Source organism: Oncorhynchus gorbuscha, unplaced genomic scaffold, assembly GCF_021184085.1.
Source record: "Oncorhynchus gorbuscha isolate QuinsamMale2020 ecotype Even-year unplaced genomic scaffold, OgorEven_v1.0 Un_scaffold_1821, whole genome shotgun sequence".
NCBI classification, from domain to species: domain Eukaryota; kingdom Metazoa; phylum Chordata; class Actinopteri; order Salmoniformes; family Salmonidae; genus Oncorhynchus; species Oncorhynchus gorbuscha.
In genome coordinates, this window is record NW_025746495.1 from 25,037 (window position 1) to 97,125 (window position 72,089).

Sequence of the window (72,089 nt, forward strand, 5' to 3'; positions counted from 1 at the left end):
AAATCTCTCAGGCAGGAAGAAAATGACTACATTTACCATGATCCTATGCTAGTTACGGCCACTTTCACCATGATCCTTAGAGATTTTTTGGTGTCAGAGTGTTAAGGAGGAGTCTACCATGTCTGGAAGATAATTAACCATGCATGTCCTGTATTCAGGGTTCACACAAACATTGTTGTAAGCTTTGTTTTACTATTAACAGTTACAGCTCATATCAGGATTGTACATCCACTTGATTTATTTGTTTTAGTGTCTGAATCTTTTATTTTTTGACCCCGTTGCCTCCCGTATTGGTAGTTACAGTCTTGTCCCATCGCTGCATCCCCTTACAGACTTGGGAGAGGCGAAGATCGAGAGCCATGCGTCCTCTGAAACACGAACCTGCCAAGCCGCATTGCTTCTTGACACACTGCTGCCTTAACCCGAAAGCCACATCAATGGAGGAAGCACCGTCCAGCTGGCGCTCTGCAGTCAGCTTGCAGACGCCCTGCCCGCCACAAGGAGTTGCTAGAGCACAATGGGACAAGGAAATCCCTGCTGGCCATACCCTCCCCTACGCCGGGCGACGCTGGGCTAATTGTGCGCTGCCTCATGGGTCTCCCGGCCGGCTGGATCTGTAGTGATGCCTTAAACCGCCGCGCCACTCGTGAGGCCCTAGTCTCTGAAAGTTATCAAACATTTGCCGCCAGCTCCTGAAAACATATGCGCACTAAGCCCGTGTTCAGTTTCCCCGGTTTGCCCTGGCTAAACTAGCTGAACTATGCTAGATTTACTCCTCATTCCCAAACTTAATAAATACTGCACCCTCAACTTCAAAACTCCTTTGCTAGTTAAACAAACATGTAACTAAGAAAATAGCTGGAAGCCAAACGAAAATAATTAATTATTTTATTGAAGTAGTCATAATATATTCCATTTATCCAAATGATTTACAGTCATAGGTGCATAAGAACAGCCCTTAGCTGTGGTGTATTGGCCATATACCCTCCAGCCTTATTGCTTAAATTATACCGCAGTGATTCAGCAATATGGCGCTTCAAATACTTCCGGTGCCATATAGGAATATGTGGATGACGTCAGCGGTATCACTGTCTATTGGTTTTAATGTCCATGGCTACAGCACTGTTCGTCAGACCAGGAGACATCCCAAAAATTGGTACCACCAATGTGCCATCTTCTGTCTGTGGCATCCACACTGTTTGATTTAAAAACTAATATGAACCCCATCATATATAGATCTGTTTGCGTGACTTTCAATGAGCACTCGGAGAGACTTGATTGGTCTCCCCACATCACATTTACATTTACATTTAAGTCATTTAGCAGACGCTCTTATCCAGAGCGACTTACAAATTGGTGCATTCACCTTATGACATCACAAGCGCAAAAAGGGTGTGCGGGTGATGGGAATTAGGGAACTCCCAGTCTGAAACCCACAAGAGTTTCCTAATAGGGCAGGTAGCTATAAAATGTCCTGCCCCTCCACAGTACAGACAACAGTTACTGTTCATCCTCCGTGAGCGTTCCCCAACGGACAACCTAGCTCTTCCCAACTGCATAGGCTCATTAGTATCCAACCCACCTGACGTAGATTCATGAGAGTGCTCGGGTGGCTTTGAATCCTCTTGGAAAAGCTGCCTTCGGAAACTTCCGGATTCCCTCAAAGGTGAACGAGTGATAGTGGGTGCACGAGTGTGCCCGAGACCAGACCTTCTCTCACTCCTAGGTTTCCTTAGGCGTCCATTGATTTTGACGGTTAGGATGATAAGTGAGTCGAGGTCCACTGGCAATTCCCGAGCAGCTAGATCATCTTTTACCACCTCAGTTAAAGGTTTCGGAGAGAGACTCCGGATTCCAGGCACTCTCAGCGGCCAACGTGTGAAAATTGTAGCCACACTACGGGGGTTCTGACGTAAATCAAGCAGTTTACTGGCCGCCTTTCTCCCAGATACCTGAGACTCAAACACCTTTCTCACATCTGCCATAAATTCCTCCAAATGACCACAAATGGCAGATTGTTGCTCCCGAACTACCGTAGCCCAGGAGAACACCCTTCCCGGCATTAGCGTAATGGTAAACGCTATCTTCGATCGGTCTGAAGGAAGGAAAGATGGCTGTATCTCAAAAATAAGCGAGAACTGAGAAATAATACCCCAGCAGGTACCAGGATTCCCCGAATATCAATCCAGAGGTGGTAAGCGGGGTTCTTGGGGAGCTGGGATAAGCTGTGCAAACTTACCGCAGAGAGGAGAAAAAATACTGGGTGATTGGGATTTTTCCAGAGGTGGCAGGCAGCCTCTAAGCTAACTCCCTGATTTGCTCCATAACAACCTTTAACCCATGGTTGTGGTGTTCCGTCAAGGACCTGAGCCCTCCCAAAAGGCCCAGTAACAACTCCTGAGGTCTCCAAATGGTGGCTCCCAGCAGGGAGACGGCGTGGAGGCGCTGGTCCAAGTCTGCTTGGTCTGTCTTGGCCATGGCTATCATGACACAAGGCCAGACCCAGATGCAGACACATGAGGCAGATGGTTTGAGTCTTACAATGTTTATTAATCCAAAAGGATTAGGCAAGAGAATGGTCGAGGACAGGCAAAAGGTCAAAACTAGATCAGAGTCCAGGATGTACAGAGTGACAGCCAGGCGGGTACAAAGTCCAGATAAAGAAAATGGTCAAAACCGGGAGGACTAGAAAAAGGGGAATGCAAAAAGCAGGAGAACAGGAGAAACACTGGTTTACTTGGAAACATACAAGACGAACTGGCACAGAGAGAAAGTGAACATAGGGAAAAATACATTGTGGAAAACAAGCGACACCTGGAGGGGGTGGAGACAATCACAAGGACAGGTGAAACAGACCCGGGCGTGACAGAGGATGAGTTACCTGTTGTTGCAGGTGTGGTGAAGACCTCTGACTCCGAGCCTCACCCTGAAGGTCACGCAAAGGATGAGTGAGATTTTTTGAGAAAGTCGATTCCTGCCTGTTAGCAGACACATATGTGGTATCAGGCTGGGTAGAAAATACGTTGGGTACTGTTAAATTGGTGAAGGTAACTCAAAGTGGTCTTGTGAAGATGTTCTGTGTTTCTTTCTCCCAGAGGGAGCGGGCGCTTCGCATCACGTGCCTTGGGATAAGACCTCTGACTTGCATTCCTCTCCTGATACTGGGGTGGCGTTAAGTGTTGAGGTGGAACAACTGAAATTGAAGATTCCCCGTGTCTGTGACACCCGTCGTTTGGTGTGACACAGACACGGTGACGAGCGTGGTGAATCTGAGAAGAGACTGCATGTTCTTTTGAGTTTTGACCTGTCAAAATCATGTTAGGATATGTCATTTATCCCGTGAGCACTTTTGTGCCGAACCCACTAAGGTGTTTTAGATGCCAAATGTATGGTCATGTTGCAGCAGTGTGTCAATTGTGGGAATGCCCATGTTGCTGGTGATCAGAAGTGTCCGGTGCGAGAGAGAGAGGTTGCCAGGGTCAGAGTATAACAGAAGGTGTTGTATTATGAGGCAGTAAGAGAGTTGTAGAGGAAGATGGGTCCAGGGTGATAGGTCCTAAGAGGCTACCTTTGAGTGGGCCAATAGAGAGTGATAGGAATAACGTGAGGTTGGTTTCTTAGCGTTCATAGCCATGCTTATCAACTCTACCGCAGAAATTGAACATAAATCCCAGAGAATGGACGTGGTGGCAGCTGCAGAACTTACTTACATACTTGGGTGGACAAAGTTTTACTGCAGAGGAGTTACAAGGTGTGTTGAACGACATCGTCCCGACCTCCCAGGCTGCTGACCGGGTGTGGGATCAGATGGGGGCCAAGTGGAATAGTGGTGAGGTTTTAATGGGGTGTAGGGTTAGTTGGTAAAATGGTGAGGTTTTAATGGGTGTAGGGTTAGTTGCTACAGTGGGGAGTTTTAATGGGTTAGTTTGTATAATGGTGAGGTTTTAATGGGTGTAGGGTTAGTTGGTAGAATGGTGAGGTTTTAATGGGTGTAGGGTTAGTTGGTATATTGGTGAGGTTTTAATGGGTGTAGGGTTAGTTGGTAGAATGGTGAGGTTTTAATGGGTTAGTTGGTATAGTGGGGAGGTTTTAATGGGTTAGTTGGTATAGTGTGGAGACTTTAATGGGTGTTGGGTTAGTTGCTATAGTGGGAGGTTTTAATGGGTATAGGTTTAGTTGGTAGTGAGGTTTTAATGGGTGTAGGGTTAGTTGGTATAGTGGGGAAGTTTTAATGGGTGTAGGGTTAGTTGGTAGTGAGGTTTTAATGGGTGTAGGGTTAGTTGGTATAGTGGGGAAGTTTTAATGGGTGTAGGGTTAGTTGGTATAGTGGGAGGTCTTAATGGGTGTAGGGTTAGCTGGTATAATGGTGAGATTTAATGGGTTAGTTGGTATATTGGGGAGGTTTAAATGGGTGTAGGGTTAGTTGTATAGTGGGGAGGTTTTAATGGGTGTAGGGTTAGTTTGTATAATGGGGAAGTTTTAATGGGTGTAGGGTTAGTTGGTAGTGAGGTTTTAATGGGTGTAGGGTTAGTTGGTATAGTGGGGAAGTTTTAATGGGTGTAGGGTTAGTTGGTATAGTGGGAGGTCTTAAAACTTGTTAGGGGGTTATATTCCTGTGCGGGTAGCGTGACTACAGCTCAAGCTCATTACAATAACGCACAATGGGCAAAAATATTCCTAAAAATATTTAACCTCCACACATTAACAAGTAAAATAGCTCAAATGAAAGATAAACAAGTTGTTTATCTAGCCAGCAAGTCAGATTTCTAAAATGTTTTACGGCGAAAACATAGCACATATTTATGTCAAACCACCACCGCAGACATAGCTCATTAGCATAGCCAAGTAGGAAAAAATATGCAATCAACAAACGCAGGATTAAAAGAAAAATCATTTCACTAACCTTTTGAAATCTTCATCAGATGACAGTAATATAACATGTTACACAGTACATTCATTTTTTTCAATAATATGCTATATATATCCATAAATCTCTGTTTACAATGATGCATCGTTCAAAAAATGCTACTAAAATGTCCGGAGAAATTAAATAGCTCCGGCAGATAACGTCAGCTAACAAGGAATACACATCATAAACTTTGACTAAATATGCATGTTTTACATATGTATAGGAAGATACACTTCTTCTAAATGCAAACGCTGTGTTACTTTTATTTATAACATTACATTTTGCGTTTACTAGGCTATAATAGGGAGTCGGCGCTCCCACATTAGCATAATGTCTCCTCTATCTTGGAGTCGACAGAAACCCAAAATTAACACATAAATATTCCCTTACCTTTGCTGTTCTTCCATCAGAAGACCTGGAAGGAATTATACTTACCAAAAACAGCCTTTAGTTTTCAAGTCTGAGTCTTTCGGTTCTCAAAATTGAAGTGGGTGCGCACCAAAACGTCGAAAATATATATCATATGTCGAGTAAACTTGTCAAACTATGTTCATAATTAAGCTTTAACATGTTATAAAGGTGTACAGCAATTGTGAGGACGAAGCGAAACACACACGTCTTTTAATCGATCCTGAGGGAAAGAGAGAAAATGTGCAGAGCGCGCAAATAGGTGCACTGTTTTTGGCGTGACCAAGATCTTTCGACACGCTCAAAGTCTCGACACGCTCAAAGTCTCGTGAGCACGCGATTCTCACAGTTACACGCCTCATTGGAAGCAGGCTTCGCGCTGAACACGTAGAAACTGTTCTCAGAGCTGTAGCCTTTTGGGAAGTGCGTTTAAGATGACGTCAAAGTGGTGCCAACTTTTTCCATTACAAGAGAGACTTTGGGAGAATGCATGCCCTGACACTTCTGCTTTACATAGAGACAAAATTTAAACGATTTTAGAAGCGTTAGAGTGTTTTCTATTCGATAATATTTTTTATATGCATATATTAGCAATTTTTGATTTTTTTTTATCCTGTTTTATATGGGTACCCAAATCCTCCAGAAGGGGCAGTAAACCGTGGTATCCTGAACAGGTTAATGGGTGTAGGGTTAGTTGGTATAATGGTGAGGTTTTAATGGGTTAGTTGGTATATTGGGGAGGTTTTAATGGGTGTAGGGTTAGTTGTATAGTGGGGAGGTTTTAATGGGTGTAGGGTTAGTTGGTATAATGGAGAGGTTTTATTGGGTTAGTTGGTACATTGGGGAGGTTTTAATGGGTGTAGGGTTAGTTGTATAGTGGGAGGTTTTAATGGGTGTAGGGTTAGTTGGTATAATGGAGAGGTTTTAATTAGGGTATATTGGGTTTTTGGGTAGGGTTATTGGTAGTGAGGTTTTAATGGGTGTAGGTTAGTTGGTATTGGGGGAAGTTTTAATAGGTGTGTTAGTTGGTAGGGGAGGTTTAATGGGTGTAGGGTTAGTTGGTATAAAGGTGAGGTTTTAATATTGGGGAGGTTTTAATGGGTGTAGGGTTAGTGAGGTTTTAATGGTGTAGGGTTAGTTGGTATTGTGGGGAAGTTTTAATAGGTGTAGGGTTAGTTGGTATAGTGGGAGGTCTTAATGGGTGTAGGGTTAGTTGGTATAAAGGTGAGGTTTTAATGGGTTAGTTGGTATATTGGGGAGGTTTTAATGGGTGTAGGGTTAGTTGTATAGTGGGGAGGTTTTAATGGGTGTAGGGTTAGTTGGTATAATGGAGAGGTTTTATTGGTGTCCGGAGACACCTGAAACCCCACCTCTTTAAGGAATACCTAGGATAGGATAAAGTAATCCTTCTCACCCCCCCCCTTAAAAGATTTAGATGCACTATTGTAAAGTGGCTGTTCCACTGGATGTCATAAGGTGAATGCACCAATTTGTAAGTCGCTCTGGATAAGAGCGTCTGCTAAATGACTTAAATGTAAAATGTAAATTGGGTTAGGTTAGTTTTAATGGTATATTGGGGGTGTAGGTTTTGGTAGAATGGTGAGGTTTTAATGGGTTAGTTGGTATATTGGGTTTTAATGGGTGTAGGGTTAGTTGGTAGAATGGTGAAGTTTTAATGGGTGTAGGGTTAGTTGATAGAATGGTGATGTTTTAATGGGTGTAGGGTTAGTTTGTATAATGGTGAGGTTTTAATGGGTGTAGGGTTAGTTGGTAGAATGGTGAGGTTTTAATGGGTTAGTTGGTATATTGGGGAATGGGTGAGGGTTAGTTTTAGAATGGTGAAGTTTTAATGGGTGTAGGGTTATTTGATAGAATGGTGAAGTTTTAATGGGTGTAGGGTTAGTTGATAGAATGGTGATGTTTTAATGGGTGTAGGGTTAGTTTGTATAATGGTGAGGTTTTAATGGGTGTTGAATGGTGAAGTTTTAATGGGTGTAGGGTTAGTTGATAGAATGGTGATGTTTTAATGGGTGTAGGGTTAGTTTGTATAATGGTGAGGTTTTAATGGGTGTAGGGTTAGTTGGTAATGGAATTAGTTTTAATTGTAGGTAGAATGGTGAAGTTAATGGGTGTAGGGTTAGTTGGTAGTGAGGTTTTAATGGGTGTAGGGTTAGTTGATAGAATGGTGATGTTTTAATGGGTGTAGGGTTAGTTGGTATAATGGTGAGGTTTTAATGGGTTAGGGTTAGTTGGTAGAATGGTGAAGTTTTAATGGGTGTAGGGTTAGTTGGTAGAATGGTGAGGTTTTAATGGGTGTAGGGTTAGTTGGTAGAATGGTGATGGTTTTAATGGGTGTAGGGTTAGTTGGTATATGGGTTTTAATGGGTGTAGGGTTAGTTGGTAGAATGGTGAGGTTTTAATGGGTTAGTTGGTATTTTAATGGGTTAGTTGGTATAGTGTGGAGACTTTAATGGGTGTGGGGTTAGTTGCTATAGTGGGAGGTTTTAATGGGTATAGGGTTAGTTGGTAGTGAGGTTTTAATGGGTGTAGGGTTAGTTGGTATAGTGGGGAAGTTTTAATGGGTGTAGGGTTAGTTGGTAGTGAGGTTTTAATGGGTGTAGGGTTAGTTGGTATAGTGGGGAAGTTTTAATGGGTGTAGGGTTAGTTGGTATAGTGGGAGGTCTTAATGGGTGTAGGGTTAGCTGGTATAATGGTGAGATTTAATGGGTTAGTTGGTATATTGGGGAGGTTTAAATGGGTGTAGGGTTAGTTGTATAGTGGGGAGGTTTTAATGGGTGTAGGGTTAGTTTGTATAATGGGGAAGTTTTAATGGGTGTAGGGTTAGTTGGTAGTGAGGTTTTAATGGGTGTAGGGTTAGTTGGTATAGTGGGGAAGTTTTAATGGGTGTAGGGTTAGTTGGTATAGTGGGAGGTCTTAAAACTTGTTAGGGGGTTATATTCCTGTGCGGGTAGCGTGACTACAGCTCAAGCTCATTACAATAACGCACAATGGGCAAAAATATTCCTAAAAATATTTAACCTCCACACATTAACAAGTAAAATAGCTCAAATGAAAGATAAACAAGTTGTTTATCTAGCCAGCAAGTCAGATTTCTAAAATGTTTTACGGCGAAAACATAGCACATATTTATGTCAAACCACCACCGCAGACATAGCTCATTAGCATAGCCAAGTAGGAAAAAATATGCAATCAACAAACGCAGGATTAAAAGAAAAATCATTTCACTAACCTTTTGAAATCTTCATCAGATGACAGTAATATAACATGTTACACAGTACATTCATTTTTTTCAATAATATGCTATATATATCCATAAATCTCTGTTTACAATGATGCATCGTTCAAAAAATGCTACTAAAATGTCCGGAGAAATTAAATAGCTCCGGCAGATAACGTCAGCTAACAAGGAATACACATCATAAACTTTGACTAAATATGCATGTTTTACATATGTATAGGAAGATACACTTCTTCTAAATGCAAACGCTGTGTTACTTTTATTTATAACATTACATTTTGCGTTTACTAGGCTATAATAGGGAGTCGGCGCTCCCACATTAGCATAATGTCTCCTCTATCTTGAGTCGACAGAAACCCAAAATTAACACATAAATATTCCCTTACCTTTGCTGTTCTTCCATCAGAAGACCTGGAAGGAATTATACTTACCAAAAACAGCCTTTAGTTTTCAAGTCTGAGTCTTTCGGTTCTCAAAATTGAAGTGGGTGCGCACCAAAACGTCGAAAATATATATCATATGTCGAGTAAACTTGTCAAACTATGTTCATAATTAAGCTTTAACATGTTATAAAGGTGTACAGCAATTGTGAGGACGAAGCGAAACACACACGTCTTTTAATCGATCCTGAGGGAAAGAGAGAAAATGTGCAGAGCGCGCAAATAGGTGCACTGTTTTTGGCGTGACCAAGATCTTTCGACACGCTCAAAGTCTCGACACGCTCAAAGTCTCGTGAGCACGCGATTCTCACAGTTACACGCCTCATTGGAAGCAGGCTTCGCGCTGAACACGTAGAAACTGTTCTCAGAGCTGTAGCCTTTTGGGAAGTGCGTTTAAGATGACGTCAAAGTGGTGCCAACTTTTTCCATTACAAGAGAGACTTTGGGAGAATGCATGCCCTGACACTTCTGCTTTACATAGAGACAAAATTTAAACGATTTTAGAAGCGTTAGAGTGTTTTCTATTCGATAATATTTTTTATATGCATATATTAGCAATTTTGATTTTTTTTATCCTGTTTTATATGGGTACCCAAATCCTCCAGAAGGGGCAGTAAACCGTGGTATCCTGAACAGGTTAATGGGTGTAGGGTTAGTTGGTATAATGGTGAGGTTTTAATGGGTTAGTTGGTATATTGGGGAGGTTTTAATGGGTGTAGGGTTAGTTGTATAGTGGGGAGGTTTTAATGGGTGTAGGGTTAGTTGGTATAATGGAGAGGTTTTATTGGGTTAGTTGGTACATTGGGGAGGTTTTAATGGGTGTAGGGTTAGTTGTATAGTGGGGAGGTTTTAATGGGTGTAGGGTTAGTTGGTATAATGGAGAGGTTTTATTGGGTTAGTTGGTATATTGGGGAGGTTTTAATGGGTGTAGGGTTAGTTGGTAGTGAGGTTTTAATGGGTGTAGGGTTAGTTGGTATTGTGGGGAAGTTTTAATAGGTGTAGGGTTAGTTGGTATAGTGGGAGGTCTTAATGGGTGTAGGGTTAGTTGGTATAAAGGTGAGGTTTTAATGGGTTAGTTGGTATATTGGGGAGGTTTTAATGGGTGTAGGGTTAGTTGTATAGTGGGGAGGTTTTAATGGGTGTAGGGTTAGTTGGTATAATGGAGAGGTTTTATTGGTGTCCGGAGACACCTGAAACCCCACCTCTTTAAGGAATACCTAGGATAGGATAAAGTAATCCTTCTCACCCCCCCCCTTAAAAGATTTAGATGCACTATTGTAAAGTGGCTGTTCCACTGGATGTCATAAGGTGAATGCACCAATTTGTAAGTCGCTCTGGATAAGAGCGTCTGCTAAATGACTTAAATGTAAAATGTAAATTGGGTTAGTTGGTATATTGGGGAGGTTTTAATGGGTGTAGGGTTAGTTGGTATAATGGTGAGGTTTTAATGGGTGTAGGGTTAGTTGGTAGAATGGTGAGGTTTTAATGGGTTAGTTGGTATATTGGGGAGGTTTTAATGGGTGTAGGGTTAGTTGGTAGAATGGTGAAGTTTTAATGGGTGTAGGGTTAGTTGATAGAATGGTGATGTTTTAATGGGTGTAGGGTTAGTTTGTATAATGGTGAGGTTTTAATGGGTGTAGGGTTAGTTGGTAGAATGGTGAGGTTTTAATGGGTTAGTTGGTATATTGGGGAGGTTTTAATGGGTGTAGGGTTAGTTGGTAGAATGGTGAAGTTTTAATGGGTGTAGGGTTATTTGATAGAATGGTGAAGTTTTAATGGGTGTAGGGTTAGTTGATAGAATGGTGATGTTTTAATGGGTGTAGGGTTAGTTTGTATAATGGTGAGGTTTTAATGGGTGTAGGGTTAGTTGGTAGAATGGTGAAGTTTTAATGGGTGTAGGGTTAGTTGATAGAATGGTGATGTTTTAATGGGTGTAGGGTTAGTTTGTATAATGGTGAGGTTTTAATGGGTGTAGGGTTAGTTGGTATAATGGAGAGGTTTTATTAGGTTAGTTGGTACATTGGGGAGGTTTTAATGGGTGTAGGGTTAGTTGGTAGTGAGGTTTTAATGGGTGTAGGGTTAGTTGATAGAATGGTGATGTTTTAATGGGTTTTAATGTAGGGTTAGTTTAGAATAAGTTTTAATGGTGAGGTTTTAATGGGATGTAGGGTTAGTTGGTAGAATGGGTGAGGGTTTTGGTAGAATGGGTTTTAATGGGTTGGTATATTGGGGAGGTTTTAATGGGTGTAGGGTTAGTTGGTAGAATGGTGAAGTTTTAATGGGTGTAGGGTTAGTTGATAGAATGGTGAAGTTTTAATGGGTGTAGGGTTAGTTGATAGAATGGTGATGTTTTAATGGGTGTAGGGTTAGTTTGTATAATGGTGAGGTTTTAATGGGTGTAGGGTTAGTTTGTATAATGGTGAAGTTTTAATGGGTGTAGGGTTAGTTGGCAGGATGGTGAGGTTTTAATGGGTGTAGGGTTAGTTGGTATAATGGTGAGGTTTTAATGGGTGTAGGGTTAGTTGGTATAATGGTGAGGTTTTAATGGGTGTAGGGTTAGTTGGTAGAATGGTGAGGTTTTTATTGGTTAGTTGGTATATTGGGGAGGTTTTAATGGGTGTAGGGTTAGTTGATAGAATGGTGATGTTTTAATGGGTGTAGGGTTAGTTTGTATAATGGTGATGTTTTAATGGGTGTAGGGTTAGTTGGTAGAATGGTGATGTTTTAATGGGTGTAGGGTTAGTTTGTATAATGGTGAGGTTTTAATGGGTGTAGGGTTAGTTGGTAGGATGGTGAGGTTTTAATGGGTGTAGGGTTAGTTGGTATAATGGTGAGGTTTTAATAGGTGTAGGGTTAGTTGGTATAATGGTGATGTTTTAATGGGTGTAGGGTTAGTTGGTATAATGGTGAGGTTTTAATGGGTGTAGGGTTAGTTTGTATAATGGTGAGGTTTTAATGGGTGTAGGGTTAGTTTGTAGAATGGTGAGGTTTTAATGGGTGTAGGGTTAGTTGGTAGAATGGTGAGGTTTTAATGGGTGTAGGGTTAGTTTGTATAATGGTGAGGTATTTAATGGGTGTAGGGTTAGTTGGTGGAATGGTGAGGTTTTAATGGGTGTAGGGTTAGTTGGTATAATGGTGAGGTTTTAATGGGTGTAGGGTTAGTTGGTAGAATGGTGAGGTTTTAATGGGTGTAGGGTTAGTTGGTATAATGGTGAGGTTTTAATGGGTGTAGGGTTAGTTTGTATAATGGTGAGGTTTTAATGGGTGTAGGGTTAGTTTGTAGAATGGTGAGGTTTTAATGGGTGTAGGGTTAGTTGGTAGAATGGTGAGGTTTTAATGGGTGTAGGGTTAGTTTGTATAATGGTGAGGTTTTAATGGGTGTAGGGTTAGTTTGTATAATGGTGAGGTTTTTATGGGTGTAGGGTTGGTTTGTATAATGGTGAGGTTTTAATGGGTGTAGGGTTAGTTTGTATAATGGTGAAGTTTTAATGGGTGTAGGGTTAGTTGATAGAATGTTGATGTTTTAATGGGTGTAGGGTTAGTTTGTATAATGGTGAGGTTTTAATGGGTGTAGGGTTAGTTGGCAGGATGGTGAGGTTTTAATGGGTGTAGGGTTAGTTGGTATAATGGTGAGGTTTTAATGGGTGTAGGGTTAGTTGGTATAATGGTGAGGTTTTAATGGGTGTAGGGTTAGTTGGTAGAATGGTGAGGTTTTTATTGGTTAGTTGGTCTATTGGGGAGGTTTTAATGGGTGTAGGGTTAGTTGATAGAATGGTGATGTTTTAATGGGTGTAGGGTTAGTTTGTATAATGGTGAGGTTTTAATGGGTGTAGGGTTAGTTGGTAGAATGGTGATGTTTTAATGGGTGTAGGGTTAGTTTGTATAATGGTGAGGTTTTAATGGGTGTAGGGTTAGTTTGTATAATGGTGAGGTTTTAATGGGTGTAGGGTTAGTTGGTAGGATGGTGAGGTTTTAATGGGTGTAGGGTTAGTTGGTATAATGGTGAGGTTTTAATGGGTGTAGGGTTAGTTGGTATAATGGTGAGGTTTTAATGGGTGTAGGGTTAGTTGGTATAATGGTGAGGTTTTAATGGGTGTAGGGTTAGTTTGTATAATGGTGAGGTTTTAATGGGTGTAGGGTTAGTTTGTAGAATGGTGAGGTTTTAATGGGTGTAGGGTTAGTTGGTAGAATGGTGAGGTTTTAATGGGTGTAGGGTTAGTTTGTATAATGGTGAGGTTTTAATGGGTGTAGGGTTAGTTGGTGGAATGGTGAGGTTTTAATGGGTGTATGGTTAGTTGGTATAATGGTGAGGTTTTAATGGGTGTAGGGTTAGTTGGTAGAATGGTGAGGTTTTAATGGGTGTAGGGTTAGTTGGTATAATGGTGAGGTTTTAATGGGTGTAGGGTTAGTTTGTATAATGGTGAGGTTTTAATGGGTGTAGGGTTAGTTTGTAGAATGGTGAGGTTTTAATGGGTGTAGGGTTAGTTGGTAGAATGGTGAGGTTTTAATGGGTGTAGGGTTAGTTTGTATAATGGTGAGGTTTTAATGGGTGTAGGGTTAGTTTGTATAATGGTGAGGTTTTTATGGGTGTAGGGTTGGTTTGTATAATGGTGAGGTTTTAATGGGTGTAGGGTTAGTTTGTAGAATGGTGAGGTTTTAATGGGTGTAGTGTTAGTTTGTATAATGGTGAGGTTTTAATGGGTGTAGGGTTAGTTGGTATAATGGTAAGGTTTAATGGGTGTAGGGTTAGTTGGTAGAATGGTGAGGTTTTTAATGGGTGTAGTGTTAGTTGGAAGGGCAGTGTTTCTTCCCGTTTCCCGTCCTTTTTGTGTCACAAAGTGTAATGAATTCATACTCTAGAACAGTAGGTAGAAATAGGGCAAGATGAGAGCTATAGATGAATATGGAGGCCCTGTCCGGCCTCACTCTCCACTACAGTAGATGGCGGTGTACGCACCTTTCAGTTGGTTGCGATCCGCCAAATTTAAAGAATAGAAGTTTGACTCCTCCCAGTTCTGTGTGCCGTTGCGAGGGGTACTTGATGGTGTTCTCATCACCCATCTCAAAGCTACTAGCAGACACTGTAGCGCTAAAAACGCTGATTAACAATATGGAGTAGCATGCACGCGTCTGGGCATTCTTTTCATCCATTCCCTTTGATGGATGTGCACGTCCAGTGGAATATACGTTCATCGCACGGTAAGTTCTCCGTGATGCACTCGGTGGCAGCCCGGCCACTCGGTGAGAAATAGACAAATTGTTGTTGCTATTCGCCTATTCAGCTATTGTCTTGTTTCTCACAGTGTCGATGGGTTCGTGTGCTGTGGCTGAGCGCAATGTGGAATTGGTTCCGATATTGCCGGAGTGTTCATTTTTATTTCAGCCGATTTAAATATAGCCAGTGTTTTAACTAAAGCGTTACTTTGTTGCAATGGTCAGTCCTGAGAATGAAGCCACACGTTGCGGAGGGAGGACCAGAGTACTATCATGGTCCTCCGAGGGTCATTTAATTATTTAAATGGTCTTTTACCAGGGAGGATCCGTGAACTCAGACTAACACCTGTCTCTCTGGAACTCATTTAGACCGTGATTGTTGTGTAATTACCTCGCCGTCCTCGTGTTTTATGTTTCCAATTATTTACCGAGCTGAGAGGAGAGAGGAGCCTAATCATTCATGGACATCATTTGTTCGTCATTAGTAGGATCACGAACATGGTTGGTGATACAGACAATTTGCTCGTCTGTGTGTCATTCCAGTCGCCTTTGGTTGTGGTCTGGGGCCGGATGTATCAAGTGTCTTGATAGCTGATTTAGGATCAGTTTGGTCGCGTTTCATAACCTCTCAGCAGTAGAAGGGGCTGATTTTAGGATCAGTCAGAATAAGATGACATGGTGACATTATCCCACTCTGATCTCCCTGTGAACTCCAACCTGATGGGACATGATGCCTCCCACACCCCAGGGTCCACAGCATCCTCCCACACCCCAGCGCCACAGCATCCTCCCACACCCAAGGGTCCACAGCATCCTCCCACACCCCAGGGTCCACAGCATCCTCCCCACCCCAGGGTCCACAGCATCCTCCCACACCCCAGTCTCCACAGCATCCTCCCACACCCCAGTCTCCACAGCATTCTCCCACAGCATCCTCCCACACCCCAGCTCCACAGCATCCTCTCACATCCACACCATCCTCCCACACCCCAGCGCCACACCATCCTCCCACACCCCAGCGCCACACCATCCTCCCACACCCCAGCGCAACAGCTCCACAGCATCCTCCCATACCCCAGCTCCACAGCATCCTCCCACACCCCAGTGCCACAGCATCCTCCCACACCCCAGCGCCACAATATCCTCCCACCACGGCCCCACACCATCCTCCCACACCCCAGCGCCACACTATCCTCCCACACCCCAGCGCAACAGCTCCACAGCATCCTCCCACACCCCAGTGCCACAGCATCCTCCCACACCCCAGTGCCACAGCATCCTCCCACACCCCAGTGCCACAGCATCCTCCCACACCCCAGCTCCACAGCATCCTCCCACACCCCAGCTCCACAGCATCCTCCCACAACCCCAGGGCCACAGCAATCCTCCCACTCCCCAGGGCCACAGCATCCTCCCACACCCAAGGGTCCACAGCATCCTCCCACACCCCAGGGTCCACAGCATCCTCCCCACCCCAGGGTCCACAGCATCCTCCGACACCCCAGGGTCCACAGCATCCTCCCACACCCCAGTCTCCACAGCATCCTCCCACACCCCAGCTCCACAGCATCCTCCCACAACCCCAGCGCCACAGCATCCTCCCACACCCCAGCGCCACAGCATCCTCCCACACCCCAGCGCCACAGCATCCTCCCACACCCCAGTCTCCACAGCATCCTCCCACACCCCAGTCTCCACAGCATCCTCCAGCTCCACAGCATCCTCTCACATCCACACCATCCTCCCATACCCCAGCGCCACACCATCCTCCCACACCCCAGCGCAACAGCTCCACAGCATCCTCCCACACCCCAGTGCCACAGCATCCTCCCACACCCAGGGTCCACAGCATCCTCCCACACCCCAGGGTCCACAGCATCCTCCCACCACCCCAGCGCCACAGCAATCCTCCCACACCCCAACGCCACAGCATTCTTCCACCACGGCCCCACACCCCAGCGCCACAGCATCCTCCCACAGCCCAGGGTCCACAGCATCCTCCCACACCCCAGGGTCCACAGCATCCTCCCACACCCCAGGGTCCACAGCATCCTCCCACACCCCAGGCTCCACAGCATCCTCCCACACCCCAGCTCCACAGCATCCTCCCACACCCCAGCTCCACAGCATCCTCCCACAACCCCAGCGCCACAGCATCCTCCCACAACCCCAGCGCCACAGCATCCTCCCACACCCCAGCGCCACAGCATCCTCCCACACCCCAGCGCCACAGCATCCTCCCACACCCCAGCGCCACAGCATCCTCCCACCACGGCCCCACACCCCAGCACCACAGCATCCTCCCACACCCCAGCGCCACAGCATCCTCCCACCACGGACCGACACTCCTGCGCCACAGCATCCTCCCACCACGGACCTACTCCCCAGCGCCACAGCAATCCTCCCACACCCCAGCGCCACAGCATCCTCCCACCACGGCCCCACACCCCAGCGCCACAGCATCCTCCCACACCCCAGGGTCCACAGCATCCTCCCACACCCCAGCGCCACAGCAATCCTCCCACACCCCAGCGCCACAGCATCCTCCCACCACGGCCCCACACCCCAGGGTCCACAGCATCCTCCCACACCCCAGGGTCCACAGCATCCTCCCACACCCCAGGGTCCACAGCATCCTCCCACACCCCAGGGTCCACAGCATCCTCCCACACCCCAGGGTCCACAGCATCCTCCCACAACCCCAGGGTCCACAGCATCCTCCCACAACCCCGGGTCCACAGCATCCTCCCACAACCCCGGGTCCACAGCATCCTCCCACAACCCCAGCTCCACAGCATCCTCCCACAACCCCAGCTCCACAGCATCCTCCCACAACACCAGCTCCACAGCATCCTCCCAGCTGCTTGTTGTTGCTATTTAGCCATACAGTAATATATCAACGTGGGTGATTGACTTCCTCTATTGGGTAATTTGATTATACCACCAATTACTTCTTCAGGAGCATACCATCATCAATGTCATCCTAGGTGATAGGTCCGTCAGCTAGAATTGTGCTCTGTTGACCATTCCCTGTGTGCCCTGTTCAAAAGTGGAGCACTATATAGGGAATAGGGTTCCATTTGAGACGCCACCATTCCTCCGCCCTCCTGCTCTTTACCCACTCTACCCCCCCCATGCTCTATACCCACTCTACCCCCCATGCTCTATACCCACTCTACCCCCCCCATGCTCTATACCCACTCCACCCCCATGCTCTTTACCCACTCTACCCCCCCATGCTCTTTACCCACTCTACCCCCCCATGCTCTTTACCCACTCTACCCCCCATGCTCTTTACCCACTCTACCCCCCATGCTCTTTACCCACTCTAACCCCCATGCTCTTTACCCACTCTACCCCCCATGCTCTTTACCCACTCTACCCCCCATGCTCTTTACCCACTCTACCCCCCATGCTCTTTACCCACTCTACCCCCTGCTCTTTACCCACTCTACCCCCCTGCTCTTTACCCACTCTACCCCCCTGCTCTTTACCCACTCTACCCCCTGCTCTTTACCCACTCTACCCCCCTGCTCTTTACCCACTCTACCCCCCCCTGCTCTTTACCCACTCTACCCCCTGCTCTTTACCCACTCTACCCCCCTACTCTTTACCCACCCTAAACCCCCTACTCTTTACCCACCCTAAACCCCTACTTTACCTCCCCCACTCTTTACCCACCCTAAACCCCCTACTCTTTACCCACCCTAAACCCCCACTCTTTACCCACCCTAAACCCCCTACTCTTTACCCACTCTACCCCCTACTCTTTACCCACTCTACCCCCTACTCTTTACCCACTCTACCCCCTACTCTTTACCCACTCTACCCCCTACTCTTTACCCACTCTACCCCCTACTCTTTACCCACCCTAAACCCCCTACTCTTTACCTCCCCTAAACCCCTACTCTTTACCTCCCCCACTCTTTACCCACTCTACCCCTACTCTTTACCCACTCTACCCCCTACTATTTACCCACCCTAAACCCCCTACTCTTTACCTCCCCCACTCTTTACCCACCCTAAACCCCTACTCTTTACCTCCCCCACTCTTTACCCACCCTAAACCCCTACTCTTTACCCCCTACTCTTTACCCACCCTAAACCCCCTACTCTTTACCCACCCTAAACCCCTACTCTTTACCTCCCCACTCTTTACCCACCCTAAACCCCCTACTCTTTACCCACTCGTCAGTGCTCAAAGGCCAGTCTAAACCCCCCACTCTTTACCCACTCGTCAGTGCTCAAAGGCCAGTCTAAACCCCTACTCTTTACCTCCCCACTCTTTACCCACCCTAAACCCCTACTCTTTACCCACTCGTCAGTGCTCAAAGGCCAGTCTAAACCCCCTACTCTTTACCCACTCGTCAGTGCTCAAAGGCCAGTCTAAACCCCCTACTCTTTACCCACTCTACCCCCAAAGGCCAGTCTAAACCCCCTACTCTTTACCCACTCTACCCCAAAGGCCAGTCTAAACCCCTACTCTTTACCCACTCTACCCCCAAAGGCCAGTCTAAACCCCTACTCTTTACCTCCCCTACTCTTTACCCACTCTACCCCCAAAGGCCAGTCTAAACCCCCTACTCTTTACCCACTCTACCCCCAAAGGCCAGTCTAAACCCCCTACTCTTTACCTCCCCTACTCTTTACCCACTCTGTCTATTTGCCAACCCTGTATTGTATATAACACATGTACTTTATGTTTTTTGAATGTTCAACCCTGTATTGTAGTTTCACTGTATGTTGTCCAGTCACCCTCTGTCCTTTGACATTGTTTTGTATGTTTCTGGAATCAGCTCATGGTTTGGACTCCTCTTGGAGTCAATTCCCATCTCCAGGAATTTAGGAATGGAATCAGAATGGACTCCCAATATTTCATGATATTAACAGTCCTTCATCTCCTGTAGATTGAGATCCAGACTGATCCATTCTTTGCTGAGACAACATGGCTTCTGACAACACACAGCGCAGTTACTCCATCATCCCATGTTTCATCTTCGTAGAGGTAAGACTGTCTCTGGTGTTACCTAATAACAGGCCATAGAGGTAAGACTGTCTCTGGTGTTACCTAATAACAGGCCATAGAGGTAAGACTGTCTCTGGTGTTACCTAATAACAGGCCATAGAGGTAAGACTGTCTCTGGTGTTACCTAATAACAGGCCATAGAGGTAAGACTGTCTCTGGTGTTACCTAATAACAGGCCATAGAGGTAAGACTCTCTGGTGTTACCTAATAACAGATCATAGAGGTAAGACTGTCTCTGGTGTTACCTAATAACAGATCATAGAGGTAAGACTGTCTCTGGTGTTACCTGATAACAGGTCATAGAGGTAAGACTGTCTCTGGTGTTACCTAATAACAGGTCATAGAGGTAAGACTGTCTCTGGTGTTACCTAATAACAGGTCATAGAGGTAAGACTGTCTCTGGTGTTACCTAATAACAGGTCATAGAGGTAAGACTGTCTCTGGTGTTACCTAATAACAGATCATAGAGGTAAGACTGTCTCTGGTGTTACCTGATAACAGGTCATAGAGGTAAGACTGTCTCTGGTGTTACCTGATAACAGGTCATAGAGGTAAGACTGTCTCTGGTGTTACCTGATAACAGGCCATAGAGGTAAGACTGTCTCTGGTGTTACCTGATAACAGGCCATAGAGGTAAGACTGTCTCTGGTGTTACCTGATAACAGGCCATAGAGGTAAGACTGTCTCTGGTGTTACCTAATAACAGGTCATAGAGGTAAGACTGTCTCTGGTGTTACCTAATAACAGGTCATAGAGGTAAGACTGTCTCTGGTGTTACCTAATAACAGGTCATAGAGGTAAGACTGTCTCTGGTGTTACCTAATAACAGGCCATAGAGGTAAGACTGTCTCTGGTGTTACCTAATAACAGGCCATAGAGGTAAGACTGTCTCTGGTGTTACCTAATAACAGGTCATAGAGGTAAGACTGTCTCTGGTGTTACCTGATAACAGATCATAGAGGTAAGACTGTCTGTCATGTGGAACTCTCATAGAGACCAAAGAGGAGTTGGTTAAAAACAGACTTCGGTGTAATGCTAATATTGCCCTCACATCAATTTAGTTCACCAAGAATCTTTCCGATGTTTGAATGCAGCCGGGAGCCATTTTCACCCAGGTGAACATGTGTTTCATGTCCATGAAATATAATAAATGTCTGTAATCACCTTCAGACACACCTGGCCAACTTGATGGGTCATGTAACCATCTGGCGAAGTGGAGTCTTTTGTTTAGACATGTAGCTAGTTAGCTAAAACATGACCTGGCATTATCCAAACTCGTACTACTACCAATACAAATATTGTCATATCTGTAGTATGAATCTGTAGGTAGCTAACGGTAACCAACTAGATTCAATGTTAGCTAGCTAACGTTAGGCTATAACGAACAAGGCAAATATATTTCTGATTCTAATAATATTACTACACAGATCATACACGTAACGTTAGCTAGCGAACAGTACGCCTTAAGTTGCAATGAAAATGACGTTCTGACAATTGGAAACGTTTAAATATCAGAAAATAGACTCTTACTCATCCGTATACATGGATGAACACTTTACGGTAGACTGGAACCAAATATAACTCTGTTCTGTTTGTAGCTACAGACTGGAACCATATATAACTCTGTTCTGTTTGTAGCTACAGACTGGAACCATATATAACTCTGTTCTGTTTGTAGCTACAGACTGGAACCATATATAACTCTGTTCTGTTTGTAGCTACAGACTGGAACCATATATAACTCTGTTCTGTTTGTAGCTACAGACTGGAACCATATATAACTCTGTTCTGTTTGTAGCTACAGACTGGAACCATATATAACTCTGTTCTGTTTGTAGCTACAGACTGGAACCATATATAACTCTGTTCTGTTTGTAGCTACAGACTGGAACCATATATAACTCTGTTCTGTTTGTAGCTACAGACTGGAACCATATATAACTCTGTTCTGTTTGTAGCTACAGACTGGAACCATATATAACTCTGTTCTGTTTGTAGCTACAGACTGGAACCATATATAACTCTGTTCTGTTTGTAGCTACTTCCTGTTCGGCCAGTGTTGTCAAGTCACCCTGGTTCACACTGACCGTGGCGTGTTGCAGAAAGTCGCCCATCACAACTTTATCCAACTGATCTGTCGATAGCGGCTGCTACATTCAGCCAATCAATGTTGTGGAGAAAAGTAGAAAAACGTATAATTCTCGATGGCTAATGTTATATATTTCAGCACCACCACGGTATAAAGGACAATCAACACATACTGAGCAGCTCTTATTATAGACAGAAGCATGCTACATGGCAGACCAATCCAAACTCATCAACACATACTGAGCAGCATTTATTATAGACAGAAGCATGCTACATGGCAGACCAATCCAAACTCATCTTCCATCAACACATACTGAGCAGCTCTTATTATAGACAGAAGCATGCTACATGGCAGACCAATCCAAACTCATCTTCCATCAACACATACTGAGCAGCTCTTATTATAGACAGAAGCATGCTACATGGCAGACCAATCCAAACTCATCTTCCATCAACACATACTGAGCAGCATTTATTATAGACAGAAGCATGCTACATGGCAGACCAATCCAAACTCATCTTCCATTAACACATACTGAGCAGCATTTATTATAGACAGAAGCATGCTACATGGCAGACCAATCCAAACTCATCTTCCATCAACACATACTGAGCAGCATTTATTATAGACAGAAGCATGCTACATGGCAGACCAATCCAAACTCATCTTCCATCAACACATACTGAGCAGCTCTTATTATAGACAGAAGCATGCTACATGGCAGACCAATCCAAACTCATCAACACATACTGAGCAGCATTTATTATAGACAGAAGCATGCTACATGGCAGACCAATCCAAACTCATCTTCCATTAACACATACTGAGCAGCATTTATTATAGACAGAAGCATGCTATATGGCAGACCAATCCAAACTCATCTTCCATTAACACATACTGAGCAGCATTTATTATAGACAGAAGCATGCTACATGGCAGACCAATCCAAACTCATCTTCCGGCATGTCCAGCCCATCAATTATCTCAGACTATGATGGCTAGCGGGATGTTGTGGGGGAAAACCTGTCATACTTGAGTTAAAGTATCAATACCTTTTTAATAGGAAATTACTCATAAGTGAGTCATCCAGGAAAATACTACTTGCGTAAAAGTATCAGCATTTTTGGTTTTAAATATACTTAAGTATCAAAAGTAATTGTAAAAAGGTACTTGATCAAAATTAAAAGTGTAAATAATTCCCTATTACGCAAACCAAATGGCATAATTGTTGGTGTTTTTATGTATTTTTTAATTGCAGTGAGCCAGGGGAGCACTCCAAACCTGTGTGAATTGGACCATTTCCTGTCCTGCTAAGCAAAGAGTACTTTTGGGTGTCAGGGAAAATGTAAAAAGTATATAATTTTTACTGAAGTACTTTACATCACTGCTAGTGGGAAGGCTTCTCACTTTTTCTGTGGTAAACCAAATAGGGTCATAATTTAACAATTGTATTTCAAATCAGTTTATTTGTCACGTGCGCCGAATACAACAGCTGTTGTAGACCTCACAGTGAAATGCTGAATACAACAGGTGTAGTAGACCTCACAGTGAAATGCTGAATACAACAGGTGTAGTAGACCTCACAGTGAAATGCTGAATACAACAGGTGTAGTAGACCTTACAGTGAAATGCTGAATACAACAGGTGTAGTAGACCTTACAGTGAAATGCTGAATACAACAGGTGTAGTAGACCTCACAGTGAAATGCTGAATACAACAGGTGTAGTAGACCTCACAGTGAAATGCTGAATACAACAGGTGTAGTAGACCTTACAGTGAAATGCTGAATACAACAGGTGTAGTAGACCTCACAGTGAAATGCTGAATACAACAGGTGTAGTAGACCTTACAGTGAAATGCTGAATACAACAGGTGTAGTAGACCTTACAGTGAAATGCTGAATACAACAGGTGTAGTAGACCTCACAGTGAAATGCTGAATACAACAGGTGTAGTAGACCTTACAGTGAAATGCTGAATACAACAGGTGTAGTAGACCTTACAGTGAAATGCTGAATACAACAGGTGTAGTAGACCTCACAGTGAAATGCTGAATACAACAGGTGTAGTAGACCTTACAGTGAAATGCTGAATACAACAGGTGTAGTAGACCTTACAGTGAAATACTGAATACAACAGGTGTAGTAGACCTCACAGTGAAATGCTGAATACAACAGGTGCTAAACAATGGTGCCCAAAAAAAGTTGTGTGTGTGTGTAGGGAAGTAAAGAAATAAAACAGAAAGAGTAGCAAGGCAACATACCTGTTAGTAGCAGGGCTACATACAGACACCTGTTAGTAGCAGGGCTACATACAGACACCTGTTAGTAGCAGGGCTACATACAGACACCTGTTAGTAGCAGGGCTACATACAGACACCTGTTAGTAGCAGGGCTACATACAGACACCTGTTAGTAGCAGGGCTACATACAGACACCTGTTAGTAGCAGGGCTACATACAGACACCTGTTAGTAGCAGGGCTACATACAGACACCTGTTAGTAGCAGGGCTACATACAGACACCTGTTAGTAGCAGGGCTACATACAGACACCTGTTAGTAGCAGGGCTACATACAGACACCTGTTAGTAGCAGGGCTACATACAGACACCTGTTAGTAGCAGGGCTACATACAGACACCTGTTAGTAGCAGGGCTACATACAGACACCTGTTAGTAGCAGGGCTACATACAGACACCTGTTAGTAGCAGGGCTACATACAGACACCTGTTAGTAGCAGGGCTACATACAGACACCTGTTAGTAGCAGGGCTACATACAGACACCTGTTAGTAGCAGGGCTACATACAGACACCTGTTAGTAGCAGGGCTACATACAGACACCTGTTAGTAGCAGGGCTACATACGAGGCTGGGGGTAAATGGTAGAGCGAGGCTGGGGGTAAATGGTAGAGCGAGGCTGGGGGTAAATGGTAGAGCGATAATGGCAGGGACCGTCCTGCTGTCCTACTACTTTGAGTTAGGTCAGGTTGTATTTAGGTTAGGGTTCCAGCCTGATATCTCCCTGATGTTGTCTCTCCAGCTGGTGATAATGGCAGGGACCGTCCTGCTGGCCTACTACTTTGAGCTGACCGACACGTTCGGCATCCACGTCCAGGGGTTCTTCTGCAACGATGCTGACCTGATGAAGCCGTACCCCGGGGTGGACGAGAGCAGCTTCATCCCTCCCCTCATCCTCTACTGCGTGGTCGCCGCTGTTCCCACCACCATCGTGAGTACTAGGTTACTGACGGACTCTGTCTCTGTGCCCCCTCGCTCTTCTTTCTCTCTCTGTCACAATAAGGCTCCCACCACCATCGTGAGTACTAGGTTACTGACGGACTCTGTCTCTGTGCCCCTTCGCTCCTCTTTCTCTCTCTCTGTCACAATAAGGCTCCCACCACCATCGTGAGTACTAGGTTACTGACGGACTCTGTCTCTGTGCCCCTTCGCTCCTCTTTCTCTCTCTCTGTCACAATAAGGCTCCCACCACCATCGTGAGTACTAGGTTACTGACGGACTCTGTCTTGCTGGCTCTGCCCTCTGTCTCTGTGCCCCCTCGCTCCTCTTTCTCTCTGTCACAATAAGGCTCCCACCACCATCGTGAGTACTAGGTTACTGACGGACTCTGTCTCTGTGCCCCCTCGCTCTTCTTTCTCTCTCTGTCACAATAAGGCTCCCCCACCATCGTGAGTACTAGGTTACTGACGGACTCTGTCTCTGTGCCCCCTCGCTCCTCTTTCTCTCTCTCTGTCACAATAAGGCTCCCCCCACCATCGTGAGTACTAGGTTACTGACGGACTCTGTCTCTGTGCCCCCTCGCTCCTCTTTCTCTCTCTCTGTCACAATAAGGCTCCCACCACCATCGTGAGTACTAGGTTACTGACGGACTCTGTCTCTGTGCCCCCTCGCTCTTCTTTCTCTCTCTGTCACAATAAGGCTCCCCCCACCATCGTGAGTACTAGGTTACTGACGGACTCTGTCTCTGTGCCCCCTCGCTCCTCTTTCTCTCTCTCTGTCACAATAAGGCTCCCACCACCATCGTGAGTACTAGGTTACTGACGGACTCTGTCTTGCTGGCTCTGCCCTCTGTCTCTGTGCCCCCTCGCTCCTCTTTCTCTCTCTCTGTCACAATAAGGCTCCCATCGCCATCTTGAGTACAGTAACTGTTTTTCTGTCTTTTCACTCTCGCTATCTTTCTTTCTCAGTAAATCATCTCACCTTATCCTCCATTATCTTTGTATTATATATTTAATGAAGAGATATATATATATCCTACTGATGTAGGCTCTTAATTTGATCACTCTTTTGTGGTTGAGAATTTACTTGTATTTGAGTTTTAAGAAGGCTTCTGAAGTTTATAATTTCCACTTTTTTTTTTTCAGACTTGATTTCCCCTTCCTGAAAAAGTATTATTCCTCCTGTATCAAACTGGCTCGAATTAAAATCCTGCATCTGTATTATTTACAGATTACATTTACATTTACATTTAAGTCATTTAGCAGACGCTCTTATCCAGAGCGACTTACAAATTGGTGCATTCACCTTATGACATCCAGTGGGACAGTCACTTAACAATAGTGCATCTAAAACTTAGGGGGTGGGGTGAGAGGGATTACTTAACCTATCCTAGGTATTCCTTAAAGAGGTGGGGTTTCAGGTGTCTCCGGAAGGTGGTGATTGACTCCGCTGTCCTGGCGTCGTGAGGGAGTTTGTTCCACCATTGGGGGGCCAGGGCAGCGAACAGTTTTGACTGGGCTGAGCGGGAGCTGTACTTCCTCAGTGGTAGGGAGGCGAGCAGGCCAGAGGTGGATGAACGCAGTGCCCTTGTTTGGGTGTAGGGCCTGATCAGAGCCTGGAGGTACTGAGGTGCCGTTCCCCTCACAGCTCCGTAGGCAAGCACCATGGTCTTGTAGCGGATGCGAGCTTCAACTGGAAGCCAGTGGAGAGAACGGAGGAGCGGGGTGACGTGAGAGAACTTGGGAAGGTTGAACACCAGACGGGCTGCGGCGTTCTGGATGAGTTGAAGGGTTTAATGGCACAGGCAGGGAGCCCAGCCAACAGCGAGTTGCAGTAATCCAGACGGGAGATGACAAGTGCCTGGATTAGGACCTGCGCCGCTTCCTGTGAGAGGCAGGGTCGTACTCTGCGGATGTTGTAGAGCATGAACCTACAGGAACGGGCCACCGCCTTGATGTTAGTTGAGAACGACAGGGTGTTGTCCAGGATCACGCCAAGGTTCTTGGCGCTCTGGGAGGAGGACACAATGGAGTTGTCAACCGTGATGGCGAGATCATGGAACGGGCAGTCCTTCCCCGGGAGGAAGAGCAGCTCCGTCTTGCCGAGGTTCAGCTTGAGGTGGTGATCCGTCATCCACACTGATATGTCTGCCAGACATGCAGAGATGCGATTCGCCACCTGGTCATCAGAAGGGGAAAGGAGAAGATTAATTGTGTGTCGTCTGCATAGCAATGATAAGAGAGACCATGTGAGGTTATGACAGAGCCAAGTGACTTGGTGTATAGCGAGAATAGGAGAGGGCCAAGAACAGAGCCCTGGGGGACACCAGTGGTGAGAGCGCGTGGTGAGGAGACAGATTCTCGCCACGCCACCTGGTAGGAGCGACCTGTCAGGTAGGACGCAATCCAAGCGTGGGCCGCGCCGGAGATGCCCAACTCGGAGAGGGTGGAGAGGAGGATCTGATGGTTCACAGTATCGAAGGCAGCCGATAGATCTAGAAGGATGAGAGCAGAGGAGAGAGAGTTAGCTTTAGCAGTGCGGAGCGCCTCCGTGATACAGAGGAGAGCAGTCTCAGTTGAATGACTAGTCTTGAAACCTGACTGATTTGGATCAAGAAGGTCATTCAGAGAGAGATAGCGGGAGAGCTGGCCAAGGACGGCACGTTCAAGAGTTTTGGAGAGAAAAGAAAGAAGGGATACTGGTCTGTAATTGTTGACATCGGAGGGATCGAGTGTAGGTTTTTTCAGAAGGGGTGCAACTCTCGCTCTTTGAAGACGGAAGGGACGTAGCCAACGGTCAGGGATGAGTTGATGAGCGAGGTGAGGTAAGGGAGAAGGTCTCCGGAAATGGTCTGGAGAAGAGAGGAGGGGATAGGGTCAAGCGGGCAGGTTGTTGGGCGGCCGGCCGTCACAAGACGCGAGATTTCATCTGGAGAGAGAGGGAGAAAGAGGTCAGAGCACAGGGTAGGGCAGTGTGAGCAGAACCAGCGGTGTCGTTTGACTTAGCAAACGAGGATCGGATGTCGTCGACCTTCTTTTCAAAATGGTTGACGAAGTCATCTGCAGAGAGGGAGGAGGGGGGGGAGGGGGCGGAGGATTCAGGAGGGAGGAGAAGGTGGCAAAGAGCTTCCTAGGGTTAGAGGCAGATGCTTGGAATTTAGCGTGGTAGAAAGTGGCTTTAGCAGCAGAGACAGAGGAGGAAAATGTAGAGAGGAGGGAGTGAAAGGATGCCAGGTCCGCAGGGAGGCGAGTTTTCCTCCATTTCCGCTCGGCTGCCCGGAGCCCTGTTCTGTGAGCTCGCAATGAGTCATCGAGCCACGGAGCGGGAGGGAGGACCGAGCCGGCCTGGAGGATAGGGGACATAGAGAGTCAAGGGATGCAGAGAGGGAGGAGAGGAGGGTTGAGGAGGCAGAATCAGGAGATAGGTGGGAGAAGGTTTGAGCGGAGGGAAGAGATGATAGGATGGAAGAGGAGAGAGTAGCGGGGAGAGAGAGCGAAGGTTGGGACGGCGCGATACCATCCAGTAGGGGCAGTGTGGGAGGTGTTGGATGAGAGCGAGAGGGAAAAGGATACAAGGCAGTGGTCGGAGACTTGGAGGGGAGTTGCAATGAGGTTAGTGGAAGAACAGCATCTAGTAAAGATGAGGTCGAGCGTATTGCCTGCCTTGTGAGTAGGGGGGAAGGTGAGAGGGTGAGGTCAAAGAGGAGAGGAGTGGAAAGAAGGAGGCAGAGAGGAAAGAGTCAAAGGTAGACGTGGGGAGGTTAAAGTCGCCCAGAACTGTGAGAGGTGAGCCGTCCTCAGGAAAGGAGCTTATCAAGGCATCAAGCTCATTGATGAACTCTCCGAGGGAACCTGGAGGGCGATAAATGATAAGGATGTTAAGCTTGAAAGGGCTAGTAACTGTGACAGCATGGAATTCAAAGGAGGCGATAGACAGATGGGTAAGGGGAGAAAGAGAGAATGACCACTTGGGAGAGATGAGGATCCCGGTGCCACCACCCCGCTGACCAGACGCTCTCGGGGTGTGCGAGAACACGTGGGCGGACGAAGAGAGAGCAGTAGGAGTAGCAGTGTTGTCTGTGGTGATCCATGTTTCCGTCAGTGCCAAGAAGTCGAGGGACTGGAGGGAGGCATAGGCTGAGATGAACTCTGCCTTGTTGACCGCAGATTGGCAGTTCCAGAGGCTACCGGAGACCTGGAACTCCACGTGGGTCGTGCGCGCTGGGACCACCAGAGTAGGGTGGCCGCGGCCACGCGGTGAGGAGCGTTTGTATGGTCTGTGCAGAGAGGAGAGAACAGGGATAAACAGACACATAGTTGACAGGCTACAGAAGAGGCTACGCTAATGCAAAGGAGATTGGAATGACAAGTGGACTACACGTCTCGAATGTTCAGAAAGTTAAGCTACGTAGCAAGAATCTTATTGACTAAAATGATTAAAATGATACAGTACTGCTGAAGTAGGCCAGCTGGCAGTGGGTGCGTTGTTGACACTACACTAATCAAGTCGTTCCGTTGAGTGTAATAGTTTCTGCAGTGTTGCTATTCGGGGCTAGCAGGCTAGCTAGCAGTGTTGTTTACGTTACGTTGCGTTAAAAGAACGACAATAGATGGCTAGCGAACCTAGAAAATCGCTCTAGACTACACAATTATCTTTGATACAAAGACGGCTATGTAGCTAGCTAAGTAGCTAGCTACGATCAAACAAATCAAACCGTTGTACTGTAATGAAATGAAGTGAAAATGTGATACAACCTGTGAATGCGACCGGGTAGTTGAGTTCCATTTGCCTCATTTCTACTGAAATATTGATTTCTAGGTTTAATTATGACTGCTAGATTCACTGGAGGAAAAAAACAGATGTTTTTTAAGTCACTGAGGCACTGACACGGTTTCATTAGTCGAAAGAATGAACACTAGATGGCACTGTTGCTACACTGTAGATCTACTGCCTACAGTTCGGCAGCAGCCATAGCAGCTCTACATGCCTTCTCTGGCACCTTTATTTAACCAGGCAAGTCAGTTAAGATCAAATTCTTATTTACAATGACGGCCTACCAGGGAACAGCGGGTTAACTGCCTTGTTCAGGGCAGAACAACAGATTCGTACCTTGTCAGCTCGGGGATTCGATCCAGCAACCTTTCAGTTAATGGCCCAGTGCTCTAACTACTAGGCTACCTGCTGCCCAAGGTAGCCTACCATTACACCCACACTCAATAAATAATAATATATACTATTTAGCATAAACTTTTATCCTAAGTGACTTAGTAATTCAAGTGTTTTACTTGCTATATTGTATTTACTTTGCCACCATGGCCTTTTTTTTTGCCTTTACCTCCCTTATCTCACCTCATATTGTATATAGACATATTTTCCTACTGTATTATTGACTGTATGTTTGTTTTACAACTCTGTGTTGTTGTATCTGTCGAACTGCTTTGCTTTATCTTGGCCAGGTCGTAATTTAAAGGTGGATTAAATAAATAAATCCATAAAGGTCCTGCATGTTCATGTGGACCTCAGTGGGATTCCAACATATCCTGCTGCTTTACCAACTGAACCAAGACCAACTATATAATAATAATAATATAATAATATATGCCATTTAGCAGACGCTTTTATCCAAAGCGACTTACAGTCATGTGTGCATACATTCTACGTATGGGTGGTCCCGGGGATCGAACCCACTACCCTGGCGTTACAAGCGCCATGCTCTACCAACTGAGCTACACAGGACCACTAACACCTCTAGACTAGTGTTACATTTTAGTCATTTATCAGACGTGCTTATCCAGAGTGACTTAGTGGCATTATTTAAAGACATTTAAAGTGACTAGTGATACCTTTAAGTAATTTTTAAAAAAAGTGGCCAGTGATTTCAATCTGTGTGTTGGCAGCAGCCTCTCCGATAGCGATGGCTGTTTAACAGTCTGATGGCCATGATGGAAGCTGATTTTCAGTCTCTCGGTCCCAGCTTTGATGCACCTGTACTGACCTCACCTTCTGGATGATAGCGGGGTGAACAGGCAGTGGCTCGGGTGGTTGTTGTCCTTGCTGATATTTTTGGACTTCTTGTAACATCAGGTGCTGTAGGTGTCCTGGAGGGCAGGTAGTTTGCCCCGATGATGCGTTGTGCAGACCTCACTACCCTCTTGGAGAGCCCTGTGGTTGAGGGCAGTGCAGTTGCCGTACCAGGTGGTGATACAGCCCGACAGGATGTTCTCGATTGTGCATCTGTAAAAGTTTGAGGGTTATAGGTGACACAAGGGTTAGGGCTGGGTGTTAATGCTAATTTGTCGGGACATGGACTCTACAAGGTTAGGCTCAATATGTTTAACATTACCATGTATCTGTCATCAGATCTTCATCGGGGAGGTATCCATGTACATCATGAAGTCCACACGGGAGGTGCTTCTAACCCAGGAGAAGACCATGGTGACGGGGAAGTGCTGCTACCTGAACGCCCTTACCAGGAGAGTCATCAGGTTTATTGGTTAGTTATTGGTGACCTACTGGTCATGTCAGTGGTGTTACTCGTATATTAGATGTTGAACGTAGTTACATGTTGAGTAGCCAACTCTTAGCAAACTATTTTATAGTATTTAAAAAAATATATATTTAAAAAAAGTCATTTAGCTGACATTCTTATTCATAGCGACTTATTGCAGCAATTAGGTTTAAGTGCATATTGATAGATTTTTCACCTAGTCAGCTCAGGGATTTGAACTAGCAACCTTTGTTACTGGCCCACCTTCTCTTAACCATTAGGCTTCCATACAAACATCTGCTGCAGATTAACATGGGGCCCATTCAGTTAGTCTGATTGAAGCTGTAATTATGAGAGCAGTTTGGAACTCTCAAGATGTCTTCACGGTTTCTACTGACGACCCTTCTCTCCAGTAGAACGTCTGTCAGGGTGCTCAATGACACTGCGTCAGGGTGCTCAATGACACCGCGTCAGGGTGCTCAATGACACCGCGTCAGGGTGCTCAATGGCACCGCGTCCAGGTGCTCAATGGCACCGCGTCAGGGTGCTCAATGGCACCGCGTCAGGTGCTCAATGACACCGCGTCAGGGTGCTCAATGGCACCGCGTCAGGGTGCTCAATGGCACCGCGTCAGGGTGCTCAATGGCACCGCGTCAGGGGTGCTCAATGGCACCGCGTCAGGGTGCTCAATGGCACCGCGTCAGGGTGCCCAATGGCACCGCGTCAGGGTGCCCAATGGCACCGCGTTACACTACATCTGTGTTAAAATGCATCCCAAAATGGCACTTTATTCCTTACATAGTACACTACTTTGACCAGCACACACAGGGCCCTGGTCAAAAGTAGTGCACTGTGTAGGGAATATGGTTCCATTTGGGACATAGCCCAGCCTTTGTTGTCAGTCTCTCCCCCGCAGACAGAGGGCACCACCAGGCTCAGAGTATTACAATATAAGGGCAGATAATAAGTCATATTTCATGAACATTGGAAATGAAGCATTTAGTTTCATGTGTCTGTCTTTTTCTCTCTCTGTTCGTCTCTCTCTCTCTGTTCGTCTCTCTCTCTCTCTCTGTTCGTCTCTCTCTCTGTTCGTCTCTCTCTCTCTCTCTCTCTGTTCGTCTCTCTCTCTCTCTCTCTCTCTGTTCGTCTGTCTCTCTCTCTCTCTCTCTCTGTTCGTCTGTCTCTCTCTCTCTCTCTGTGTCTCTCTCTCTCTCTCTCTCTCTGTTCGTCTGTCTCTCTCTCTCTCCCTCTGTTCGTCTCTCTCTCTCTCTCTGTTCGTCTCTCTCTCTCTCTCTCTCTATTCGTCTCTCTCTCTCTCTCTGTTCTCTCTTCTCTCTCTCTCTCTGTTCGTCTCTCTCTCTGTCTGTTCGTCTCTCTCTCTGTTCGTCTCTCTCTCTGTCGTCTCTCTCTGTCTCTCTCTCTCTCTCTCTGTTCGTCTCTCTCTCTCTCTCTGTTCGTCTCTCTCTCTCTCTCTGTTCGTCTCTCTCTCTCTGTTCGTCTCTCTCTCTCTCTCTCTGTTCGTCTCTCTCTCTCTCTGTTCGTCTCTCTCTCTCTCTCTCTGTTCGTCTCTCTCTCTCTGTTCGTCTCTCTCTCTCACTCTCTGTTCGTCTCTCTCTCTCTCTCTCTCTCTCTCTCTCTCTCTCTCTCTCTCTCTCTCTGTGTGCCTCTCTCTCTCTCTGTTCGTCTCTCTCTCTCTCTGTTCGTCTCTCTCTCGCTCTCTCTCTCTGTTCGTCTCTCTCTCGCTCTCTCTCTCTGTTCGTCTCTCTCTCGCTCTCTCTCTCTGTTCGTCTCTCTCTCTCTCTCTCTCTCTCTCTCTGTTCGTCTCTCTCTCTCTCTGTTCGTCTCGCTCTCTCTCTCTGTTCGTCTCTCTCTCTCTCTGTTCGTCTCGCTCTCTCTCTCTGTTCGTCTCTCTCTCTGTTCGTCTCTCTCTCTCTCTCTCTGTCTCTCTCTCTCTCTCTCTCTCTCTCTCTCTCTCTCTCTTGCCAGGTGTGTTTGCGTTTGGTCTGTTTGCGACAGACATCTTTGTAAACGCGGGGCAGGTGGTGACGGGCAACCTGGCGCCGTACTTCCTGTCTGTCTGTAAGCCCAACTACACCGGCACAGAGTGTCGCTTCAACCACCAGTTCATCTCCAACGGTAACATCTGTACCGGCAGCCCGGTCGTCGTGGAGAAGGCTCGACGCTCCTTCCCTTCCAAAGACGCCTCGCTCAGCGTCTACTCTGCTGTCTACGTCACTGTGAGTTTACTAACCCTAACCCTAACCCTCGCTCAGCGTCTACTCAGCTGTCTACATCACAGTGAGTTTTACTAACCCTAACCCTCGCTCAGCGTCTACTCTGCTGTCTACGTCATGGTGAGTTTTACTAACCCTAACCCTCGCTCAGCGTCTACTCAGCTGTCTACGTCACGGTGAGTTTTACTAACCCTAACCCTAACCCTCGCTCAGCGTCTACTCTGCTGTCTGCGTCACTGTGAGGGTTATGATAATCAGAATGAGTATTACAGTAGAATGTAGTCATTGTTACTCTGCTGTCTGCGTCACTGTGAGGGTTATGATAATCAGAATGAGTATTACAGTAGAATGTAGTCATTGTTACTCTGCTGTCTACGTCACTGAGTACTGCGGAACTGGCCCAACTTTATGATGATGATGGAGACATTTTTAGCTTGGGCAGACACCATAGAGACATTTACTACCTCTCATCATGTCTCTCCCTGCCTCCCCCATGTCTCTCCCTGCCTCCCCATGTCTCTCCCTGTTCCAGATGTACATCACTAGCACCATAAAGACTAAGAGTAGTCGCCTGGCCAAACCGGTGCTGTGCCTGGGAACCCTCTGTACAGCATTCCTCGCCGGGCTCAACCGGGTCTCGGAGTACCGGAACCACTGTTCTGATGTCATCGCTGGGTTCATCCTTGGTAGCTGTATCGCTCTGTTCCTGGTGAGGACTAACGGTCGTTTTAATCTGGTTGTGTTGATCTCTTTTAGCACACAATGGGAGCTGATCTTTCTGATGAGGATGTCTTCTATTCCAATTGGTCAAAATCTTCCTCGGCATCTAAATGGTTCCAACTGGCAATATTCCCTCTAAACTGCGCGCCACGCAGAATAAATATCAGCCTGCGCAGAGAAGCACGAGATTGAACATAACTTTCTACAGTTTTCCCCCTTAGTTAATTAACATTATCAACGTTTCCCTTTACTGTGGGAATTGTGATCAAAGCAACAGTAGCCACTTTCAATGTAACATACCAAAATGAAATATGCCAGATTTAGTATGCAAAACTAACTGTGCAAGAGATTATTTTTTTTTCTGCATTGACATGCAGGACTCGTACTCTACTCAGACTGGTGCACCTTATCCAATCAGAGCTGCAGGAAGCCTATATGCAAGCAGACCATTGCCATATATGGATCTGTGGCATTCACTTTGAACTGGACTGTGTTTACAGCATTTTTGATTCATTTTACCTTTATTTAACCAGGCAAGCCAGTTAAGAAAAATTATTATTTTCAATGACGTCCTGGGAACAGTGGGTTAACTGCCTGTTCAGTGGCAGAACGACCTTGTCAGCTCGGGGGTTTGAACTCGCAACCTTCCGGTTACTAGTCCAACGCTCTAACCACTAGGCTACCCTGCCGCCCCGAGCGTGAGCGGTCGTGAGTAGATGTACTGGACTGTGTTTACAGCATGAGCGGTCGTGAGTAGATGCACTTGTTTTGAGATCGAAGTGAGAGCTGCCGGTAGCCACGTGGGCACATTTAGTTCATATTATTTGCTAGTTAGTGAGTTATTAGTCCAGTTATGGATCATTTATTGTCAACGATAAGGGAGTGATTCCTTCCTACAAGAACACAAACCCTGTACATTTCTAGACATCTTTGAAAAGCCAGTCAGGTAAATAGCTTGTTTTTTTCTCTTAAAGGGGCAGTGTTGTATTTTGAGACAGTCTTGAATAAGCTCAGTAGCCAATAGGCAGAGGGCAGCATAATTTGTCTGATTCTCTGTAATAATGGTATGGGGATAATAATGCATTTTCATTTAAAACAACAACATGTTCAGTCACCTCCTTTTCTGAAATGACAAGTGGATAAACAGGTTCATGTGAAGCCCTGCATGTTTTCTGTTTTAAATCTCATGGAATGTAGACCTACATTGAACACCACACGTTGGCTGCTACTGGAGGCTGAATGATAGAACACATATTTCCATGTTCTGGGATGCATTTTCTCCATTGTTTTTGATGGTAGGCCTCTCTGGTAGGTCTACATTATGATCAAATAGCCACAGTAGCCTACTTGGACACTGTTAAAACTGTAACTTAAAGCAGGTTCAACCTCAAGGTACACAATAAAAGCACACTAGAAGTTACACAGCATTGTTACGGTGCCTTAGACCGCTGTGGCACTCGGGAGCTAATAAAGACAGTGGATAGCTGCGTTAGTTACCTGTGAATGAAGCTAGTAAACATACCTGACTCATGAAGTTAGTTAAATTAGTTACCTGTCTAGTATGCAGCCGGTTAACATAGTGATAGTTAGTTACCTGACTAGTATGCAGCCAGTTAACATAGTGATAGTTAGTTACCTGACTAGTATGCAGCCAGTTAACATAGTGATAGTTAGTTACCTGACTAGTATGCAGCCAGTTAACATAGTGATAGTTAGTTACCTGACTAGTATGCAGCCAGTTAACATAGTGATAGTTAGTTACCTGACTAGTATGCAGCCAGTTAACATAGTGATAGTTAAATTAGTTACCTGACTAGTATGCAGCCGGTTAACATAGTGATAGTTAGTCACCTGACTAGTATGCAGCCAGTTAACATAGTGATAGTTAGTTACCTGACTAGTATGCAGCCAGTTAACATAGTGATAGTTAGTTACCTGACTAGTATGCAGCCGGTTAACATAGTGATAGTTAGTTACCTGACTAATATGCAGCCGGTTAACATAGTGATAGTTAGTTACCTGACTAGTATGCAGCCAGTTAACATAGTGATAGTGATAGTTAGTTACCTGACTAGTATGCAGCCAGTTAACATAGTGATAGTTAGTTACCTGACTAGTATGCAGCCAGTTAACATAGTGATAGTTAGTTACCTGACTAGTATGCAGCCAGTTAACATAGTGATAGTTAGTTACCTGACTAGTATGCAGCCGGTTAACATAGTGATAGTTAGTTACCTGACTAGTATGCAGCCAGTTAACATAGTGATAGTTAGTTACCTGACTAGTATGCAGCCAGTTAACATAGTGATAGTTAGTTACCTGACTAGTATGCAGCCAGTTAACATAGTGATAGTTAAGTTAGTTACCTGTCTAGTATGCAGCCGGTTAACATAGTGATAGTTAAGTTAGTTACCTGACTAGTATGCAGCCGGTTAACATAGTGATAGTTAGTTACCTGACTAGTATGCAGCCGGTTAACATAGTGATAGTTAGTTACCTGACTAGTATGCAGCCGGTTAACATAGTGATAGTTAGTTACCTGACTAGTATGCAGCCGGTTAACATAGTGATAGTTAGTTAGTTACCTGACTAGTATGCAGCCGGTTAACATAGTGATAGTTAGTTACCTGACTAGTATGCAGCCGGTTAACATAGTGATAGTTAGTTACCTGACTAGTATGCAGCCAGTTAACATAGTGATAGTTAGTTACCTGACTAGTATGCAGCCAGTTAACATAGTGATAGTTAGTTACCTGACTAGTATGCAGCCAGTTAACATAGTGATAGTTACACAATGTTGAAGTGTGCGCTCAGCAGACCAGAAATTTGCTCAGTGCCAAAATATTTGAGTTGACACATTGCCCACGGGTGAATTTTCTAAATGGATCACATGTGTTTATTGGCCAGTGGCTCTTCTCGTGGATATTCTTCCTTGCTGTAGTCATGGAGATGGGATTGTGTAATGTGTGTAACCCTGGGAACCCTAATACCGTTCAGCCTTTTGCTCTGTGACGTTTTCATGTCAGGGAAAGTTTCAGTGACGTTGTGTCTCCTTCAGGGTATCTGTGTGGTGAACAACTTTAAAGGAACCCACTCCCCTCCTGCCAAACAGAAGAGTGAAGATTACCGTGGTCTCCCTCTAATGACCTTCCCCCGCATCCAGAGCCCCCTGCAGACACTCAGCGCACAGGTAACTTAGCACTACTGTTCAATACTATACTGTATTTAACACTACTGTTGAATATTACTCCACAGGTAACCACTTAACACTACTGTTCAATACTATACTGTACTTAACACTACTGTTCAATACTACTGCACAGGTAACCACTTAACACTACTGTTCAATACTATACTGTACTTAACACTACTGTTCAATACTACTGTACCGAGGCCATCAGACACTGTACCGAGGCCATCAGATACTGTACCGAGGCCATCACCTGCTTTACTATTCAGACACTGTACCGGGGCCATCGGATAATGTACCGGGGCCATCGGATAATGTACCGGGGCCATCGAATACTGTACCGGGGCCATCACCTGCTTTACTATTCAGACACTGTACCGGGGCCATCGGATAATGTACCGGGGCCATCGGATAATGTACCGGGCCATCGGATAATGTACCGGGCCATCGGATAATGTACCGGGGCCATCGGATAATGTACCGGGGCCATCAGACACTGTACCGGGGCCATCAGACACTGTACCGGGGCCATCAGACACTGTACCGGGGCCATCACCTGCTTTACTATTCAGACACTGTACCAAGGCCATCAGACACTGTACCTAGGCCATCAGATACTGTACCGAGGCCATCACCTGCTTTACTATTCAGACACTGTACCGAGGCCGTCAGACACTGTACCGAGGCCATCACCTGCTTTACTATTCAGACACTGTACCAATGCCATCAGACACTGTACCGAGGCCATCAGACACTGTACCAAGGCCATCAGACACTGTACCTAGGCCATCGCCTGCTTTACTATTCAGACACTGTACCGGGGCCGTCAGACACTGTACCGAGGCCATCAGACACTGTACCGAGGCCATCAGACACTGTACCGAGGCCATCAGACACTGTACCTAGGCCATCAGACACTGTACCTAGGCCATCGCCTGCTTTACTATTCAGACACTGTACCGAGGCCATCAGACACTGTACCGAGGCCATCAGACACTGTACCGAGGCCATCAGACACTGTACCAAGGCCATCAGACACTGTACCGAGGCCGTCAGACACTGTACCGAGGCCGTCGGACACTGTACCGAGGCCGTCGGACACTGTACCGAGGCCGTCGGACACTGTACCGGGGCCGTCGGACACTGTACCGGGGCCGTCGGACACTGTACCGGGGCCGTCGGACACTGTACCGGGCCGTCGGACACTGTACCGGGGCCATCGGACAATGTACCGGGGCCATCGGACAATGTACCGGGGCCATCGGATACTGTACCGGGGCCATCGGATACTGTACCGGGGCCATCGGATACTGTACCGGGGCCATCGGACACTGTACCGGGGCCATCGGACACTGTACCGGGCCATCGGACACTGTACCGGGCCATCGGACACTGTACCGGGCCATCGGACACTGTACCGGGGCCATCGGACACTGTACCGGGCCATCGGATAATGTACCGGGCCATCGGATGCTTTATTATTCAGACACTGTTACCGAGGCCATCAGATACTGTACCGAGGCCATCAGATACTGTACCGAGGCCATCGCCTGCTTTGCTATTCAGCTGCTGTACTTTTTAATGTGTGGGTCTTTCATTTCTTTGTCAGGATATATTTCCTCAGGTTTAGGATGTACATCAATACACATCCATCTACTTTACCCTGTACATGTAACTGCCTAAAATAATGGAAACACTTGAGGAAATGACTGCTAGAAAGTATATTGAAAGCAGGTGCTTTCACACAGGTGTGGTGTTAATTAAGCAATTACAATCCCATCATGCTTAGGGTCATGTAAAAAATGATGGGCCATTATTTTGTCTACTATGGCAAAGCCCCCATAGGATGGCCCCTTCCACAGGTACGAGTCGTCACTGAATGGTTTGATGAACAGGAAAAGGATGTATAACCTTATGCTGTGGTCGTCAGTGACCAGATCTCAACCCAATTGGACACTTATGGGAGTTTCTGAAGTGGTGCCTGAGACGGCGTTTCCCACCACCATCAATAAAACACCAAAATGTTGAATATTTCATGGAAGAATGGATGTCTCATCCCTCCAATAGAGTTCCAGACACTTGTAGAATCTAAGGTGCATTGAAGCTGTTCTGGCTGGTGGTAGCCCAACACACTATTATCACATGTTATTTGTCACATACACATGGTTAGCAGATGTTAATGGTCACATGGTTAGCAGATGTTAATGGTCACATGGTTAGCAGATGTTAATGGTCACATGGTTAGCAGATGTTAATGGTCACATGGTTAGCAGATGTTAATGGTCACATGGTTAGCAGATGTTAATGGTCACATGGTTAGCAGATGTTAATGGTCACATGGTTAGCAGATGTTAATGGTCACATGGTTAGCAGATGTTAATGGTCACATGGTTAGCAGATGTTATTGGTCACATGGTTAGCAGATGTTAATGGTCACATGGTTAGCAGATGTTAATGGTCACATGGTTAGCAGATGTTAATGGTCACATGGTTAGCAGATGTTAATGGTCACATGGTTAGCAGATGTTAATGGTCACATGGTTAGCAGATGTTAATGGTCACATGGTTAGCAGATGTTAATGGTCACATGGTTAGCAGATGTTAATGGTCACATGGTTAGCAGATGTTAATGGTCACATGGTTAGCAGATGTTAATGGTCACATGGTTAGCAGATGTTAATGGTCACATGGTTAGCAGATGTTAATGGTCACATGGTTAGCAGATGTTAATGGTCACATGGTTAGCAGATGTTAATGGTCACATGGTTAGCAGATGTTAATGGTCACATGGTTAGCAGATGTTAATGGTCACATGGTTAGCAGATGTTAATGGTCACATGGTTAGCAGATGTTAATGGTCACATGGTTAGCAGATGTTAATGGTCACATGGTTAGCAGATGTTAATGGTCACATGGTTAGCAGATGTTAATGGTCACATGGTTAGCAGATGTTAATGGTCCACATACACATGGTTAGCAGATGTTAATGGTCACATGGTTAGCAGATGTTAATGGTCACATGGTTAGCAGATGTTAATGGTCACATGGTTAGCAGATGTTAATGGTCACATGGTTAGCAGATGTTAATGGTCACATGGTTAGCAGATGTTAATGGTCACATGGTTAGCAGATGTTAATGGTCACATGGTTAGCAGATGTTAATGGTCACATGGTTAGCAGATGTTATTGGTCACATGGTTAGCAGATGTTAATGGTCACATGGTTAGCAGATGTTAATGGTCACATGGTTAGCAGATGTTAATGGTCACATGGTTAGCAGATGTTAATGGTCACATGGTTAGCAGATGTTAATGGTCACATGGTTAGCAGATGTTAATGGTCACATGGTTAGCAGATGTTAATGGTCACATGGTTAGCAGATGTTAATGGTCACATGGTTAGCAGATGTTAATGGTCACATGGTTAGCAGATGTTAATGGTCACATGGTTAGCAGATGTTAATGGTCACATGGTTAGCAGATGTTAATGGTCACATGGTTAGCAGATGTTAATGGTCACATGGTTAGCAGATGTTAATGGTCACATGGTTAGCAGATGTTAATGGTCACATGGTTAGCAGATGTTAATGGTCACATGGTTAGCAGATGTTAATGGTCACATGGTTAGCAGATGTTAATGGTCCACATACACATGGTTAGCGGATGTTAATGGTCCTCATACACATGGTTAGCGGATGTTAATGGTCCACATACACATGGTTAGCAGATGTTAATGGTCCTCATACACATGGTTAGCAGATGTTAATGGTCCTCATACACATGGTTAGCAGATGTTAATGCGAGTGTAGCGAAATGCTTGTGCTTCTAGTTTCGACAATGCAGTAATAACCAACAAGTAATCTAACTAACAATTCCAAAACTATTCTCTTATACACAGTGTAAGGGGATAAAGAATATGTACATAAAGATATATGAATGAGTGATGGTACAGAGCAGCATACAGTAGATGGTATCGAGTACAGTATATACATATGAGGTGGGTATGTAGACAAAGTAAACAAAGTGGCATAGTTAAAGTGGCTAGTGATACATGTGTTACATAAAGATGCAGTAGATGATATAGAGTACAGTATATACGTGTACATATGAGATGAATAATGTAGGGTATGTAAACATTATATTAAGTAGCATTGTTTAAAGTGGCTAGTGATATATTTACATCATTTCCCATCAATTCCCATTATTAAAGTGGTTGGAGTTGGGTCAGTGTCAATGACAGTGTGTTGGCAGCAGCCACTCAATGTTAGTGGTGGCTGTTTAACAGTCTGATGGCCTTGAGATAGAAGCTGTTTTTCAGTCTCTCGGTCCCAGCTTTGATGCACCTGTACTGACCTCACCTTCTGGATGATAGCGGGGTGAACAGGCAGTGGCCCGGGTGGTTGATGTCCTTGATGATCTTTACGGCCTTCCAGTGACATCGGGTGGTGTAGGTGTCCTGGAGGGCAGGTAGTTTGCCCCCGGTGATGCGTTGTGCAGACCTCACGGGGAGGTAGCCGTAAGAGTCTTTATGTTGGCAGTTACCTATACTTTTATGTTTAAATTCAGTATATGCCAAAACATTTTTGCCTCAATTTAGTTTTCTTAGTTGCTTATGAAATTCTTAACAAAAATGGCTCTGTCTTCCAGAATCTTAGTTTTGCTGGTCTTGTCAAGTCTGGGATATGCGTACCTCACTCGTTTCTTTTATGTATGCTGGACATCAATCACAGTGTAAACCAACATTCCCCCTTCTGTCTTTCAGAACCATTCGGCATCGATGACCGAGGTCACATGACTAGCGGGGACCGAGGGGGGTCAGCACCGGGTCACCTTTGCGTCTCCTCAACACATCTTCTAGGCACAATGTGTTGTACTGTCATGCTACTACTGTAAAAAAGGACAGTATTCTGGTGTAACTAGTTAGAGGCTGATGTTTTGTACATTTTTGTATGTGCTGTAGCCTACCTAATCCTGAAGATGTTATTACTGAAGGTCTGAACTAGGGTTGTAAAATGATAAGCAGGAAATCTGGGAATCCTGGGATTTCTGGGAAACCTGGGAACTTTGGTCCGAGCTGAACTGTCTGTCAAGACTGACTTACATAGCCATTCCTCCTCTCTCTCTCATGTTTTACATCACAAAGTAAATCTAATATGCAGTATTTAATGTTATGGAAATATTGATGTCATTCTGTGGGATTTGTACAAATACTTCTATCTATTCTGTTTAACTAAAGTTTTTATTTTTATTGCTGTAAAATGCTTTGTCGTTTTTTTTCTGGCTGCCGTTTTTCAGGAATGTTTTTGGTATTCATAATGTTTTGGTATTCATAATGTTTTTGGTATTCATAATGTTTTGGTATTCATAATGGTTTTGGTATTCATAATGTTTTGGTATTCATAATGTTTTGGTATTCATAATGTTTTTGGTATTCATAATGTTTTGGTATTCATAATGGTTTTGGTATTCATAATGGTTTTGGTATTCATAATGTTTTGGTATTCATAATGGTTTTGGTATTCGTAATGTTTTGGTATTCATAATGGTTTTGGTATTCATAATGTTTTTGGTATTCATAATGTTTTGGTATTCATAATGGTTTTGGTATTCATAATGGTTTTGGTATTCATAATGTTTTGGTATTCATAATGTTTGTGGTATAGGAAAAAAAAACGTCTCATTGACTTGTGACTTGGTGTGGTATTGGTTTCCTTCATGGCAGAATACAGAAGCTGCCATTCTCTCAGCATGGAACTAAACAGTTGAACTGTTTGAATAGATATTTCTTATTTGTATAGTGTATTTCTTTGAAAAATACATATTTATTTAGAAACGCTGCATATATTTTTCTTGATTTGTGAACAAAATAAATAGTCCATAGCAGAGTATCAATTGTGTGGGCATTTTTATTCCAAACCTCAACAGTCTTTGTTGGCCTTTCTACAATGGGTGGGTCTTCCTGAATGCTGATTTGGTTAAAAGCGCATTCCAGCTGGTGTCTAATCCACAAATTACCACCAGCTAAATCTATGACGTTAAAATGCCTATTTACTCTGTTCCATCTGACTGCGCAATCCACTGTCTCATCAGCCCAGCCAGGCAATTTATAAACTTGATCTCCACTATAAAAAGCATATAGACATTGTCTCACATTCGTTAAACAGAGGAGATTGGTATAAACCTTGCTGTCTGTCTCCGACATTTACAACATTGTTTCAAGATTCAAATTCCAGTGGTCCCATAGTAATGAATGTGTCGAATCCCGACAGACAGGCAGCGTTTCTCAACCAGTTGAAATCATGAATCAGCTGGCATCACTTTTATGGATATACAAAAATGTCAAACAAAATGAACGCAGCCTTTCCAGCTTCAAGTGATCGTGTTGTTGGCTACCTCCTCTGAACAATCGGGTCCTGAGAAGTGAGCAAATGTTCTATGCCAGGCGAAATCACACCTCATTAGCTCATTGTTATAGATGTTTCCAAATATATGTCACTATAAAACATCTTATGCAAATGCAGCTACTTTGCTGTTATTCTGGCTGCACTTTTTAACGTGACTAAATTAGCCATAGTTGGCTAGCTAGAAAGCAAGGGATAAGAACATTGCCAGTCAGTACGACCGAACCGATAGAACAAACTACACCGGATCTGATGCTCGTTAGATGTGGCAGGGCTTCAACTATTCCAGACTACAAAGGGAAACTCAGACACGAGCTGCCCAGTGACACGAGCCTACCAGACAAGCTATATGCCTTTTATGGTTGCTTTGAGGCAAGCAACACTGAAGCATGCATGAGAGCACCAGTTGTTCTGGATGACTGATAACGCTGTTGGTAGCCGATGTGCGCAAGACCTTTAAACAGGTCAACATATTACCAGGACGTGTACTCAGAGCATGCGCGGACCAACTGGCAAGTGTATTCACTGATATTTTCAACCTCTTCCTGACAGAGTATGTAATGCCTACATGTTTCAAGCAGACCACCATAGTCCCTGTGCCCAAGAAAGTGAAGGTGACCTGTCTAAATGATTACCGCCTCGTAGCACACATGTCGGTAGCCATGAAGTGCTTTGAAAGGCTGGTCAGGACACACATCAACAGCATCCTCCATGACACCCTAGACCCACTCCAATTTGCATACTGCCCCAACAGATCCACAGATGACTCAAACTCAATAGCACTCCACACTGCCCTTTCACAACTGGACAAAAGGAAGGAGATGGCCACCGCCTAGCCAATTGTGCTATTTTCTTCGCGTTATTTGTAAATTATTTTGTACATAATGTTTCTGCAACCGTATCTTACGGAAGAAAAGAGCTTCTGGATATCAGGACAGCGATCACTCACCTCGGATTAGACAAAGATCTTTTCAACAACAACAAGCAGGACTCACACGATATTCTCCAAACACCCCACATTGCAGACATCCCAATTATTTGCAAAAGGAAGCGAAGCAGAGGAAGAAGAGCCGGATGCCTCGACCCGCAGAAGACATCTAGGAAAGCTGCCGTTACCGTCAATATTACTTGCCAACGTGCATCATTGGACAATAAACTAGACAAGGTAAGATCACTGAATATCCTACCAACGGGACATCAAAACTGTAACATCTTATGTTTCACGGAATCGTGGCTGAATGACGACATGGATATTCAGCTAGCGGGATACATGCTGCACCGGCAGGATAGAACAGCACACTCCAGGAGACCAGGGGGGCAGTGCAGTCTGTGCAAATTTATAAACAGCTGGTGCACGAAATTTAAGGAAGTCTCTAGATTTTGCTCACCTGAGGAAGAGTATATTATGATAAATTGCAGGCCACACTACTTGCCTATCATACATCATCCTGACACCTCTACAGCTATCACCCTGACACCTCTACAGCTATCATACATCAGCCTGACACCTCTACAGCTATCATACATCACCTCTACAGCTATCATCCTGACACCTTTACAGCTATCATACATCACCTCTACAGCTATCATACATCACCCTGACACCTCTACAGCTACCATACATCATCCTGACACCTCTACAGCTATCACCCTGACACCTCTACAGCTATCATACATCAGCCTGACACCTCTACAGCTATCATACATCACCTCTACAGCTATCATACATCAGCCTGACACCTCTACAGCTATCATACATCACCTCTACAGCTATCATCCTGACACCTTTACAGCTACCATACATCACCCTGACACCTTTACAGCTACCATACATCATCCTGACACCCCTACAGCTATCATACATCACCTCTACAGCTATCATACATCATCCTGACACCTCTACAGCTATCATACATCATCCTGACACCTCTACAGCTATCATACATCACCCTGACACCACTACAGCTATCATACATCATCCTGACACCCCTACAGCTATCATACATCATCCTGACACCCCTACAGCTATCATCCTGACACCTCTACAGCTATCATACATCATCCTGACACCTCTACAGCCATCATACATCACTTCTACAGCTATCATACATCATCCTGACACCTCTACAGCTATCATACATCAGCCTGACACCTCTACAGCTATCATAGATGACCTGACAACTCTACAGCTATCATACATCACCCTGACACCTCTACAGCTATCATACATCATCCTGGCACCTCTACAGCTACCATACATCACCCTGACACCTCTACAGCTATCATACATCATCCTGACACCTCTACAGCTATCATCCTGACACCTCTACAGCTATCATCCATCACCCTGACACCTCTACAGCTATCATAAATCATCCTGACACCTCTACAGCTATCATACATCATCCTGACACCTCTACCCTGACACCTCTACCCTGCTCTCCATATGTTCACCACCACCTGATACCAACACACCTCTATGGCACAGTCACACTCTGTCTCCCTAAAACCACATCTTTCACAAATCTAAATGAAACGTAAGTCTGTAAATGCATTCATTAGGAAAAGTTCTGATTCAATATAGTATTGTATCATCAGTTCCTCAGTACCCTTTGTCTTCATGTTAGGTGTATTGAGACAGCAAACAGTACTGTCGGAAAACATCCAAAAGATCACATTCTTTATCAAATAATATGTGAGATATGATGTTCAGAGAGTAAAGAAAAGGGACCACTAGAAGATCTATTGAAACAATCCACCGTAGGACCAGGAGCAAGGCTTTGGGTACAGACAGTGTTCTCTGGTTATCTCCTGTCAGAGAGAGCTTGGAGGTTGGTTGGAGATGGAGAGCAGATGGTTCCAGGGATCAGGACACACCATGTTCCTCTGGTACAGGGCTCTGGGGCGGCAGCCTAGTGGTTAGAGCGTTGGACTAGTAACCGGAAGGTTGTCTTAGGTACAGGGCTCTCGGGCGGCAGCCTAGTGGTTAGAGCGTTGGACTAGTAACCGGAAGGTTGTCTTAGGTACAGGGCTCTGGGGCGGCAGCCTAGTGGTTAGAGCGTTGGACTAGTAACTGGAAGGTTGCGAGTTCAAACCCCCGAGCTGACAAGGTACAAATCTGTCGTTCTGCCCCTGAACAGGCAGTTAACCCACTGTTCCCAGGCCGTCTTAGGTACAGGGCTCTGGGTCTGATTGTCTAGGTACGGGGCTCTGGGTCTGATTGTCTAGGTACGGGGCTCTGGGTCTGATTGTCTAGGTACGGGGCTCTGGGTCTGATTGTCTAGGTACAGGGCTCTGGGTCTGATTGTCTAGGTACGGGGTTCTGGGTCTGATTGTCTAGGTACGGGGCTCTGGGTCTGATTGTCTAGGTACGGGGTTCTGGGTCTGATTGTCTAGGTACGGGGTTCTGGGTCTGATTGTCTAGGTACGGGGTTCTGGGTCTGATTGTCTAGGTACGGGGCTCTGGGTCTGATTGTCTAGGTACGGGGTTCTGGGTCTGTTTGTCTAGGTACGGGGCTCTGGGTCTGATTGTCTAGGTACGGGGTTCTGGGTCTGTTTGTCTAGGGTACGGGGCTCTGGGTCTGATTGTCTAGGTACGGGGTTCTGGGTCTGATTGTCTAGGTACAGGGCTCTGGGTCTGATTGTCTAGGTACGGGGTTCTGGGTCTGATTGTCTGGGTACAGGGCTCTAGGTCTGATTGTCTGGGTACAGGGCTCTGGGTCTGATTGTCTGAGTACAGGGCTCTGGGTCTGATTGTCTGGGTACAGGGCTCTAGGTCTGATTGTCTGGGTACAGGGATATGGGTATAGGGCTCTAGGTCTGATTGTCAGGGTACAGGGCTATGAGTCTGATTGTCTAGGTACATGGGTCTGGGTGTCTGGGTATAGGGCTCTAGGTCTGATTGTCTGGGTACAGGGCTCTGGGTCTGATTGTCTGGGTAGAGGGCTCTGGGCTTGGGTGTCTGGGTATAGGGCTCTAGGTCTGATTGTCTGGGTACAGGGCTCTGGGTGTCTGGGTAGAGGGCTCAGGGTTTGGGTGTCTGGGTATAGGGCTCTAGGTCTGATTGTCTGGGTACAGGGCTCTGGGTCTGATTGTCTGGGTACAGGGCTCTGGGTAGAGGGCTCTGGTGTCAACAATTACAGACCAGTATCCCTTCTTTCTTTTCTCCAAAACTCTTGAACGTGCCGTCCTTGGCCAGCTCTCCCCGCTATCTCTCTCTGAATGACCTTCTTGATCCAAATCAGTCAGGTTTCAAGACTAGTCATTCAACTGAGACTGCTATCCTCTGTATCACGGAGGCGCTCCGCACTGCTAAAGCTAACTCTCTCTCCTCTGCTCTCATCCTTCTAGATCTATCGGCTGCCTTCGATACTGTGAACCATCAGATCCTCCTCTCCACCCTCTCCGAGTTGGGCATCTCCCGGCGCGGCCCACGCTTGGATTGCGTCCTACCTGACAGGTCGCTCCTACCAGGTGGCGTGGCGAGAATCTGTCTCCTCACCACGCGCTCTCACCACTGGTGTCCCCCAGGGCTCTGTTCTAGGCCCTCTCCTATTCTCGCTATACACCAAGTCACTTGGCTCTGTTATAACCTCACATGGTCTCTCCTATCATTGCTATGCAGACGACACACAATTAATCTTCTCCTTTCCCCCTTCTGATGACCAGGTGGCGAATCGCATCTCTGCATGTCTGGCAGACCTATCAGTGTGGATGACGGATCACCACCTCAAGCTGAACCTCGGCAAGACGGAGCTGCTCTTCCTCCCGGGGAAGGACTGCCCGTTCCATGATCTCGCCATCACGGTTGACAACTCCATTGTGTCCTCCTCCCAGAGCGCTAAGAACCTTGGCGTGATCCTGGACAACACCCTGTCGTTCTCAACTAACATCAAGACGGTGGCCCGTTCCTGTAGGTTCATGCTCTACAACATCCGCAGAGTACGACCCTGCCTCACACAGGAAGCGGCACAGGTCCTAATCCAGGCACTTGTCATCTCCCGTCTGGATTACTGCAATTCGCTGTTGGCTGGGCTCCCTGCCTGTGTCATTAAACCCCTTCAACTCATCCAGAACGCCGCAGCCCGTCTGGTGTTCAACCTTCCCAAGTTCTCTCACGTCACCCCGCTCCTCCGTTCTCTCCACTGGCTTCCAGTTGAAGCTCGCATCCGCTACAAGACCATGGTGCTTGCCTACGGAGCTGTGAGGGGAACGGCACCTCAGTACCTCCAGGCTCTGATCAGGCCCTACACCCAAACAAGGGCACTGCGTTCATCCACCTCTGGCCTGCTCGCCTCCCTACCACTGAGGAAGTACAGCTCCCGCTCAGCCCAGTCAAAACTGTTCGCTGCTCTGGCCCCCCAATGGTGGAACAAACTCCCTCACGACGCCAGGACAGAGGAGTCAATCACCACCTTCCGGAGACACCTGAAACCCCACCTCTTTAAGGAATACCTAGGATAGGATAAGTAATCCCTCTCACCCCCCCTTTAAGATTTAGATGCACTATTGTAAAGTGACTGTTCCACTGGATGTCATAAGGTGAATGCACCAATTTGTAAGTCGCTCTGGATAAGAGCGTCTGCTAAATGACTTAAATGTAAATGGGTTTGGGTGTCTGGGTAGAGAGCTCTGGGCCTGGGTTTTGGGTGAGTCTGGCTGGTCTCTGGGTCTCAGGCTGGTTGTCCTCCTGCTGGTCCTCTGTGCTGCTCTCGGACTCAGTGTTCCTGTGTGTCTGCTGGTACCAGTGTAACAGAGTTTAAAATATCTTCCCTCATGCTATCAAATTGTCAGTCATTTTGTGACCAGACCAGTCCTCAGCGATGTTGTGTTTTTTTATTTTACCTTTATTTAACTAGGCAAGTCAGTTAAGAACAAATTCTTATTTTCAATGACGGTCTAGGAATAATGGGTTAACTGCCTGTTCAGATTTGTACCTTGTCAGCTCGGGGGTTTGAACTTGCAACCTTCCGGTTACTAGTCCAACTCTCTAACCACTAGGCTACCCTGCTGCCCCTACCAGTTTCTGCTGGCATCAGTCTCTACTCTGTCATGTTTGGTTTCTGCTGGTATCAGTCTCTACTCTGTCATGTTGTGTTTCTGCTGGTATCAGTCTCTACTCTGTCATGTTGTGTTTCTGCTGGTATCAGTCTCTACTCTGTCATGTTGTGTTTCTGCTGGTACCAGTCTCTACTCTGTCATGTTGTGATTCTGCTGGTACCAGTCTCTACTCTGTCATGTTGTGTTTCTGCTGGTATCAGTCTCTACTCTGTCATGTTGTGTTTCTGCTGGTATCAGTCTCTACTCTGTCATGTTGTGTTTCTGCTGGTATCAGTCTCTACTCTGTCATGTTGTGTTTCTGCTGGTATCAGTCTCTACTCTGTCATGTTGTGTTTCTGCTGGTACCAGTCTCTACTCTGTCATGTGTTTCTGCTGGCATCAGTCTCTACTCTGTCATGTTGTGTTTCTGTTGGTATCAGTCTCTACTCTGTCATGTTGTGTTTCTGCTGGTATCAGTCTCTACTCTGTCATGTGTTTCTGCTGGTATCAGTCTCTACTCTGTCATGTTGTGTTTCTGTTGGTATCAGTCTCTACTCTGTCATGTTGTGTTTCTGCTGGTATCAGTCTCTACTCTGTCATGTGTTTCTGCTGGTATCAGTCTCTACTCTGTCATGTTGTGTTTCTGTTGGTATCAGTCTCTACTCTGTAATGTTGTGTTTCTGCTGGTATCAGTCTCTACTCTGTCATGTTGTGTTTCTGCTGGTACCAGTCTCTACTCTGTCATGTGTTTCTGCTGGTATCAGTCTCTACTCTGTCATGTTGTGTTTCTGTTGGTATCAGTCTCTACTCTGTCATGTTGTGTTTCTGCTGGTATCAGTCTCTACTCTGTCATGTGTTTCTGCTGGTATCAGTCTCTACTCTGTCATGTTGTGTTTCTGTTGGTATCAGTCTCTACTCTGTCATGTTGTGTTTCTGCTGGTATCAGTCTCTACTCTGTCATGTGTTTCTGCTGGTATCAGTCTCTACTCTGTCATGTTGTGTTTCTGTTGGTATCAGTCTCTACTCTGTAATGTTGTGTTTCTGCTGGTATCAGTCTCTACTCTGTCATGTTGTGTTTCTGCTGGTATCAGTCTCTACTCTGTCATGTTGTGTTTCTGCTGGTACCAGTCTCTACTCTGTAATGTTGTGTTTCTGCTGGTATCAGTCTCTACTCTGTCATGTTGTGTTTCTGCTGGTACCAGTCTCTACTCTGTCATGTTGTGTTTCTGCTGGTACCAGTCTCTACTCTGTCATGTTGTGTTTCTGCTGGTATCAGTCTCTACTCTGTCATGTGTTTCTGCTGGTACCATTCTCTACTCTGTCATGTTGTGTTTCTGCTGGTATCAGTCTCTACTCTGTCATGTTGTGTTTCTGCTGGTATCAGTCTCTACTCTGTCATGTTGTGTTTCTGCTGGTACCAGTCTCTACTCTGTCATGTGTTTCTGCTGGTATCAGTCTCTACTCTGTCATGTTGTGTTTCTGCTGGTACCAGTCTCTACTCTGTCATGTGTTTCTGTTGGTATCAGTCTCTACTCTGTCATGTTGTGTTTCTGCTGGTACCAGTCTCTACTCTGTCATGTGTTTCTGCTGGTATCAGTCTCTACTCTGTCATGTTGTGTTTCTGCTGGTATCAGTCTCTACTCTGTCATGTTGTGTTTCTGCTGGTACCAGTCTCTACTCTGTCATGTTGTGTTTCTGCTGGTATCAGTCTCTACTCTGTCATGTTGTGTTTCTGCTGGTATCAGTCTCTACTCTGTCATGTGGTTCTGCTGGTATCAGTCTCTACTCTGTCATGTTGTGTTTCTGCTGGTATCAGTCTCTACTCTGTCATGTTGTGTTTCTGCTGGTATCAGTCTCTACTCTGTCATGTTGTGTTTCTGCTGGTACCAGTCTCTACTCTGTCATGTTGTGTTTCTGCTGGTATCAGTCTCTACTCTGTCATGTTGTGTTTCTGCTGGTATTAGTCTCTACTCTGTCATGTTGTGTTTCTGCTGGTATCAGTCTCTACTCTGTCATGTGTTTCTGTTGGTATCAGTCTCTACTCTGTCATGTGTTTCTGCTGGTACCAGTCTCTACTCTGTCATGTGTTTCTGCTGGTATCAGTCTCTACTCTGTCATGTTGTGTTTCTGCTGGTATCAGTCTCTACTCTGTCATGTGTTTCTGCTGGTATCAGTCTCTACTCTGTCATGTGTTTCTGTTGGTATCAGTCTCTACTCTGTCATGTTGTGTTTCTGCTGGTACCAGTCTCTACTCTGTCATGTGTTTCTGCTGGTATCAGTCTCTACTCTGTCATGTTGTGTTTCTGCTGGTACCAGTCTCTACTCTGTCAGGTGTTTCTGTTGGTATCAGTCTCTACTCTGTCATGTGTTTCTGCTGGTATCAGTCTCTACTCTGTCATGTGTTTCTGCTGGTATCAGTCTCTACTCTGTCATGTGTTTCTGCTGGTACCAGTCTCTACTCTGTCATGTGTTTCTGCTGGTATCAGTCTCTACTCTGTCATGTTGTGTTTCTGCTGGTACCAGTCTCTACTCTGTCATGTGTTTCTGCTGGTATCAGTCTCTACTCTGTCATGTGTTTCTGCTGGTATCAGTCTCTACTCTGTCATGTTGTGTTTCTGCTGGCACCAGTCTCTACTCTGTCATGTTGTGTTTCTGCTGGTACCAGTCTCTACTCTGTCATGTGTTTCTGCTGGTATCAGTCTCTACTCTGTCATGTTGTGTTTCTGCTGGTATCAGTCTCTACTCTGTCATGTTGTGTTTCTGCTGGTATCAGTCTCTACTCTGTCATGTTGTGGTTCTGCTGGTATCAGTCTCTACTCTGTCATGTTGTGTTTCTGCTGGTATCAGTCTCTACTCTGTCATGTGTTTTCTGCTGGTATCAGTCTCTACTCTGTCATGTTGTGTTTCTGTTGGTATCAGTCTCTACTCTGTAATGTTGTGTTTCTGCTGGTATCAGTCTCTACTCTGTCATGTTGTGTTTCTGCTGGTATCAGTCTCTACTCTGTCATGTTGTGTTTCTGCTGGTACCAGTCTCTACTCTGTAATGTTGTGTTTCTGCTGGTATCAGTCTCTACTCTGTCATGTTGTGTTTCTGCTGGTACCAGTCTCTACTCTGTCATGTTGTGTTTCTGCTGGTACCAGTCTCTACTCTGTCATGTTGTGTTTCTGCCGGTATCAGTCTCTACTCTGTCATGTGTTTCTGCTGGTACCATTCTCTACTCTGTCATGTTGTGTTTCTGCTGGTATCAGTCTCTACTCTGTCATGTTGTGTTTCTGCTGGTATCAGTCTCTACTCTGTCATGTTGTGTTTCTGCTGGTACCAGTCTCTACTCTGTCATGTGTTTCTGCTGGTATCAGTCTCTACTCTGTCATGTTGTGTTTCTGCTGGTACCAGTCTCTACTCTGTCATGTGTTTCTGTTGGTATCAGTCTCTACTCTGTCATGTTGTGTTTCTGCTGGTACCAGTCTCTACTCTGTCATGTGTTTCTGCTGGTATCAGTCTCTACTCTGTCATGTTGTGTTTCTGCTGGTATCAGTCTCTACTCTGTCATGTTGTGTTTCTGCTGGTACCAGTCTCTACTCTGTCATGTTGTGTTTCTGCTGGTATCAGTCTCTACTCTGTCATGTTGTGTTTCTGCTGGTATCAGTCTCTACTCTGTCATGTGGTTCTGCTGGTATCAGTCTCTACTCTGTCATGTTGTGTTTCTGCTGGTATCAGTCTCTACTCTGTCATGTTGTGTTTCTGCTGGTATCAGTCTCTACTCTGTCATGTTGTGTTTCTGCTGGTACCAGTCTCTACTCTGTCATGTTGTGTTTCTGCTGGTATCAGTCTCTACTCTGTCATGTTGTGTTTCTGCTGGTACCAGTCTCTACTCTGTCAGGTGTTTCTGTTGGTATCAGTCTCTACTCTGTCATGTGTTTCTGCTGGTATCAGTCTCTACTCTGTCATGTGTTTCTGCTGGTATCAGTCTCTACTCTGTCATGTGTTTCTGCTGGTACCAGTCTCTACTCTGTCATGTGTTTCTGCTGGTATCAGTCTCTACTCTGTCATGTTGTGTTTCTGCTGGTACCAGTCTCTACTCTGTCATGTGTTTCTGCTGGTATCAGTCTCTACTCTGTCATGTGTTTCTGCTGGTATCAGTCTCTACTCTGTCATGTTGTGTTTCTGCTGGCACCAGTCTCTACTCTGTCATGTTGTGTTTCTGCTGGTACCAGTCTCTACTCTGTCATGTGTTTCTGCTGGTATCAGTCTCTACTCTGTCATGTTGTGTTTCTGCTGGTATCAGTCTCTACTCTGTCATGTTGTGTTTCTGCTGGTATCAGTCTCTACTCTGTCATGTTGTGGTTCTGCTGGTATCAGTCTCTACTCTGTCATGTTGTGGTTCTGCTGGTATCAGTCTCTACTCTGTCATGTGTTTCTCCTGGTATCAGTCTCTACTCTGTCATGTTGTGTTTCTCCTGGTATCAGTCTCTACTCTGTCATGTGTTTCTGCTGGTATCAGTCTCTACTCTGTCATGTTGTGTTTCTCCTGGTATCAGTCTCTACTCTGTCATGTGTTTCTGCTGGTACCAGTCTCTACTCTGTCATGTTGTGTTTCTCCTGGTATCAGTCTCTACTCTGTCATGTTGTGTTTCTGCTGGTATCAGTCTCTACTCTGTCATGTTGTGTTTCTGCTGGTACCAGTCTCTACTCTGTCATGTGTTTCTGCTGGTATCAGTCTCTACTCTGTCATGTTGTGTTTCTGCTGGTACCAGTCTCTACTCTGTCATGTGTTTCTGTTGGTATCAGTCTCTACTCTGTCATGTTGTGTTTCTGCTGGTACCAGTCTCTACTCTGTCATGTGTTTCTGCTGGTATCAGTCTCTACTCTGTCATGTTGTGTTTCTGCTGGTATCAGTCTCTACTCTGTCATGTTGTGTTTCTGCTGGTACCAGTCTCTACTCTGTCATGTTGTGTTTCTGCTGGTATCAGTCTCTACTCTGTCATGTTGTGTTTCTGCTGGTATCAGTCTCTACTCTGTCATGTGGTTCTGCTGGTATCAGTCTCTACTCTGTCATGTTGTGTTTCTGCTGGTATCAGTCTCTACTCTGTCATGTTGTGTTTCTGCTGGTATCAGTCTCTACTCTGTCATGTTGTGTTTCTGCTGGTACCAGTCTCTACTCTGTCATGTTGTGTTTCTGCTGGTATCAGTCTCTACTCTGTCATGTTGTGTTTCTGCTGGTATCAGTCTCTACTCTGTCATGTTGTGTTTCTGCTGGTATCAGTCTCTACTCTGTCATGTGTTTCTGTTGGTATCAGTCTCTACTCTGTCATGTGTTTCTGCTGGTACCAGTCTCTACTCTGTCATGTGTTTCTGCTGGTATCAGTCTCTACTCTGTCATGTTGTGTTTCTGCTGGTATCAGTCTCTACTCTGTCATGTGTTTCTGCTGGTATCAGTCTCTACTCTGTCATGTGTTTCTGTTGGTATCAGTCTCTACTCTGTCATGTTGTGTTTCTGCTGGTACCAGTCTCTACTCTGTCATGTGTTTCTGCTGGTATCAGTCTCTACTCTGTCATGTTGTGTTTCTGCTGGTACCAGTCTCTACTCTGTCAGGTGTTTCTGTTGGTATCAGTCTCTACTCTGTCATGTGTTTCTGCTGGTATCAGTCTCTACTCTGTCATGTGTTTCTGCTGGTATCAGTCTCTACTCTGTCATGTGTGTTTCTGCTGGTACCAGTCTCTACTCTGTCATGTGTTTCTGCTGGTATCAGTCTCTACTCTGTCATGTTGTGTTTCTGCTGGTACCAGTCTCTACTCTGTCATGTGTTTCTGCTGGTATCAGTCTCTACTCTGTCATGTGTTTCTGCTGGTATCAGTCTCTACTCTGTCATGTTGTGTTTCTGCTGGCACCAGTCTCTACTCTGTCATGTTGTGTTTCTGCTGGTACCAGTCTCTACTCTGTCATGTGTTTCTGCTGGTATCAGTCTCTACTCTGTCATGTTGTGTTTCTGCTGGTATCAGTCTCTACTCTGTCATGTTGTGGTTCTGCTGGTATCAGTCTCTACTCTGTCATGTTGTGGTTCTGCTGGTATCAGTCTCTACTCTGTCATGTGTTTCTGCTGGTATCAGTCTCTACTCTGTCATGTTGTGTTTCTCCTGGTATCAGTCTCTACTCTGTCATGTGTTTCTGCTGGTATCAGTCTCTACTCTGTCATGTTGTGTTTCTCCTGGTATCAGTCTCTACTCTGTCATGTGTTTCTGCTGGTACCAGTCTCTACTCTGTCATGTTGTGTTTCTCCTGGTATCAGTCTCTACTCTGTCATGTGTTTCTGCTGGTTGCTCCAGCTCCCTCTTCTTCATCATGGCGATGTGCAGCTGTTGTTTGATGATGGTGATGTGTGTCTCCAGCTCTGACAGCTCCTGCAGCATTGGGTTGGTCCTGACCTGCAGACCCACCTGGTCTGTCCTCCCGTTAGATGTTGCCTGCCAGGGGACCAGGCTCTTCACCTGTGGAGGAAGAGGACAAAATAAGATACATTTGGACACCCAATCCCCTCAATCAAAATATAAATTACAGAGCTTCAGAGAGTACACATTTTGTTACTTTACAAAGTGGGATTTAATTTAAATCTACACAAAAATAGAAAAATAATGTGAAAGTTGAAGAGAAATTGTAACAATGTCTAAAATATAAAAAAAATAAAACAATAAGATCTCTTGATTAGGTTAGAAACACCTGTCAGCAATTATAGCTATGAGTCTCTAAGAGCTTTGCACACCTGGATTGTACAATATTTGCCCATCAATGGGGCGGCAGGGTAGCCTAGTGGTTAGAGCGTTGGACTAGTAACCGGAAGGTTGCAAGTCCAAACCCCCGAGCTGACAAGGTCTCTACTCTAATCTGTCGTTCTGCCCCTGAACAGGCAGTTAACCCACTGTTCCTAGGCCGTCATTGAAAATAAGAATTTGTTCTTAACTGACTTGCCTAGTTAAATGAAAAAATGTAAAAAATCAATCTTAAAAAAATTCTTCAAGCTCTGTCAAGTTGGTTGATAATCTTTGCTCGACAAGTCTGGCCATAGATTCAAGCCAGATTAAGTAAATTGTAACTTGGCCACTCAGGAACATTCAATATTGTCTTGGTAAGCAGTGTAGATTTGGCCTTGTGTTTTAGGTTATTGTCCTGCTCAAAAGGGGAATGAAGATTTACTCTAGGATTTTGCCCGTGCAGAAAAATGACAAGCATACCCATAACATGATGCAGCCACCACGATGCTTGAAAATATGAAGAGTGTGTTGTTGGATTTGCACAAAACATAACGCTTTGTATTCAGGACAAAAATGTCATTCTTTGCAGTATTAATTTAGTGCATTGTTGGAAATAGGATGCATGTTTTGGAATGATTGTATTCTGTACGGGCTTCCTTCTTTTGACTCTGTCATTTAGGTTAGTATTGTGGAGTAACTACAATGTTGTTGATCCATCTTCAGTTTTTTCCTGTCCCAGCCGTTAAACTCCTTCCTCTACACCATCCAAAGGGTAATTAAGAACTTCACCATGCTCAAAGGGTTAAATTAAGGTAAATAAAAGTAAAATAAAAAGGGATATGCCTTTGTCAGGTTTTTTTACCCATCTACCAATAGGTGCCCTTCTTTGCCAGGCATCAGAAAACCTCCCTGGACTTTGGTTGAATCTGTGCTTGAAATGCACTGATTGACTGAGAGACCTTACATATGATTGTATGTGTGGGGTACAGAGGTGAGGTAGTCGTTAAAAAATCATGTTAAGCACTATTATTTCACACAGAGTGAGTCAATGCAATTTATATGACTTGTTAAGCAAATTCTTACTCTTGAACTTATTTAGGCTTGCCATAACAAAGGGGTTGAATACTTATTGAGTCACTTCATTTCAGCTTTTAATTTTTTTATAAATTTGTAAACATTACTAAAAACTAAATTTAACTTTGACATTTTGGGATCTTGTTTGTAGACTAGTGACACAATCTAAATGTATACCATTTTAAATTCTGGCTGTAAAACAACAAAATGTCGAAAAAATCAAGGGGGTTGAATGCTTTCTGAAGGAAAATTAGAGAAATTATTTTATTTATTTTTAAAATGACCTTATTTGATCAATCCATTATGAATATATCGTAACTACTGGTATTGGCTAGCTTTATTTGAATTAATTAAGGCTCTAGAATACAGGAAATAGCTCTTACAGGTGTTTTTAAAATGTGTTCTGTGCTTGAGGTGGCAATGCTACCTGAGGAGAAGGAGGAGAGGAATTAGGTGGAGGGGCTGAGGGAGGAGGAGGAGGAGGAGGAGAGCAATCACAGGGGGGGAGACTCCAGAACATTTAGCAGGGACTCCTGAGGTGGGGATCTTCCTCCTGTTGCAGTTGGAGCTATTCCATGGTACACATGGCTGCAGTTGTTGTTGGTTGTTACCCATGATGCACCTTGGGGTCGAACAAAAAAACACAGATTTTATTTGTGGCGTTGTGATCTTGTTTTTTCCAGTATTCTTATATGCCACTGGTCACCCTGTAGTTCTTTTCCACAGTCAATCTGGCAGTGGCTGATAAAAACCCCAACAGGGAACCTAATCTACAATGTACAGAGACCAGTGGAGGCTGCTGAGGGGAGGAGGGCTCATACTATTAGCTGAAATGGAGTAAATGGAAACCATGTGTTGGATGTATTTGACACCATTCCACTAATTATTCTCCAGCCGTTATCATGAGCCCGTCCTCCCAAATAAGATGCCACCAGCCTCCTGTGACAGAGAGCCACGTTTCTAAGACTATACATTAACCTAATAGCGCAACATAAAGTGAGGCGTCTGTCAGGTCTTTATTTTACAGTGATATGCAAGACTGACTCAATTCATAGTGTGTAATCTATTCACATTAAAAAGTTATTTTTATAAATTAGATTCTCTATCTATTACTGGACATGGTACATGACATGGATAGGATCTTTTCCACGGTCAGTTAGTAAGGTGATTAATCTAATAGGTTTTCGAAGTGTCCAAGAATGGACCCCACATTCCATAGGGTTCTGGTCAAAAGTAGTGCACTATGTAGGGAATAGTGTCTTTGCTATCATCACTGACAATTATATTTCCCTGTGATTAAAACCAGTGACACACGCTGTCAAACTGCCACCTTTAAATCACCAGTCAATCCACAGTCTTTTTCTGTGCGGCTTTTATGTGAAGGGACACGTTGTTACCTTTCTGGCTTGGCTACAGTCTGCAGTTTATCGTCATTGAAAGATGAGTTCATTGCTCGATGTAACCTCTGTGGGACAGAGCAGCATAATATGTCAAACAGAAACTATACACATACCAGAGTATGATATTCTCAGAAGAATTTCAGTCATTTCTGAATGGGACTGCCAGGCAGAAGTACTATCAGCCCACGGAGAGAATTACTATCAGCCCATGGAGAGAATTACTATCAGCCCATGGAGAGAAGTACTATCAGCCCACAGAGAGAAGTACTATCAGCCCACAGAGAGAAGTACTATCAGCCCACAGAGAGAAGTACTATCAGCCCACGGAGAGAAGTACTATCAGCCCACAGAGAGAAGTACTATCAGCCCACGGAGAGAAGTACTATCAGCCCACAGAGAGAAGTAAGTACTATCAGCCCACAGAGAGAAGTACTATCAGTCCACGGAGAGAAGTACTATCAGCCCACGGAGAGAAGTAAGTACTATCAGCCCACAGAGAGAAGTACTATCAGCCCACGGAGAGAAGTACTATCAGCCCACAGAGAGAAGTACTATCAGCCCACAGAGAGAAGTACTATCAGCCCATGGAGAGAAGCAATATCAGCCCACGGAGAGAAGTACTATCAGCCCATGGAGAGAAGCAATATCAGCCCATGGAGAGAAGTACTCTCAGCCCATGGAGAGAAGTACTCTCAGCCCACAGAGAGAAGTACTATCAGCCCACAGAGAGAAGTACTATCAGCCCACAGAGAGAAGTACTATCAGCCCACAGAGTGAAGCACTATCAGCCCACAGAGAGAAGCACTATCAGCCCACAGAGAGAAGTACTATCAGCCCACAGAGAGAAGTACTATCAGCCCACAGAGAGAAGTACTATCAGCCCATGGAGAGAAGTACTATCAGCCCACGGAGAGAAGTACTATCAGCCCACGGAGAGAAGTAAGTACTATCAGCCCACAGAGAGAAGTACTATCAGCCCACGGAGAGAAGTACTATCAGCCCACAGAGAGAAGTACTATCAGCCCACGGAGAGAAGTACTATCAGCCCACGAAGAGAAGTACTATCAGCCCACAGAGAGAGGTACTATCAGCCCACGGAGAGAAGTACTATCAGCCCACAGAGAGAAGTACTCTCAGCCCACGGAGAGAAGTACTCTCAGCCCACAGAGAGAAGTACTAATCAGCCCTTTTACTGTGCTAATTGTGATCGCAACATACCGAAACAAAACAAACTATACAAAACTTAGTTTGCACAACTAACTATGCAAGAGATTTTTGTAGACAGAACGCATCTGAGAGGATTACTATCATTGACACAGGACTTAGAAGTACTCTATCAGACCACAGAGAGCACCATATCCAATCAGAGCTGCAGGAAGCCTATATGCAAGCAGACCATTGCCATATATGGATCTGTGGCATTCCACAGGACTGTGTTTACAGCATGAGCGGTCGTGAGTAGATGCACTGGACTGTGTTTACAGCATGAGCGGTCGTGAGTAGATGCACTTGTTTTGAGATTGAAGTAGAGCTGCCGGTAGCCACGTGGGCACATTTTGTTCATATTATTTGCTAGTTAGTGAGTTATTAGTCCAGTTATGGATCATTTATTGTCAACGATAAGGGAGTGATTGCTTCCTACAAGAACACAAACCGTTACAGTGCCTTAGACCGCTGTGGCACTCGGGAGCTAATAAAGACAGTTGATAGCTACGTTAGTTACCTGCCAAGAATGAAGCTAATAAACATACTTGACTCATGAAGTTAGTTAAATTAGTTACCTGTCTAGTATGCAGCCAGTTAACTATCACTACGTTTAGTTAGTTACCGACTAGTATGCACCATTAACATAGTGATAGTTAGTTACCTGACTAGTATGCAGCCAGTTAACATAGTGATAGTTAGATACCTGACTAGTATGCAGCCGGTTAACATAGTCACTAGTTAGTTACCTGACTAGTATGCAGCCAGTTAACATAGTGATAGTTAGTTACCTGACTAGTATGCAGCCAGTTAACATAGTGATAGTTAGTTACCTGTTATGCAGCCAGTTAACATAGTGATAGTTAGCACCTTGTATGCAGCCAGTTAACATAGTGATAGTTAGTTACCTGACTAGTATGCACGCCATTTTGTTAACATAGTGATTTGCTAGTTACCTGACTTATGCAGCCAGTTAACATAGTGATAGTTAGTTACCTGACTAGTACGAGCCAGTTAACATAGTGATAGTTAGTTACCTGACAGTACGCAGCCAGTTAACATAGTGATAGTTAAATTAGTTACCTGACTAGTATGCAGCCAGTTAACATAGTGATAGTTAGTTACCTGACTAGTATGCACAGTTAACATAGTGATAGTTAAATTAGTTACCTGACTAGTATGCAGCCAGTTAACATCGTGATAGTTGACCTGACTAGTATGCAGCCAGTTAACATAATAGTTAGTTACCTGACTAGTATGCAGCCAGTTAACATAGTGATAGTTAGTTAGTTACCTGACTAGTATGCAGCCAGTTAACATAGTGATAGTTAAATTAGTTACCTGACTAGTATGCAGCCAGTTAACATAGTGATAGTTAGATTACCTGACTAGTATGCAGCCGGTTAACATAGTGATAGTTAGTTACCTGACTAGTATGCAGCCAGTTAACATAGTGATAGTTAGTTACCTGACTAGTATGCAGCCAGTTAACATAGTGATAGTTAGTTACCTGACTAGTATGCAGCCGGTTAACATAGTGATAGTTAGTTACCTGACTAGTATGCAGCCAGTTAACATAGTGATAGTTAGTTACCTGACTAGTATGCAGCCAGTTAGCATAGTGATAGTTAGTTACCTGACTAGTATGCAGCCAGTTAACATAGTGATAGTTAGTTACCTGACTAGTATGCAGCCAGTTAACATAGTGATAGTTAAATTAGTTACCTGACTAGTATGCAGCCAGTTAACATAGTGATAGTTAGTTACCTGACTAGTATGCAGCCAGTTAACATAGTGATAGTTAGTTACCTGACTAGTATGCAGCCGGTTAACATAGTGATAGTTAAATTAGTTACCTGACTAGTATGCAGCCAGTTAACATAGTGATAGTTAGTTACCTGACTAGTATGCAGCCAGTTAACATAGTGATAGTTAGTTACCTGACTAGTATGCAGCCGGTTAACATAGTGATAGTTAAATTAGTTACCTGACTAGTATGCAGCCAGTTAGCATAGTGATAGTTAGTTACCTGACTAGTATGCAGCCGGTTAACATAGTGATAGTTAGTTACCTGACTAGTATGCAGCCAGTTAACATAGTGATAGTTAGTTACCTGACTAGTATGCAGCCAGTTAGCATAGTGATAGTTAGTTACCTGACTAGTATGCAGCCAGTTAACATAGTGATAGTTAGTTACCTGACTAGTATGCAGCCGGTTAACATAGTGATAGTTAAATTAGTTACCTGACTAGTATGCAGCCGGTTAACATAGTGATAGTTAGTTACCTGACTAGTATGCAGCCAGTTAACATAGTGATAGTTAGTTACCTGACTAGTATGCAGCCGGTTAACATAGTGATAGTTAAATTAGTTACCTGACTAGTATGCAGCCAGTTAACATAGTGATAGTTAGTTACCTGACTAGTATGCAGCCAGTTAACATAGTGATAGTTACCTGACTAGTATGCAGCCGGTTAACATAGTGATAGTTAAATTAGTTACCTGACTAGTATGCAGCCAGTTAACATAGTGATAGTTAGTTACCTGACTAGTATGCAGCCAGTTAACATAGTGATAGTTAGTTACCTGACTAGTATGCAGCCGGTTAACATAGTGATAGTTAGTTACCTGACTAGTATGCAGCCAGTTAACATCGTGATAGTTAGTTACCTGACTAGTATGCAGCCAGTTAACATAGTATAGTTAGTTACCTGACTAGTATGCAGCCGGTTAACATAGTGATAGTTAAGTTAGTTACCTGACTAGTATGCAGCCGGTTAACATAGTGATAGTTAGTTACCTGACTAGTATGCAGCCGGTTAACATAGTGATAGTTAGTTACCTGACTAGTATGCAGCCAGTTAACATAGTGATAGTTAGTTACCTGACTAGTATGCAGCCGGTTAACATAGTGATAGTTAGTTACCTGACTAGTATGCAGCCAGTTAACATAGTGATAGTTAGTTACCTGACTAGTATGCAGCCAGTACTTGAACTTGGGCTCCTTGACTCTGGGTATGGCAAAGCGGTAGATTATGTGTTCAGCCAGGGTGGTGAGGAGAGACAGACCGAGCCCGACACACAGCATCAAAAACAGGCCTGAGAAATGCTTAATGCCCATCTGTAGGGTCTGGAGAGAGCAGAGACAAACACACAGGATATAAAACAGGCCTGAGAAATGCTTAATGCCCATCTGTAGGGTCTGGAGAGAGCAGAGACAAACACACAGGATGTAAAACAGGCCTGAGAAATGCTTAATGCCCATCTGTAGGGTCTGGAGAGAGCAGAGACAAACACACAGGATGTAAAACAGGCCTGACAAATGCTTAATGCCCATCTGTAGGGTCTGGAGAGAGCAGAGACAAACACACAGGATATAAAACAGGCCTGAGAAATGCTTAATGCCCATCTGTAGGGTCTGGAGAGAGCAGAGACAAACACACAGCATCAAAAACAGGCCTGAGAAATGCTTAATGCCCATCTGTAGGGTCTGGAGAGAGCAGAGACAAACACACAGCATCAAAAACAGGCCTGAGAAATGCTTAATGCCCATCTGTAGGGTCTGGAGAGAGCAGAGACAAACACACAGGATATAAAACAGGCCTGAGAAATGCTTAATGCCCATCTGTAGGGTCTGGAGAGAGCAGAGACAAACACACAGGATGTAAAACAGGCCTGAGAAATGCTTAATGCCCATCTGTAGGGTCTGGAGAGAGCAGAGACAAACACACAGGATATAAAACAGGCCTGAGAAATGCTTAATGCCCATCTGTAGGGTCTGGAGAGAGCAGAGACAAACACACAGGATGTAAAACAGGCCTGAGAAATGCTTAATGCCCATCTGTAGGGTCTGGAGAGAGCAGAGACAAACACACAGGATATAAAACAGGCCTTAGAAATGCTTAATGCCCATCTGTAGGGTCTGGAGAGAGCAGAGACAAACACACAGGATGTAAAACAGGCCTGAGAAATGCTTAATTCCCATCTGTAGGGTCTGGAGAGAGCAGAGACAAACACACAGGATATAAAACAGGCCTGAGAAATGCTTATTAATGCCCATCTGTAGGGTCTGGAGAGAGCAGAGACAAACACACAGGATATAAAACACACTTTGTACTGTATGCTGTGAGTTCAGCATATCGATACATTCATAATTTGTACATTTCCCTTGCATATGAATCAAACTGAAATATTTCACACATTTTTCAAATAGCGTCTTATTTATGGAAGATTATTGAAGAAAACAAATGGGCAGTTTTATATTCTGTTGCAGCGACAAGCTTCTGGAAATTATAATGAAAATCATTAAGACTTTTGAAATCACAGAATAGAGATAATTTAGCATTGTGATGTAGTACATCAGTATTTGTATTGATGTACTTTTACCTCTGTGACTGGTTGAAGTAGTATGATGTACATTACCTCTGTGACTGGTTGAAGTAGTATGATGTACATTACCTCTGTGACTGGTTGAAGAGTATGATGTACATTACCTCTGTGACTGGTTGAAGTAGTATGATGTACATTACCTCTGTGACTGGTTGAAGTAGTATGATGTACATTACCTCTGTGACTTGAAGTAGTATGATGTACATTACCTCTGTGACTGGTTGAAGAGGTATGATGTACATTACCTCTGTGACTGGTTGAAGTAGTATGATATACTTTTACCTCTGTGACTGATTGAATGGTCCTTCTGTAGCTCAGTTGGTAGAGCATGGCGCTTGTAACGCCAGGGTAGTGGGTTCGATCCCCGGGACCACCCATACGTAGAATGTATGCACACATGACTGTAAGTCGCTTTGGATAAAAGCGTCTGCTAAATGGCATATAAATGTACATTACCTCTGTGACTGGTTGAAGAGGTATGATGTACATTACCTCTGTGACTGGTTGAAGAGGTATGATGTACATTACCTCTGTGACTGGTTGAAGAGGTATGATGTACATTACCTCTGTGACTGGTTGAAGAGGTATGCTGTACATTACCTCTGTGACTGATTGAAGTAGTATGATGTACAGTACATTACCTCTGTGACTGGTTGAAGAGGTATGCTGTACATTACCTCTGTGACTGATTGAAGTAGTATGATGTACAGTACATTACCTCTGTGACTGGTTGAAGTAGTATGATGTACATTACCTCTGTGACTGCGAAGCTCCGTTTCCCACAGGGCACCACCTTGTACCACTTATCATGTAGCATGTCTATGAAGCCGTCAGACTTGTACTGGCTCACCAGCTCTGAGATATTAGAGGTCAGGTGGGAGTTCTGGCGCAGGCCGATGCCGTAACCTGGGAACAGACAGAATGACTTAGAAAACACAGCAGGCCGATGCCGTAGCCTGGGAACAGACAGAATGACTTAGAAAACACAGCAGGCCGATGCCGTAGCCTGGGAACAGTCAGAAAACACAGCAGGCCGAAGCCGTAGCCTGGGAACAGACAGAATGACTTAGAAAACACAGCAGGCCGATGCCGTAGCCTGGGAACAGTCAGAAAACACAGCAGGCCGAAGCCGTAGCCTGGGAACACAGAAAACAGAGGCCGATGCCGTTGGGAACAGACAAAAACACAGCAGGCCGATGCAGTAGCCTGGAAACAGTCAGAATGAGTTAGAAAACACAGCAGGCCGATGCCGTAGCCTGGGAACAGTCAGAATGACTTAGAAAACACAGCAGGCCGATGCCGTAGCCTGGGGACAGACAGAATGACTTAGAAAACACAGCAGGCCGATGCCGTAGCCTGGGGACAGACAGAATGACTTAGAAAACACAGCAGGCCGATGCCGTAGCCTGGGAACAGACAGAATGACTTAGAAAACACAGCAGGCCGATGCCGTAGCCTGGGAACAGATAGAAAACACAGGAGGCCGATGCCGTAGCCTGGGAACAGTCAGAAAACACAGCAGGCCGATGCCGTAGCCTGGTAACAGACAGAATGACTTAGAAAACACAGCAGGCCGATGCCGTAGTCTGGGAACAGTCAGAAAACACAGCAGGCCGATGCCGTAGCCTGGGAACAGATAGAAAACACAGCAGGCCGATGCCGTAGCCTGGGAACAGACAGAATGACTTAGAAAACACAGCAGGCCGATGCCGTAGCCTGGGAACAGATAGAAAACACAGGAGGCCGATGACGTAGCCTGGGAACAGACAGAAAACACAGCAGGCCGATGCCGTAGCCTGGGGACAGACAGAATGACTTCTATATTATAATTTCTTGTCTTGTCCTTTCTACCAGTGGTTCTATATTATAATGTCTTGTCTTGTCCTTTCTACCAGTGGTTCTATATTATAATGTCTTATCCTTTATACCAGTGGTTCTATATTATAATGTCTTATCCTTTCTACCAGTGGTTCTATATTATAATGTCTTATCCTTGGTTCTATATTATAATGTCTTATCCTTCTACCAGTGGTTCTATATTATAATGTCTTATCCTTTCTACCAGTGGTTCTATATTATAATGTCTTATCCTTTCTACCAGTGGTTCTATATTATAATGTCTTATCCTTTCTACCAGTGGTTCTATATTATAATGTCTTATCCTTTCTACCAGTGGTTCTATATTATAATGTCTTATCCTTTCTACCAGTGGTTCTATATTATAATGTCTTATCCTTTCTACCAGTGGTTCTATATTATAATGTCTTATCCTTTCTACCAGTGGTTCTGTATTATAATGTCTATATTATAATGTCTTGTCTTATCCTTTATACCAGTGGTTCTATATTATAATGTTGTGTCTTATCCTTTCTACCAGTGGTTCTATATTATAATGTTCTGTCTTATCCTTTCTACCAGTGGTTCTGTAGCTAGCACAAAAGGGAGAGGGGACAAAGGGCATACCTGTCTTGTTCCTCTTCATTATGGATACAGAATTAACACCTTATTTCATGTCAATCTACTTGCCTTCAATTGCAAATGGTTTCCCCACAGTGAGTGTCTTGCATTCTGCATCTATAGACACCTCGTGGTCTAGTAAGGCCTTGTCCATGATGAAAGCATCCAGTTGCTGTGGATCATGCCTGAAAAGACACACAATTTGCTACTGAATACACACATCAGGACAAGAGTCAACACAGCATGGCCGCAACACATGACAACACAGCATGGCAGCAACACACAACAACACAGCATGGCAGCAACACATGAAAACACAGCATGGCAACAACACATGACAACACAGCATGGCAACAACACATGACAACACAGCATGGCAACAACACATGACAACACAGCATGGCGGCAACACAGCATAGCAGCAACACAACATGACAACACAGCATGGCAGCAACACAGCATAGCAGCAACACAACATGACAACACAGCATGGCGGCAACACAACAACACAACATGGCAGCAACACATGAAAACACAGCATGGCAGCAACAAAACGTGACAACACAGCATGGCCACAACACAACAACACAGCATGGCAGCAACACATGACAACACAGCATGGCAACAACACATGACAACACAGCATGGCAGCAACACAGCATAGCAGCAACACAACACAACAACACAGCATGGCAGCAACACATGAAAACACAGCATGGCAGCAACAACACATGACAACACAGCATGGCAGCAACACAGCATAGCAGCAACACAACATGACAACACAGCATGGCGGCAACACAACAACACAGCATGGCAGCAACACATGACAACACATCATGGCAACAACACATGACAACACAGCATGGCAGCAACACAGCATAGCAGCAACACAACACAACAACACAGCATGGCAGCAACACATGAAAACACAGCATGGCAGCAACAAAACATGACAACACAGCATGGCAGCAACACAGCATAGCAGCAACACAACACAACAACACAGCATAGCAGCAACACAACATGACAACACAGCATGGCGGCAACACAACAACACAACATGGCAGCAACACATGACAACACAGCATGGCAACAACACATGACAACACAGCATGGCAGCAACACAGCATAGCAGCAACACAACACAACAACACAGCATGGCAGCAACACATGAAAACACAGCATGGCAGCAACAAAACATGACAACACAGCATGGCAGCAACACATGACAACACAGCATGGCAACAACACATGACAACACAGCATGGCAGCAACACAGCATAGCAGCAACACAACATGACAACACAGCATGGCGGAAACACAACAACACAGCATGGCAGCAACACAACATGACAACACAGCATGGCAACAACACATGACAACACAGCATGGCAGCAACACAGCATAGCAGCAACACAACATGACAACACAGCATGGCAACAACACATGACAACACAGCATGGCAGCAACACAGCATAGCAGCAACACAACATGACAACACAGCATGGCGGCAACACAACAACACAGCATGGCAGCAACACATGACAACACAGCATGGCCGCAACACAACAACACAGCATGGCCGCAACACATGACACCACAGCATGGCAGCAACACAGCATAGCAGCAACACAACATGACAACACAGTATGGCGGCAACACAACAACACAGCATGGCAGCAACACATGACAACACAGCATGGCAGCAACACAACATGACAACACAGCATGGCAGCAACACAACATGACAACACAGCATGGTAGAAGAACAACACAGCATAGCAGCAACACAACATGACAACACAGCATGGCAGCAACACATGACAACACAGCATGGCAGCAACAAAACATGACAACACAGCATGGCAGCAACACAACATGACAACATGGCAGTAACAAAACATGACAACACAGCATGGCAGCAACACAACACAGCAACACAACAACACAGCATGGCAACAAACACAACATGACAACACAGCATGGCAGCAACACAACACAGCAACACAACAACACAGCATGGCAGTAACACAACATGACAACACAGCATGGCAGCAACACAACATGACAACACAGCATGGCAACGCAGCATGGCAGCAACACAACACAGCAACACAACAACACAGCATGGCAGCAACACAACATGACAACACAACATGACAACACAGCATGGCAGCAACACAACATGACAACACAGCAAGGCAGCAACACAGCAACACAACAACACAACATGACAACACAGCATGGCAGCAACACAACACAGCAACACAACAACACAGCATGGCAGCAACACAACATGACAACACAACATGACAACACAGCATGGCAGCAACACAACATGACAACACAGCATGGCAGCAACACAGCATAGCAGCAACACAACATGACAACACAACATGACAACACAGCATGGCAGCAACACAACATGACAACACAGCATGGCAGCAACACAACACAGCATGGCAACAACACAACAACACAGCAACACAACAACACAAAAACACAGCAACACAACAACACAGCATGGCAACAACACAACAACACAGCAACACAACAACACAGCATGGCAGCAACACAACATGACAACACAGCATGGCAGCAACAGAACAACACAGCAACACAACAACACAGCATGGCAACAACACAACAACACAGCAACACAACAACACAGCATGGCAGCAACACAGCATGGCAGAAACACAGCATGGCAGCAACACAGCATGGCAGCAACACAGCATGGCAAGAACACATGACAACACAGCATGGCAACAACACACAACAACACAGCATGGCAAGAACACATGACAACACAGCATGGCAGCAACACAACAACACAGCATGGCAAGAACACATGACAACACAGCATTGCAACAACACACAACAACACAGCATGGCAAGAACACATGACAACACAGCATGGCAGCAACACAACAACACAGCATGGCAAGAACACATGACAACACAGCATGGCAACAACACAACACAGCATAGCAGCAACACAACATGACAACACAGCATGGCAGCAACACAACAACACATCAACACAACAGCACAGCATGGCAGCAACACAACAACACATCAACACAACAACACAGAATGGCAGCAACACATGACAACACAGCATGGTAGAAAAACAACACAGCATGGTAACAGCACAACATGACAACACAGCATGGTAGCAATACAATGTGACAAGACAGCATGGTAGCAACACAACATGACAACACAGCATGGTGGCAACACAACATGACAACACAACATGATAGCAGCACAAAACAGGGTACAAAGATTATAGGCACAAACAGCACAACAGGCAAGAAGGTAGAGACAACAATACATCACACAAAGCAGCCACAACTGTCAGTAAGAGTGTCCATGATTGAGTCTTACTGATGTTAGACATGAAACATTTTACATTGTTGCCATTTAGCAGAAATGTATCCAGAGTGACTTATTGGAGCAATTAGGGTGAAGTGCCTTGCTCAAGGGCACAGACAGACTTTTCACCTAGGCAGCTCGGGGATTCGAACCAGCTACCTTTTGGTAACTGGCCCAACACTCTTAATCGTTAGGCTGCCTGCCGTTAGCTATTTTGCAATTCTATTTTTTTAATAACTTCCAGGCATCCACATGTTAAGCCCTTTTTCATGCAGTGCATACTAATATATATATTGCTGGCTATAGTAAAGATGTGGGAGGGCTATCTCTGGCTCTGAAAGAAACTGAGGCAAGCCGATACGGGATGCACCTCCTTATCAGAATACGTTCCAGAATGATCTGATCAGTGGCGAGCAGGTGCAAGTCTTCAGTCATCTCCTCACCTCCCTCACACAGAGAGAAAGGTATGTACAGTACCAGTCAAAAGTTTGGACACCTACTCATTCAAGGGGTTTTCTTTATTTTTACTATTTTCTACATTGCAGAATAATAGTGACGACATCAAAACTATGAAATAACACATGGAATCGTGTAGTAACCCCAAAAATAGTGTTCAACAAATCAAAATAGATTTTAGATTCTTCAAAGTAGCCAAGTGTTTGCCTTGATGACAGCTTTGCACAATCTCTGTATTCTCTCAACCAGCTTCATGTGTATTTTGATTTGTTTAACACTTTTTTGGGCACTACATGATTCCATATGTATTACGTTATCGTTTTTTTTTGTCTTCACCATTATTCTACAACGTAGAAAATAGTAAAAATAAAGAAAAAAACCCTTGAATGAGTAGGTGTCCAAACTTTCGACTGGTACAGCATGTCACCACATCAACCTGCCAACCTGCCCTCAGCCCCGAGCCGTCTGCCCTCAGCCCCGAGCCGTCTGCCCTCAGCCCCGAGCCGTCTGCCCTCAGCCCCGAGCCGTCTGCCCTCAGCCCCGAGCCGTCTGCCAGCCCAGCCATCTGCCCTCAGCCCCGAGCCGTCTGCCCTCAGCCCCGAGCCGTCTGCCCTCAGTTCCAGTAACTCTGCTCTCCTCCAGAGAAGATGTGAGATGACTTGAGAAACAGTTTCAGATTGAGTAGCAGATATAGGAGAGGATCAAAGGCCACATAGCAAGATTCATAGACAGCACCTCCAGTAGACCTGGATTTCAAATACGTGTATCACTGGAGAGGATGGAGCAGAGCACAGAGCCACTAACGATGTCACTGGAGAGGATGGAGCAGAGCGCAGAGCCACTAACGATGTCACTGGAGAGGATGGGCAGAGCACAGAGCCACTAACGATGTCACTGGAGAGGATGGAGCAGAGCACAGAGCCACTAACTGTTATGATGTCACTGGAGAGGATGGAGCAGAGCACAGAGCCACTAACGATGTCACTGGAGAGGATGGAGCAGAGCACAGAGCCACTAACGATGTCACTGGAGAGGATGGAGCAGAGCACAGAGCCACTAACGATGTCACTGGAGAGGATGGACCAGAGCACAGAGCCACTAACTGTGTCACTTGGACCCAGGTTATGGATGAGAGCACAGAGCCACTAACCCATGTTACACTGTTACAGTACTGTCAATAGATAGAGACATGTCCTACTGAACCTCTTATTGTCCGTGTTAAAACGAGCCCTGTGTGGCAGAGTATTATGGTGTTTTACAGCTGTGAAGTCAACTGTATAAATCTAGGTACCCATGTTACAGCTGTGATGAGTCAGTACTGTATCATCT

General features: G+C 45.0%; 3 protein-coding genes across 3 annotated transcripts in view; 2 read left to right on the forward strand and 1 right to left on the reverse strand.

Annotated features, from left to right (window-relative positions):
- The first annotated feature begins 14,019 nt into the window (after window positions 1–14,019).
- LOC124024286 (phospholipid phosphatase-related protein type 1-like) lies at window positions 14,020–42,157 on the forward strand. Its single transcript, XM_046338274.1, has 8 exons — window positions 14,020–14,215; window positions 19,138–19,235; window positions 24,386–24,574; window positions 30,943–31,075; window positions 33,056–33,306; window positions 33,836–34,012; window positions 37,082–37,213; window positions 41,975–42,157. Exons 2-8 carry the CDS (start codon window positions 19,176–19,178, stop codon window positions 42,005–42,007), a joined length of 975 nt encoding a protein of 324 aa, XP_046194230.1. The 5' UTR covers window positions 14,020–14,215; window positions 19,138–19,175; the 3' UTR covers window positions 42,008–42,157.
- LOC124024284 (extensin-like) lies at window positions 14,961–17,111 on the forward strand. The gene has a single exon (XM_046338272.1). It carries the CDS (start codon window positions 14,961–14,963, stop codon window positions 17,109–17,111), a length of 2,151 nt encoding a protein of 716 aa, XP_046194228.1.
- A 16,710-nt stretch (window positions 42,158–58,867) lies between the features above and the next one.
- The window catches only part of LOC124024285 (glutamate receptor ionotropic, NMDA 3A-like), a gene marked incomplete at its 5' end in the record, with an annotated part of 23,590 nt that continues 10,368 nt past the window's right edge, over window positions 58,868–72,089 (reverse strand). The window contains 4 exon segments of the mRNA XM_046338273.1: window positions 58,868–58,939; window positions 63,046–63,207; window positions 65,221–65,372; window positions 66,993–67,108. Of these exon segments, the coding sequence (XP_046194229.1) occupies window positions 58,868–58,939; window positions 63,046–63,207; window positions 65,221–65,372; window positions 66,993–67,108 (502 nt within the window).

Excerpts from the sequence above, each read along its gene's own strand:
- LOC124024284 (XM_046338272.1), top strand. The coding sequence starts at position 14,961 with ATGCCTCCCACACCCCAGGGTCCACAGCATCCTCCCACACCCCAGCGC.
- LOC124024286 (XM_046338274.1), top strand. The coding sequence starts at position 19,176 with ATGGCTTCTGACAACACACAGCGCAGTTACTCCATCATCCCATGTTTC. Across the intron at positions 19,236-24,385 it reads CATGTTTCATCTTCGTAGAG|CTGGTGATAATGGCAGGGAC; the intron begins GTAAGACTGTCT and ends TTGTCTCTCCAG. Across the intron at positions 34,013-37,081 it reads GCTGTATCGCTCTGTTCCTG|GGTATCTGTGTGGTGAACAA; the intron begins GTGAGGACTAAC and ends TGTCTCCTTCAG.